We start from the raw sequence: 72,089 nt of genomic DNA, 5'->3' as shown, positions 1-72,089 counted from the left end.
AACCCTAAAACTAACCCTTACCCTAAACCTAAATCTAATTGTAATCCTAACGCAAAATGTAACCTGAAACCTAACGCTAAACCTAGCCCTAATACCTAACCTGTAAACCTAACCCTAACCCTAACCCTAATCCTAATCCAAACCCTAACCTTAACCGTAACCCTAACACTAATAGTAACACTAACCCTAAACTAACCGCTAAACCTAACCCTAACCCTAACCCTAACACTACACCTAACACCTAACACCTAATCCTAACACTAACCCTAACCCTAAACATAATCGTAACACTAACACAAATCGTAACCCTAACCCTATCCCTAACACCTAAATCATAACAGTAATTGCATAATTAACCCTAAAATTAACACTAAACCTAACCCTAACACTAACCCTAAGCCTAACCCTAAATCTAATCGTAATGTTAACCCTAACCGTAACGTGAAGCCTAACCTTAACATTCTCCCTAATGCCTAACCCCTAAATCTAACCATAACACTAACCAAAACCCTAACCATAACCATAACCCTAACCCTAACACTACCCAGCTTCAAATCCTAACCCTATCCCTAACCCTAACCTTAAACCCTACCCATAACCCTAACCCTAAACCTAACATTAATCCCTAACCATAAACCTAACTCTAAACGTAACTTTACTAGGGTTACTTTAATACTAACCCTGACAATGACTGTAATACCTTACCATAAATCTGAACTTAACACTAGCGTAACCCTAACACTAACCCTAACCCTAATCCTAACCCTAACCCTAAACCTAACCCTAACACTAACCCTAACCTCTAACACTAACCCTAACCCTAAATCTATACCTAACCCTAACCCTAAACATAACACTAAACCTAACTTCTAACCCTAACCCTAAACCTCAACCTAACAATAACCCTAACCATAACACTAACCCTAACAAAACTCTAACCCTAAAAACACTAACACTAACCCTAACCCTAACTCCAACCCTAACCCTAACCCATAACCCTATCACTAACACCTAACCCTAACACTAACCCATTCGTTACATTAACCCTAACCATAACCCAAAGCCTAAGCATAACCCTATCCCTAACCCTAACCCTAACCCTTACAAAACCTAAACCTAAGTCTAAACCTAACCCTAACCCTAGCACTAAACTCTACCCTAACACTAATTTCTAAATCTAGGAATAACCCAAATCCTAAGCATATCCCTAACCCTAAACCTAACAACTAAACCTAACCCTTACACTTACCCTATCCATAACCCTAACCGTAACACTAACCCTAAACCTAAACCTAAGCTTTAACCCTAACCCTAAGCCTAAACCTAACCATAACCTCTAAACCTTACAATAACCCTAACCCTAACCCCAAATTCTAACACTAAACCTAAAGCTAACCTCTAACCATAACCCTAAAACTAACACTAACCCTAAACCTAAACCTAACCCTAACACTAAACCTAACCCTAACCATATCCTTAACCCTAACACTAAACGTAAACCTAACCTTAAAAATAACCCTAACACTAACACTATCGCTAGCACCTAAACCCTCACCCTAACCATAAACCTAACCCTAAAACTAACCCTAAACCTAACCCTAAAACTAACCCTAAACCTAACCCTAACCCTAAACCTAAACCGAATCATAATCCTAACACAAATCGTAACCTGAAGCCTAACCCTAAACCTATCCCTAATACCTAACCCATAAACCTAACCTTAAACGTAACCCTAATACTAATCCAAACCCTAACCTTAACCTTAACCCTAACCCTAATCCTAAAACTAAGCATAACCTTAACCCTAACATTATCCCTAACAACTAACACCTAAACCTAACCCGAAACCTAAGCATAAAACTAACCCGAAACCTAACACTAATGCTAACCATAAACCTAATCGTAACACAAACACAAATCATAACCGTAACCTTAACCATAACCATAACCCTAAACCTAAACCTAACCGTAACCTCTAAGCCTCAGCCTAACCCTAACCCTAACCCTATACTCTAACACTAAAAATAAATACTAACCTCTAACCATAACTCTAAACCTAAACTTAACCATAACAGTAACCCTAAACCTAACCCTAACTTAAACCCTATCTCTAACCCTAACACTAACCCTAACCCTATCCCTAACTCTAAGCCTCACCATAAACCTAACCCTAACCCTAAACCTAACCCTAACCCTAACACTATCCCTAACCCCTAACCCCTAACTCTAAGCCTAAATCTAACACTAAATCTAACCCGAACCCTAACACTAACCCTAACCCTAATCCTAATTGTAACCGTAAAACAAACCAGAACCTAAACCCAAACCTTAACACTAACCCTAACCCTAACCTCTAAGCCTAACTCTAACCCTAACACTAACACCAAGCATTAACCTTAAACCTAACGCTAACCTCTAAACATAACCCTAACCCTAACCCTAACCCTAACCTTCTAACGCTAAACCTAACTATAACCCTAACCCTAACCCTAACACTAAGCCTAACATTAACATGTAATCCTGAACCTAACTCTAACTCTAACTCTAACCCTAACCTTAAACCTAAAACTAAACCAAATTCTAAACCTCACACTGACCCTAACACTAAACCTAAAACTAACCCTAACCCTAACCCTAAATGCTAACCCTAAACCTAACTCTATTCTTAAATATAATCTTACCAAAAACCTAACACTAAACCTAACCCTAAACCTATCCCTAACACCTAACCCCAATCCTACCCTAAACCTAACCCTAAAACTAACACTAAACCTAACCCTAAGCCTAACCCTAGACCTAATCGTAACCCTAAACCTAACCTAACCCGAAGCCTAACCTTAACCATCTCCCTAACACCTAACCCCTAAACCTAACCCTAACACTAATCCTAATACAGACAGTAACCCTACCCCTACCCCTACCCCTAACCATACCTTCTAATCCTAACCCTAACCCTAAACCTAAACCTAACCTAAACCCAAACCCTAACCCTAAAGCTCTAACTCTAAACCTAACCATAACACTAACCGTAACCCTAACACTAACATGAAACCTAACCTAACATGTAACCCTAACGGTAACTGTAACAATAACCCTAACCCTAAACATAATACTAAACCAAATTCTAAACCTCACACTAGCACTAACCTTAAATGTAAACCTATCACTAACTCTAAATGCTAACCCAAAACCTAAATCTATTCCTAATCATAATCCTTATCGAAAATCTAACCATAACACTAACCCTAAAACTATACCTAACACTTAACCACAACCCTATCCGTAAACCTAACCATAAAAGTAACACTAAAGCTAAAACTAACGCTAAACATAACCCTAATCCTAAACTTAACCTAATCCTAACCCTAACCCTAACCTAACCAGAAGCCTAACCTTAACCATCTCCCTAACACCTAACCCCAAAACCTAAACCTAACACTAATCCTAATCCTACACGTAACCATAACCCTAACCCTACCCCTAACAGTAATTTCTAATCCTAACCCTAACCCTAACCATAACCCTAAACCTAAAATTAATCCCTAAACCTAAACTTAACCATAACGCTTAACCTAACCCTAACCCTGACTGTAATACCTAAGCCTAAACCTAACCCTAAACCTAACCCTAGAATAACCCTAACCCTAATCCTAACACTAACCCTAACCCATACCTCTAACCCTAAACTTAACCCTAATACTAACCATAACCTCTAACACTAAACCTAACCCTAAACCTATCCCTAACCCTAAACCTAAACCTAACACTAAACTTAACATTTAACCCTAACCTTTAACCCTAACCCTAAAGCTCAACCGAAACCTACCTCTAACAATAACACTAACCTTAACACTAACCCTAACCCTAAATGCTAAACCTAACATAACACTAAACCTAACTTTAACCCTAACCTAACCCTAAACCTAACTCTAAACCTAACCCTAACACTAATACTAACCAAAACCATAATCCTAAATCTAAAACTAACCTCTAAACATAACCCTAAACATAACCCTAACCCTAAACCTAACGACTAACCCTAATACTAACCCTTACCCTATCCCTAACTCTAACCCTAATCCCAACCCTAAACCTAAGCTTTAACCCTCACCCTAACCATAACCTCTAAGACTAACACTAACCATAACCATAACCCAAAACTTTATCACTAAAACTAACGCTAAACTAGAACCCTAACCCTAACACTAATCCTAATGCTAACCCTAACTGTAAACTAAACTTAACCATAACTGTAACCCTTACCCTAACCCTAAAATCTAACTGCAACACTAACCCTAAATCCAAACTCTAACACTAATCCTAACGCTAACTTTTAACTATAACCCTAACCTTATTCCTAACCCTAACCCTAACCCTAACCCTATAGCATAACCCTAAACCTACCACTATCCATTACCCTAAAGCTAACTGTAAACCTAACCCTAACCCTAACCTAAACACTAATCCTAAACCTAATAGTATCCCTAACCCTAACCCTAACCGTAAACCTAACTCTAACCCTATCACTAACCCTAACACTATCACTAACACTTAACCCCTAACCCTACCCTAAACCTAACACTAAAACTAACCCTAAACCTCAACCTAACTCTAACACTAAACCTAATCGTAACCCTAACACAAACCATAAACCGAAGTCTAACCCTAACCCTTTCCCTAACACCTAACTCCTAACCCTAACCCTAACACTAACTCTAAAACTATCCCTAACCCTACAACTAAACCTAAGTTTTAACCCTAACCCTAACCGTAACCTTAATCATAACCTCTAAGCTTAACCCTAACCCTAACCCTAACCCAAACACTAACCCTAAACCTAATGCTAACATCTAACCATAACCATAGGCCTAACTCTAACCCTAACACTAACCTTAAACTCTAACCATAACACTAACATAACCCTAACCCAAACACCAAACTCTAACATTAGACCTAATTCTAACCTCTAACCATAAACCTAACCCTAATAATAACCCTAAACCTAACCCTAACCCTAAAGATTAACACTAACCCTAACACTATGCATAACCCAAGACAAAACCGTAAAATTAACCCTAACCCTAACACTAACCCTAAACAAAACCGTAACCATAACCCTAAGCCCAGACCTAACCCTAACTTCTAATCTAACACTAACCCTAATCCTAGACCTAAACCTAACCCTAAATTCTAACCCTAAACCTAAACCTAAGACTACCCCTAACCCTCACACTAGCACTAACCCTAACCCTAACCCTAACCCTAACCCTAATTGCTAACCCTAAACATAACCCTAAATGTTACCCTAACCCTAACACAAAACCTAACCCTAAACCAAACCCTAACCCTAAACCTAAACCTAAGCTTTAACCCTAACCCTAAACCAAACCTAATGCTAACCACTAACCCTAACCCTAACCCTAACCTTAACCTAATCATAAAGCGAATCCTAACAGTTGCCCGAAGCCTAATTGTAACCCTAACACTAACCCTAACACTAATCCTAAACCCGAACCCTCAACCCAACACTATCCCTAAGCCTATCCTAACCGTAAACCTAACCCTACCTCTAACCCTAACCCTATCCCTAACACCTAATCGCTAACCCGAAATCTAAAAAAAAACCGAACCCTAAACTTAACAATAAACCTAACCCTACCCCTAACACTAACTTCTAATCCTAACCCTAACCATAACCATAACCATAACACTAGACCTAACATAAATCCCCTACCCTGAGCCTAACCCTACCCCTTAAACTAACGCTTACCCTGAATGTAATACCTAACCCTAACCCTATTCCTAACCCTCCAATAAGCCTAAACATAACCGAAAGCCATACCTCTAAACCTAAATCTAAACCTAAACATAACCCTAACACTAATCCTAACATCTAACACTAACCTTAAATTGAAACCTATCCTTAAACCTAACCCTAAACCTAACACCTAAACTAACTACTAAACATAACCCTAACCCTAACCCTAAACCGCAACCTAACCCTAACACTAACGCTAACCCTACCCTAACACTAACCCTAACCCTAGCCCTAAACCTCAAACTAACCATAACCCTAACCATAACCAAAACCCTAACCCTAACACTAACCCTACATGCTAACCTAAACCATAACACTAACCCGAACCCTAATCCTAACCCAGGACCTGATCCTGAACTCCTAACCACTACACCTAACCCTATTCCTGAATTCTAATGCTAACCCTAACCATAACCATAACCCTAAACCTAACCCTAACCCTAATCCTAGCCCTAATTGTCACCCTAACCTTAACCATAACCATAAGCCTAACACTAACCCTAAACCTAACCCTAACTCTAACCCTAACCCTAACCCTAACACTAACCCTAACCCTAACCCTAACTCTTTCACTAACACTAACCTCTAAACCTAACCGTAACACTAACCGTATACTAACCCTAAATGTAACCACTAACCCTAATCCTAACCCTTACCCTATCTGTAAACCTATCCCTAACCCTATCACTAACTCTGAACCTAAGCTTTAACCCTAACTCTAACCCTAACCCTAACCCTAACTGTAAAGCTAACCCTAAACTCGAACCGTAACACTAACCCTAACCTAACCACAACCCTAAAATTAACCTCTAACCCTAGCACTAAACCTAACCCTAACCCTAACCCTAACTGTAACACTAAACCTAACTTCTACCCTAACACTAACCCTAATCCTAAACCTAAACCTAAGCGTAACCCTACCTGTAATCCTAAATCCTAGCCCTAACCCTAACACTACCCCTAACCCTAATCCTAACCCTAAACCTAACCCTAATCCTAACTCTAAACCTAAGCCTAACCCTAACACTACCCCTAACACCTAAACCTAACACTAACACTAAAAATAACACTAAACCTATCCTAAAAATAAAACTAACCCTAAACCTAATCATAACCCTAACCTTAACCGAAACCCAAAGCCTAACCCTAACCCACTTCCTAACACTTAACCCCTAAACCCTAAACCTAACCGTTACCCTAACACTAACCCTACCCCTAACTTTGTCCCTAACCCTAATCCTAACCGTAAACCTAACCCTATTCCTAAACGTAACCCAAACCCTAACCCTAACCCTAACCCTAACCGTAATACTAACCCTAACCGTCTTCCTAACACTTAACCCCTAAATCCAAAACCTAACCCTAACCCTAACACTAACCCTAACTCTAACCCTAACCATAAAACTAACCATAACCCTAAACTCTAACCCTAAACCTAATCCTAACACTAACCCTTACCCTAACACTAACCCTCAACTCTAACCGTAACACTAACACTAACACTGAACTTTAACTCTTACTCTAACACTAAACGTAACACTAAACTTTAACCATAACCCAAACCCTAACTTTAACCCTACCCTAACAATCACCCTAAACCCTAACCGCAACACAAACCCTAACAGTAATACTAACCTCTAACCCTAACGCTAACACTAACCCTAACCTTTAGCTCTAAACCTAACCCTAACCCTAAACCTAAACCTAACCCTAACCCTAACACTAACCCTAACCTCTAACCCTAACCATAACTCTAACCCTAACCATAACCCTAACCGTAACCATAATCTCTGAACTTAATCGTAACCCTAGCCCTAACCCTAACCCTAACCCTAAAACTAACCCTAAATCTAACGCAAATGCTACCCCTAACCCTAACTCTAACCCTTAACCTAGCCTCATCGTAACCCTAACCCTAAGCATAACCTGAAGCCTTACCCTAACCCTATCCCTAACACCTAACCCCTAAACCTCACCGTAACCCTAATCCTAACCCTAAACCTAACCCTAACCTTATCATAACCCTAACCCTTATTGTAAAGCGAAGCCTAACTGTACCCATATCCCTAACCCTAAACCTAACACTAACAGCTGTTTTGCTGCCACGCCTAGCCATCTGTGTGCAGAGGAGGGGCTGGGAGGATATGGGGCGCCTGCATCGGCCTCTCCGTGTGTCTAGAGGACTGTGGAAATCTCTGCAAGAAGGGAGGGATCGCAGGTCCTGAGGCACTGGGGCCTGTGTTGAGTGCTCAGCACACTCTGCCCAAATCTCAGACTGTTTTGGACCCTCCAGTCTTCCGTGTGCAGTGAAGTGGAGAAGTGGGTTTGAGGCCTCTACATCCGTGTCCCCATCCCGGCTGCACTTGGAGAACAGCTGAGCTTCCGACGGGTGGGTGGGCCCACATTATCCCCGGAGCCCATCCTGTTTCAGTGCCGCGCCTAGCCATCTGTGTGCAGAGGAGGGGCTGTGCGGATCCGGGGCGCCTGCATTGGCCTCTCCGTGTGTCTGGAGGACTGTGGATATCTCTGCAAGCAGGGAGGGATCTCAACCCTGAGGCACTGCGGCCTGTGGTGAGTGCTTAGCACACTCTGCCCAAATCTCAGACTGTTTCCGACCCTCCAGGCTTCCGGGTGCAGTGAAGTGGAGAAGTGGGTTTGAGGCCTCTACATCCACCTCCACATCCTGCCTGCACTTGGAGAACAGCTGAGCTTCCGACAGGTGGGCGGGCCCACATTATCCCCAGAGCCCAGCCTGTTTCGCAGCCGGCCTAGGCATCAGTGTGCAGAGGAGGGGCTGGGCAGATCTGGGCGCCTGCATCGGCCTCTCCATGTGTCTGGAGGACTGTGGATATCTGTGTAAGCAGGGAGGGATCCCAGGTTCCTGAGGCACCGTGGCCTGTGGTGAGTACCCTAACCGAGCTGCGATTGGAGACCTGTGGAACTGCCAAGGGACAGGTGGGCGCACAGTGTCCCTGAGGCCCAGCTTGTCTGGAACTGCGGTGTTCTGAGCAGGCAGAGGAGGGCCATTGGTTCTGCAGGCCCAGTGGCTTGGGGTAGCATGGTGCCAGAGTCTCAAGTAGCTGCAAACATAGAAGGAGATTTTCAACAGATCCTGAGGAAGATTTCAAATAACACTTGAAACACAGAAACATAGGAAAATGACAAAATGAAAGACAAAATTACAACCTCAAACCTCCAGCCCATCTCAAGAAACTTTAGGAGCAATGTATATAGAAGAAAATATATGCCATCCACCTCAAATATCGGACACAATAGCTACTGAAATTGACAAGCAACTCCAGGAAGCTTTAAAGAAATTCAAACTCAAAATGATCTCCCAGATAAAAGAAGAAATGATAAAAGAAATGAAAGAGATTCTGAATATATCTAAAGAAAACACAGATAAAAAAAATTGGAGGAACTAAACAAAAAGATAGAATCCCTAGACGAGCAATATAAGAAACAAACACAATACATAATGCAGATGCACAGAGATATACAGGAAATAAAAAACTCCACTGAAAGTTGTAAAAACCGCCTTAATGAAAGTGAAGATAGAATTTCAGACCTTGAAGACAGGATTGCAGTAATTGAACAGGAAAGGAAAAATGTTTTAAAAATAACAAGGAATCAGGAAACAACAATTCAACAACTGCAAGACGATGCAAAGAAGAATAACATAAGAATGATAAGGATTAATGAAAAAGAAGGAGAAAACATAAAGGATGTCAAGAGGATATTTAGAGAAGTAATAGCTGAAAATTTCCCAAGCATGAGATCAGAAACTGACATCAGGATCAGTGAAGCATATAGAACTCCAAATAGTCATAAGCAAAATAAAAATACACCCAGACATATAATAATCACCATCCCAGAAATCCAACACACACAAAAAAAGATTATTAAAAGCTGTCAGAGAGAAAAGACAGATCATTTATAAAGGAAAACCTATCAGAATCACAGCAGACTTCTCAGCACAAACAATAAAGTCAAGAAGAGCATGGAGTGAAGTATTACAGATCCTAAAGCAAAATGATTTCCACCCTAGACTGATATATCCTGCAAAACTATCATTCAAAATCGATGCTGAAATACGATACTTCCATGACAAAGAACAGCTGAAGAACTTCGTGAACACCAAACCAACCCTGCAAAAAATATTGAAAGACAGTTTAGATACACAAAGGAAAAAACCACTAAGGAAAGCAAATAATTAAACAGAACAGAAAGATAAAGATGCAACAGCAGAGAGATAACATTCCTACAATAAATCAGCATTTAACAGTAATAACCATCAATGTAAATGGTCTCGATGCACCAATCAAAAGCAACAGACTAGCAGAATGAATCAAGAAACAAATCCACCATATGCTGTTTACAGAAAACCAATCTAACCCAGAAGGATACTCACAAACTGAAAGTCAAAGTTGGAAAACAATACTTCATGCAGCACGAATCCAAAAAAAAAGGCAGGAGTAGCCATTCTGTTTGCAGACAACGTGAACTTTAAACCAACAATGACCATAAAGGACAAAGAAGGTCACTACATACTCGTAAGGGGAACACTCCAAGAGGAAGAGATAACTATCTTAAATATATACATACCAAACTCCAGAGCACCCAGTTATATAAAACAATTATTAACAGAAATGAAAACTCAAATTATCAGTAACTCAATTGTAACAGGAGACCTTAATACGCCATTGACACCAAGGGACAGATCAGCCAGACATAAAATGAGCAAAGAAATAACAGAACTGAATCACACCTGTGAACAAATGGGTTTGATAGACATATACAGAATGTTCCACCCAACAACATCAGAATACACATTCTTCTCAGCAGTACATGGATCATTCTCTAAAATAGACCATATATTAGAGCACAGAACATTTTTAAACAAATGCAAAAGAGTTGAAATCATGCCTTGCATGTTATCAGATCATAGCGCTTTGAAATTAGAAATTAATGATAAAAGATACTGAAAAATGCCGCAAACAAGTGGAAACTGAATAACACACTCTTGAGTAATCAGTGGGTCACAGAAGAAATTAAAGAAGAAATTAAACAATACCTAAAAGAAAATGAAAATGCAGATACAACTTACCGGAATCTGTGGGATGCAATGAAAGCCGTCCTGAGAGGAAAATTTATTGCACTGAGTTCCCACATCAGGAAAACAGAACGAATACAAATAAATAACTTGATACTACACCTCAAACAGCTAGAAAAAGAAGAGCAAGTCAAGCACAAATCCAAAAGAAGAGAGGAAATTATAAAAATCAGAGCAGAAATCAATGCAATAGAGACTAAGCAAACAATCCAAAGAATCAACGAATCAAAGAGCTGGTTCTTTGAAAGAATAAATAAAATCGATAAGCCCCTAGCCAAGCTTATTTTAAAAAAGGGAAGAAAAAACTCAAATTCATGCAATAAGAAATGAAAAAGGTGAAATCACTGCAAACCCAATAGAAATACAGAAGATCATCAACACCTATTTCGAAAACCTCTACTCTCAAAAGTTTGATAACACAGAAGAAATAGACATATTCCTAGAAACATATGAAGTACCAAATCTAAATCAAGAGGATGTAAAACTGTTGAATAACCCAAACTCTGTTAATGAAATTGAAAATGTAATTAAGTCCTTACCCACCAAGAAGAGCCCAGGCTCAGATGGATTGACTGCAGAATTCTACAAGAAATACAAAGAAGACCGAATGCCAACACTCCTCAAACTATTCAATGAAATCGAAAGGGAAGCAATCCTTCCTAAGTCATTCCTGGAAGCAAATATTACTCTAGTACCAAAGCCTAGTAAAGACCCAACTAAAAATGAGAACTATAGACCGATCTCCCTAATGAACACAGATGCAAAAATCCTCAATAAAATATTGGCAAATAGGATGCAACAAGTCATCAAGAAGATTATACACATGACCAAGTGGGATTCATCCTAGGAATGGGATTCATCCCAGGAATGCAAGGATGGTTCAACATACTAAAATCATTATATGTAATGCACCATATCAATAAAGCCATAAATAAAATCCACATGATTATTTCTATAGATGCAGAAAAAGCCTTTGATAATGTCCAACATTTATTCATGATACGAACTTTACATAAAATTGGAATAGATGGTCTTTACCTCAATATAATAAAGGCCATTTATGACAAACCAACAGCCAGCATCATACTAAATGGCCAAAAACTGAAAGCCTTTACTTTAAAATCGGGCGCAAGACAAGGATATCCTTTATCACCACTCCTATTTAATATAGTACTGGAAGTACTACCCAGAGCAATTAGACAAGAAAGAGAAATAAAAGGGGTAAAGATAGGAACAGAAGAAGCTAAATTATCATTGTTTGCAGATGACATGATACTCTACATAGAAGACCCCCTAAACTCCATTGAAAGACTCTTAGATACAATATATAAATTCAGTAATGTGGCTGGATACAAAATCAATACTCAGAAATCAATAGCATTCCTATACACGAACAACAAAATCACAGAGAGGGAAATAAGAGAAACTCGACTATTCACATTAGCAAGCAAAAAAATGAAATATTTAGGAATTACTCTTATGAAAGAAGTGAACGACTTATACAGTGAAAATTATAATACACTGAAAAAGGAAATTGAGGATGATTTCAGAAAATGGAAAGTCATCCCTTGCTCATGGATAGGAAGAACAAACATTGTGAAGATGGCCATTCTCCCAAAACTGTTATACAGATTCTATGCAATCCCAATAGAAATACCATCAACATACCTTATAGATCTAGAGAAATCACTCCTAAATTTCATCTGGAACCAGAAGAGACCTAGAATTGCAAAGGCAATTCTAAGCAGCAAAGACAAAGCAGGAGGCATCACAATCCCTGACTTGAAGTTATACTACAAAGCAACAGTAGTAAAATCAACATGGTATTGGAATCACAACAGAGCCGAAGATCAAAGGAATAGATTAGAAGATACAACCACAACTACAAACACACTCAACCACCTTATCTTTGATAAAGGAGCCAAGCAGGTTCATTGGAAGAACGACAGTCTCTTTAGTAAATGGTGCTGGAAAAACTGGCTCTGCATTTGCCGAAAACTAAAGCTAGAACCATATCTATCACCATGTACTAAATTAAAATCTAAATGGGTCAAAGATCTGAATATTAAAACAGAAACACTAAATCTATTGGAAGGCAAATTGGGTAGAAACCTTGGAGAAACAGGAGTAGGTAGAAAATTCATGAACAGGACTCAAACCGCACAGGAAATACTTCCCAGAATCAATAACTGGGACCACTTCTTATTAAAAAGTTTCTGCATGTCAAAAGAAATCTCCAGCATAGTGAAAAGAAAACCCACAAACTGGGAAAAGATTTTAGTGAACTCTCTCTCAGACAAGGACTCTTGTCTAAAGCGTATAAAGAATTAAAAAAAAAAAAACTCAGACCTCCAAAATTCAAAGATCCAATCCAAAAATGGGCATCTGAGATGAATACGCAATTCTCAGATGAGGAAATGCAAATGGCAAATAAATACATGAAAAAATGTTCATCATCATTGGTCATTAGAGAAATGCAAATTAAAACCACACTGAGATACCATCTCACTACTGAAAGAATGGCCAGGATCAAGAAAACCAACAACAACAAATGCTGGAGAGGCTGTGGGGAAAAAGGAACTCTCCTGCACTGTTGGTGGGAGTGTAGACTGGTACAGCCTTTGTGGAGGTCTGTATGGAGATTTCTCAAAAAGTTGGGATTGGAAATCCCATTTATTCCAGCTATTCCACTTCTAAGCATATTCCCTGAAGAACTGAAAGCATCATATCACAGTGATATATGTGCACCTATGTTTATAGCAGCACAATTTGTAATCGCCAGATCTTAGAAACAACCCAAGTGTCCATCACCTAGGAATGGATAAAAAAGTTGTGGTATTTCTATAAAATGGGGTATTATTCAGCTATAAAGAAGGATCCCATTGAGATATTTATCAATAAATGGGCGCAGCTTGAGACCATACTCATAAGTGAAATAAATCAATCTCGCATGTGTGAATACCGAATAGTTTCCCTAATGTAAGTAATGATTCAAATATATAAAAATATGTGGTAATCATGATTCCCCATTATGTGGCCTTGAAGCCTTACAAAGTTTTCACTTATTAATTGGAAAGGCTTTATTATGGGCTTCTTGATATGGAAATATTTGAAGCTATAGTATATGAAGTTTTATCCAAACATTTCAAGGAAAAAGACAGACACTATGGTAACTACTATTAAGTCGGGTTATTTGCTGGTGAAGCACTAGGTTGATGAAACAGTCATGCTTTGACCTGTATTGTTATATTGTTATGTCCTGTTTTATCTCAATCTCTCCATTATTCTTTAAAAACATTATTTAGTTATTTCTTATGTTTGTTTTAATTGAGGGGAAAAACTAAAAAAATTAGCGGGATATATAATAGTAACTCTTTTTGATTTCCTATTAACTTGTTTTGAAATCCTATAATACTCCCACGATCTTGTTTTGACTGATTAGACTCTGTTCTATTGTGTATGATAGTATCAAGTTTGAGGGTATAGGCATCTACTTTGAAGGCAATAAGATTCACTAAGATGCCCATTCTGGTTTGACTATTGTCTCCTTTGGAAGTCCTGTAATGTTTACAATGCCTAAGTTTTATTGGTCTTGTTCTCTACTGATTTGTTCAACTTTATTATATCTAATGAGATAGACAATTCTTTTTAAGGAAATAAGAAACATCGTTGATAACCAATGTTGATAAACTTGTACTCTGTTCTACATCATGTGCTAAGTCTATCCTTGGTATTGACTGACAGCTTTGTTTTGCCATATTTGACTTTATTCTCTCCCCCCAGAAAAGAAATAAGAACTAAAGAGTAATAAAATCCAAAATGTGTAAATTTTGTTGTAAAAAAGAGAGGGGAAAAAAAAGAGCTCTAATGGATATAACAGCAAGTGTGTTTAGGGGTGTTAGGGTTAGGGTTAGGGTTAGGGTTAGGGTTAGGGTTAGGGTTAGTATTCTTTTTTTTTTATTTAAGAGGAAAAAGAGAAAAACACAAAACAAACCAAAGCGGTGGAAGGGTACACGTAATACAGAACTACAAAAAAACAAAACAAAACAAAAAAAACAAAACAAACAAACAAAAAAAAACATAACAGTAAGAAATCACCTGTTAGTATATTACATATTATCATCTTGAAAATAGTTCCTCAAATCACAGTATCAAAGAATACAAGGTGGACATTCAAACAGGTAGACTGCAAACAGCTGTGTTCAATGATCCGAAAACATTGATACAGTCAGCTATTTAACACCCCTAAACACACTTGCTGTTATATCCATTAGAGCTCTTTTTCTTTTTTTTCCCTCTCTTTTTTACAACAAAATTCACGCACTTTGGATTTCATTACTCCTTAGTGCTTATTACATTTTTTTGTGGGGGGGGGAGAATACAGTCAAATATGGCAAAACAAAGCTGTCAGTCAATACCAAGGATAGACTTAGCACATGATGTAGAACAGAGTACAAGTTTATCAACAATGGTTATCAACGTTGTCCCTTGTTTCCTTAAAAAGAATTGTCTATCACATTAGATTATTATAAAGTTGGTCAAAACAGTAGAGAATAAGACCAATAAAACTTAGGCATTGTGAACATTACAGGACTTCCAAAGAAGACAATAGTCAAACCAGAATGGGTATCTTAGTGAATCTTATTGTCTTCAAAGTAGTTGCCTATGTCTTCAAATTTGATACTACCATATAGAATGGAAGAGAGTCTAATCAGTCAAAACAAGATCGTGGGAGTACTACAGGACTTCAAAACAAGTTAATAGGAAATCAAAAAGAGTTACTATTTATATATCCTAATTTTTTGAATTTTTTCTTTAATTAAGACAAACATAAGAAATGACTAAATATTTTTTTAAAACAATAAGGGGGAGATTGAGATAAAGCAGGACATAACAATATAACAATAGAGGTCATAGCATGACTCTTTCAACAACCTAGTACTTCACCACCATATAACCTGACTTAATAGTAGTTACCATAGTGTCTTTTTCCTTGATATATTTGGATAAAACTTCATATACTCTAGCTTCAAATATTTTCAAATCAAGAAGCCCAGAATAAAGCCTTTCTAATTAATGAGTGAAAACTTTATAAGGCTCCAAGGCCACCTAATGGGGAATCAAGATTACCACATATTTTTATATATTTGAATCATTACTTACATTAGGGAAACTATTCGGTATTCACACATGCGAGATTGATTTATTTCACTTATGAGTATGGTCTCAAGCTGCGCCCATTTATTGATAAATATCTCAATGGGATCCTTCTTTATAGCTGAATAATACTTCATTGTATAGAAATACCACAACTTTTTATCCATTCCTCAGTTGATGGACACTTGGGTTGTTTCCAAGATCTGGCGATTACAAATTGTGCTGCTATAAACATAGGTGCACATATATCACTGTGGTATGATGCTTTCAATTCTTCTGGGAATATGCCTAGAAGTGGAATAGCTGGAATAAATGGGATTTCCAATCCCAACTTTTTGAGAAACATCCAGACAGACCTCCACAAAGGCTGTACCAGTCTACACTCCCACCAACAGTGCAGGAGAGTTCCTTTTTCCCCACAGCCTCTCCAGCATTTGTTGTTGTAGGTTTTCTTGATCCTGGCCATTCTTTCAGTAGTGAGATGGTATCTCAGTGTGGTTTTAATTTGCATTTCTCTAATGAGCAATGATGATGAGCATTTTTTCATGTATTTATTTTCCATTTGCGTTTCTTCATCTGAGAATTGCGTATTCATCTCAGATGCCCATTTTTGGATTGGATCTTTGAATTTTGGAGGTCTGAGTTTCTTTAATTCTTTATACGCTTTAGACAAGAGTCCCTTGTCTGAGAGAGAGTTCACTAAAATCTTTTCCCAGTTTGTGGGTTTTCTTTTCACTATGCTGGAGATTTCTTTTGACATGCAGAAACTTTTTAATAAGAAGTGGTCCCAGTTATTGATTCTGGGAAGTATTTCCCATGCGGTTTGAGTCCTGTTCAAGAATTCTTTACCTACTCCTATGTCTCCAAGGTTTCTACCCAATTTGTCTTCCAATAGATTTAGTGTTTCTGTTTTAATATTCAGATCTTTGACCCATTTAGATTTTAATTTAGTACATGGTGATAGACATGGGTCTAGCTTTAGTTTTCGGCAAATGCAGAGCCAGTTTTTCCAGCACCATTTATTAAAGAGACTGTCGTTCTTCCAGTGAACCTGCTTGGCTCCTTTATCAAAGATAAGGTGGTTGAGTGTGTTCGTAGTTGTGGTTGTATCTTCTAATCTATTCCACTGATCTTTGGCTCTGTTTTGATTCCAATACCATGTTGATTTTACTACTGTTGCTTTGTAGTATAACTTCAAGTCAGGGATTGTGATGCCTCCTGCTTTGTCTTTGCTGCTTAGAATTGCCTTTGCGATTCTAGGTCTCTTCTGGTTCCAGATGAAATTTAGGAGTGATTTCTCTAGATCTATAAGGTATGTTGATGGAATTTCTATTGGGATTGCATTGAATCTGTATAACAGTTTTGGGAGAATGGCCATCTTCACAATGTTTGTTCTTCCTATCCATGAGCAAGGGATGTCTTTCCATTTTCTGAGATCATCTTCAATTTCCTTTTTCAGTGTATTATAATTTTCACTGTATAGGTCTTTCACTTCTTTCGTAAGAGTAATTCCTAAATATTTCATTTTTTGCTTGCTAATGTGAATAGTCGAGTTTCTCTTATTTCCATCTCTGTAATTTTGTTGTTCGTGTATAGGAATGCTATTGATTTCTGAGTATTGATTTTGTATCCAGCCACATTACTGAATTTGTTTATTGTATCTAAGAGTCTTTCAATGGAGTATAGGGGGTCTTCTATGTAGAGTATCATGTCATCTGCAAACAATGATAATTTAACTACTTCTTTTCCTATCTTTACCCCTTTTATTTCTCTTTCTTGCCTAATTGCTCTGGCTAGTACTTCCAGTACTATATTAAATAGGAGTGGTGATAAAGGACATCCTTGTCTTGTGCCCGATTTTAAAGTAAAGGCTTTCAATTTTTGGCCATTTAGTATGATGCTGGCTGTTGGTTTGTCATAAATGGCCTTTATTATATTGAGGTAAAGACCATCTATTCCAATTTTCTGTAAAGTTCTTATCATGAATAAGTGTTGGACCTTATCGAAGGCTTTTTCTGCATCTATAGAGATGATCATGTGATTCTTATTTTTGGCTTTATTGATATGGTGGATTACATTTATTGATTTGAGTATGTTGAACCATCCTTGCATTCCTGGGATGAGTCCCACTTGGTCATGGTGTATAATCTTCTTGATGATTTGCTGGATCTTATTTGCCAATATTTTATTGAGGATTTTTGCATCTGTGTTCATTAGGGAGATCGGTCTATAGTTCTCTTTTATAGTTGGGTCTTTCTCAGGTTTTGGTACTAGACTAATATTTGCTTCCAGGAATGACTTAGGAAGGATTGCTTCCCTTTCAATTTCATTGAATAGTTTGAGGAGTGTCGGCATTAGGTCTTCTTTATATTTCTTGTAGAATTCTGCAGTGAATCCATCTGGGCCTGGGCTCTTCTTGGTGGGTAAGGACTTAATTACCTTTTCAAGTTCATTAGCAGAGATTGGGTTATTCAACAGTTTTATATCCTCTTGATCTAGCTTTGGTACTTCATATGCTTCTAAGAATCTGTCTATTTCTTCTGTGTTATCAAACTTTTGAGAGTAGAGGTTTTCGAAATAGGTGTTGATGATCCTCTGTATTTCTATTGTGTCTGTAGTGATTTCTCCTTTTTCATTTCTTATTGCATGAATTTGAGCTTTTTGTTCCCTTTTGAAAATAAGGTTGGTTAGGGGCTTATCTATTTTATTTATTCTTTCAAAGAACCAACTCTTTGATTCGTTGATTCTTTGGATTGTTTGCTTAGTCTCTATTGCATTGATTTCTGCTCTGATTTTTATAATTTCCTCTCTTCCTTTGGCTTTGGCCTTGACTTGCTCTTCTTTTTCTAGCTGTTTGAGGTGTAGCATCAAGTTATTTATTTGTATTTGTTCTTTTTTCCTGATGTGGGAACTCATTGCAATAAATTTTCCTCTCAGAACGGCTTTCATTGCATCACACAGATTCCGGTAAGTTGTATCTGCATTTTCATTTTCTTTTAGGTATTGTTTAATTTCTTCTTTAGTTTCTTCTGTGACCCACTTGGTATTCTTTGATACAGTGATTTGAGCAAGTATTTCTAAGATGATAACATGTAATCTATTAACAGGTGATTTCTTACTTTTTTTTTTGTTGTTGTTGTTTTTGTTTTTGTAATTCTGTGTTACATGTACCCTTACAATGCTTTGTTTTGTTTTGTGTTTTTCACTTTTTTCCTTTTAAATAAAATTAAAAAAAACTAACACTAACACTAAACCTAAACCTAAAACTAACTCTAAACCTAAACCTAACCCTAAACCTAACACTAACCCTAACCCTAAAATCAAAACCTATCCCTAACCATAACCCTAATCCTAACCCAAAACTTAAGCTTTACCCCTAATCCTACCCTAACCCTAACCAAAACGTCTAAGCCGAACCCTAACACTAACCCCAAAATCTATCACTAAATGTAAGGTTAAATTCTAACCATATCCCCAACACAAACCCTAACTCTAAACCTAACTCTAAACCTAAACGTAAACCTAACCCTAACCCTAAGAATAAACCCTAACACTATCCCTAAATCTAACCCTAACCGTAAACCTAACCCAAACACTAACACTATTCCTAACACATAACTCCTAAACCTAACCCTTAACCTAACCCTAAAGTGAACACTAAACCTAACCGTAACCCTAACCCTGACCCTAAGCCTAACCATAAACCTAATCGTAACACTAAACCTAACCATAAAAGAAGCCTAACCTTAACCCTCTCCCTAAAACCTAACGCCTAACCCTAACACTAAACCTAACAGTAACCATAAACCTAACCCTACACCTAACCCAGCATCTAATCCTAACCATCCCCTAACGATAACCTTAAACCCTACCGATAACCCTAACCCTAAACCTAACATTAATGCCTAACCTAACCCTAACTCTACCCATTAAACAGACCCTATCAATGACTGTAATACCTCACCCTAACAATAACCCTAACCCTAGCATAACCCTAACCCTAACCATAAACATAGCCTCTAAGGCTAACCTTAAACCAAACCCCAAACTCTAACACTAATCCTAACGCTAACCTCTAACCAAAACCCTAACTGTAACCCTAAGCCTAACACTAACACTAAATCCAATCCTAAACTAAACAATAACCCTATCACTGACACTATTCAGAACCCTAACCGTAACTGCAAACCTAACTCTAAACATAACCATAAAAGTAACCCTAACCCTAACACAGTACCTAACACATAACCCCTAACCCTAACCCTAAACCTAACACTAAAAGTAACCTTAAAACTTTCCAAAACCCTAACCATAAACCTAATCGTAACCCTAACACAAACCATAACCTGAAGCCTAACACTAAACCTATCCCTAACACCTAACCCCTAAACCTAACACTAACCTTTACCCTAATCCTAATCTAAACCCTAAACCTAACCGTAACCCTAACACTAACCCTAAACCTAACCATAACCTAACACATAAACCAAACCCGAAACCTAACACTAACCCTAACAGTAACCTAAAACCTAACCCTAACCCTAATGCTAACCCTAACATTATACCTAACACTAACCCTAACCCTATCCCTAACTATAACCCATACACTAACCTTAAACCTAGCCCTAACCCTAACACTATCCCTAACACCTAACCCCTAACCCTAGCCCTAAACCTAACCCTAAAACTAACCCGAAACCTAACCCTAAACCTAACAATAAACCTAATCGTAACCCTAACAAACACCAAAACACGAAGTCTAACACTAACCCTCTCCCTAACAGCTAAGCCCTAACCCTAACCCTAACACTAACCCTAATTCTAATCCTAACCCTAAGCCTAACCCTAAACCTAAACGGAAATTTTAACCCTAACACTTACCATAACTTCTAAACTAACCCTAATCTTAACCCTAAACCTAACGCTAACCTCTAACGCTAACCCTAACCCTAACCTTAACCTTATCTCTAACATTAGCCCTAACCCTAAACTATAATGATAACACTTACCCTAACCAAAACACTAACCCTAACATCTAACCTTAACACTAATTCTAACTCTAACCCTAACCCTAAACCTAAAACTAAAGCAACTTCTAACCATAACACTAACCCTAGCCCTAAATGTAAACCTAACCTAACCCTAACGCTACACTTAACCTAAACCCTAACCCTAACCTAACCCTAACAAAAAACCTAACGCTAAACCTAACCCTAACCCTAAGACCTAACCCCAACTCTAACACTAAACCTAACCATAAAACTAACACTAAACCTAACCTTAAACCTAATACTATCCCTATACCTAACACTAAACCTAATTGTAACCCTAACCCTAACCGTAACCCAAAGCCTAACCTTAACAATCTCCTTAACACCTAATTCCTAAACCCTAACCCTAACTCTAACCCTAACCCTAACCCTAACCCTAAATGCTGACCCTAACCATAACACTAACCCAAAACCTAACCCTGACCCTAACACTAACCCTAACCATAACCCTAACCATAACACCAACCTCTAAATCGAACCCTAACCCTAACTGTAATCCTAATCCTAATCCTAAGGACGAACCCTAACCCTAAGCCTAACACTATCACTACCACCTAAATCCTAACCCTAACCATACACCTAACACTAAAACTAACACTAATCCTAACACTAAAACTAACCCTAACTCTAAAACTAAACCTAATCGCAACCCTAAAACAAACCATAACAAAAAGCTAACACTAACCCGCTCCCTAAAACCTAACCACTAAACCTAACCTTAACACTAACCTAAACACTAACACTAACCCTTAACCTAAACCTAAGATTTAAACCTAAACCTAACACTAACCCTAATCTCTAAGCCTAACCCTAACCCTAACCAAACTCCAAAATCTAACCCTAAGTCTAATGCTAACCTCTAACGATAACCATAACACTAACACTGACCCTAACCCTAATCCTAAACTATAACCATAACACTAATACTAACCCTAACCTGAAACCTAACATCTAAGCCTAACTCTAATGCTTACCCTAACTCTAACACTAAATCAACTCCTTACCCGAACACTAAACCTAACCCTAAGCCTAAATCTAACCCTAGCCGTAACATTAAACCCTAACACTAAAACTAACACTATCCCTTCAACTAACCCTAACCATAACCGTTAATCTAACCCTAATCCTAACCGGTACCCTATCCCTAACACCTAACCCGTAACCCTAATGCTAACCCTAACCCTAAAACTAACACTACACCTAACCCTAAACCTAACCCTAACCCTAACCCTAACACTAACCCTAACCCTAACCCTAACCGTAATCCGAAGCCTAACCTTAACCCACTCCCTAACACCTAACCCCTAACCTTAAAACTAACCCTAACCCTAACCCTAACCCTAACACTACCCCTTAAACTAACCCTAACCCTTACTGTAATACCTAACCCTAACCCTAAATGCTAACTCTAACATTAATGCTAACCCTAAACCTAACCCTAATCGTAAACCTAACGCTAACCCTAACCCTATCCTAACACTTAAGCCCTAATCCTAATGCTAACCCAACCCTAAAACTCACACTAAATCTAACAAAATCGATAATCCTAATCCTAATGCTAACCCTAACCTAATCGTAACCGTAAACCTAACCGTAACCCGAAGCCTAACACTATACCTCTCCTTAACACCTAACCCCTAAGCCTAACACTAACCTGAACACTAACCCTAAGCCCTAACCCTAAAAGTAACAATATCCCTAACACTAATTCTAATCGTAAACCGAACCTTAACCCTAACCAAACCCTAACACTATCCCTAACATCTAACCCCTAACCCTAACGCTAAACCTAACCCTAAAACTAACACTAAAACTAACCTTAACAGTCACCCTAAACATGAAGCTAACCCTAAATCTAATCGTAACCCTAAACCTAACCTTAACCAGAAACCTAAACTTAACCCTAACACTAATACTATCACTAACCCTAAAACCTAACCCTAAACCTAACACTAACCCTAAGCCTAACCCTAACCCTAACCCTAAACCTAACCATAATCCTACCTTCTAACCCTAACACTAACACTAACACTAACACTAACACTAACACTAACACTAACCCAAATCCTAACTTTAAAACTTACACTATCCCTAAACTTAACCCTAAACGTAAACCTAACCTTAACCATACAATAACCCTAACCCTATCCGTAACACCTAACCCCTAACACTAACACTAAACCTAACCCTAAAACTAACATTAAACCTAGCCCTAACCCTAACCCTAACCCTAACCCTAACCCTAAGGCTAACCCTAAACCTAATCGTAAGCCTAACCCTAACCGTAATGCAAAGTCTAACCATGACGCTAACCCTAAACCTAACATTAACACTAACACTAAACCCTAACCCTAAACCTAACACCAACCCTAAGCCTTACCCTAACTCTAACCCTATCCCTAACCTCAACTTCTAACCGTAACTGTAACCCTAAACCTAAAACTAAACACCACACTAACCCTAACCCAGACCCTAACCTCTAAACCTAACCGGAACACTAAACCTAAACATAACCCTAACCATAACCATAATCTCTAACCCTTATTGTAACCCTAACCCTAACCCTAACCCTACCCCTCACAATAACCTTAAAGCTAACCCCTAAATCTAACACCTAACCCTAATCCATAACCCTAAGCCTAACCCTAACCTTAAGCCATAACACTAATCCTAACCCTAACCCTACCAATAAACCTCAACCTAACCTTAACACTAACCATAACACTAACCCTAACCATAACCCAAACCCTAAACGCTAACGCTAAACATAAACTTAACCCTAACTCTAAACCTAACCCTAAACCTAACCATAAATATAACCCTATCACTAACACCTAACCCCTAAACCTAACCCTAACTCTCACCATAAAACTAACCTTAAATCTTACGCAAACGCTACCCCTAACCCTAACCCTAAACCTAACACTAACCCTAACGTGATTATATCCCTAAACCTAACCGTAACCTGAAGCCTAACCCTAACCGTAAATGTAACGCTAACACTAAACCTAACAGTAATCCTAATCCAAATCCTAACACTAACCGTAATCCTAAACCTAACCCTAACTCTAAACTTACCCTAATCATAACCCTAAACCTTACCTTAACCCAAAGCCTAGCCGTAACCCTATCCCTAACCCAAAGTTAACCCTAAACATAACACTAACCGTAATCCTAAACTTAAACCTAAACCTAACTCTAAACCTAACGCTATCTGCAACACTAACCCCAACATGAACACTAACACTAACCTCTAAAACTAAACATAAAACTAACTGTAATCCTAACCCTAAATGTAACCTAAACCTAACCCTTACCCTATACCTAATCCTAACGCTTACCCTAACCCTAACCCTAAACATAACCTTTAACCCTAACCCTAACCTTAACCATAACCATAACTTCTAAGCCTGACCCTAACCCTAAACCTAACCCTAAACTCTATCACTACACCAAACACTAACCTCTAACGATAATCCTACCCTAAACCTAACCCTAAACTCTATCACTACACGAAACACTAACCTATAATGATAATCCTACCCTAAACCTAACCCTATCCCTAACCCTAAGCCTAATTCTAACATTAACATAACCTTAACCCTAACCCTAAACCTAAGCTTTAACCATAACCTTAACCCAAACCGAATGCTAACCGCTAACCTTAACCCTACACGTAACCCTAACCCTAACCCTAGTGCTAATCTAATTGTAACCCTAAACCTAACCATAACACTAAGGCTTACCCTAAACCTAATTCTAACCTTCACACTAACCCTAACTCTAATTGTAACCCTAACCCTAACAATAACCTCTAAATCTAAACCTAAACATAACCCTAAAATAAACCACTAACCCTAAACCTAACCCTTACCCTACCCCTACCCCTAATCCTAACCCTAACACTAAGACTAACCCTGAACCTAAGCTTTAACCCTAACTTTAACCCTAACCCTAATCATAAACTCTAAGCTTAACACTAACCCTAAACCTAACCATAACTCTAACCCTAAACCAAACAGTAAACGCTAAACATAACCCTAACACTCACCCTAACCTTAAACCTAACCCTAAACTCTAACCATAACCATAACCCTAACCATAAGCATAACCCTGAACCTAAGCTTTAACCCTAACCCAAACCCTAACCATAACCTCTAAGTCTAACCTTAACCCTAACCCTAACCCTAACTCAAACCCTAACACTAAAGCTAACTTCTAACCCTAACACTAACCCTAATGCTAAAATTAAAGCTAACCCTAACGATGAACCTACCTCTAACCCTAACACTTAAGCCTAACTCTAAAACTAACCCTAACCCTAAACGTAACCATAACACTGACCATACTGCTAATGCTAACTTGCAAACCTAACTCTAACCCTAACCCTAACTATAACCATAACCCTAAACCTAAATCTAACATTAATCCCTTACCTGAACCCTAACCCTACCTCTCAAACTAACACTAACCCTGACTGTAATACGTAACCATAACCCTGACCCTAGCATAACCCTAACCCTAACCCTAACCCTAACCCTAACGCTAACCCTAACCCTAAACCATACCTCTAATACTAACCCTAAACCTAACCCTAACACTAACCCTAACCTCTAACACTAACTCTAACTTTAAACCTATCCCTAACAGTAACCCTAATCCTAACACTAAACCTAACTTCTAGCCATAACCCTAACGCTGAACCTCAACCTAACCCTAACCCTTACCATAACACTAACCCTAACCCAACCCTAAAATCTAACCCTAACCCTAACACTAACCCTAACACATAACCCTATCCCTAACACCTAACTTCTAAACCTAACCCTATCCCTAACCATAACCCTAAAACTACATCAAACACAAACCCTAACCATAACCATAACAATAACACTAAACGTAACCCTAACCTAATTGTAATCCTAACCCTAACCATAACCCTATGCCTAACCATAAAACTAACCCTAACTCTTACGTTAAGCCTAACCTTCACTCTATACCAAACCCTAAACCTAACTCTAAAACTAACCTCTAAACCTAACCCTAACCGTACCGCTAACAATAAAACTAAACACTAAACCTAATTCTAACGCTTACCCTATGCTTAACCCTAACCCTAACACTAACCCTAACCCCGAACCTAAGCTTTCATCCTATCCCTAACCCTAGCCCTAACCATAACCTCTAAGCCTAACCCTAACCCTAACCCCAACCCACTATCCCTAACCCTAATCATAACCGTAAAACTAACCATGACACTATGCTAACCCTAACCCTATCCCTAATACCTAACCCCTAACACTAACATTAACCCTAACCCTAAAACTAACCATAACCCTAACCCTAAACCTAATCATAACACTAACCATAACTGTAAACCTAAGCCTAAACCTAACCCTAACATTAACCCTAACCCTAACACTAACCCTAAAATATAACCCTAACCCTAACACTAACCCTAACCCTAACTCTAACATAATCCTAACCCTAACCCTAACAGTAACCCTACCCAACAGTAACTCGAACCCTAACGCTACACCTAACACTATGCCTAATCCTAACCCTAAACCTAACCCTAACACTGAGCCTAACCATAACCCTAAAAAGAACCCTAACCATATCCTTAACACCTAACCCCTAAACCTAACCCAAACTCTAACCGTAACCCTAAACATAATCCATACCCCAAACCCTCACCCTAATCCTAATCATTACCATAACTGACCCAAAGCCTAACCTTGTCTAAACGTAACCGTAAACCTGACCCAAACACGAATCCTAACACTAACACCTACACTAATCCATAAACCTAACCCTAAACCTCACCCTAAAACTAACCCTAACCCTAAACCTAAACCTAACACTATCCCTAAAGCTAACATATAACGCTAACACTAACCCTATACCTAAACCTAACCATAAACATAACCATAACCATAACACTAACCCTAAACATAACCTTAATGCTAAACCGAAACATAACCCTAACACTAACCCTAACCTTAAAACCTAACCCTAACCCTAACCCTAACACTAACCCAAACCCTAAAACTAACAGTTACCCTAAATGTAATCCTAACCCTAACCCTAACCATATCCATAGAACCTATCTCCTAACCCTGACCCTAAACCTAACCCTACCTTAACACTAACCCTAACCATAAGACTAACACTAACATTACCCTAACCCTAACTTCTAAACCTAACCCTAACCTTAACCTAACCTGAACCCTACCCGTAACACTAACACTAACATCAACTCTAAGGCTAACTTCTAACCCTAACCCTAACCAAAATCCTAACACTAACACTAACCATAAACACTAACCCTAACCCTAACCCTAAATCTAACCCTAAACTCTAACTCTAACTCCTAACCCTAACACTAACCCTAATGTTACCCGGAACCCTAACCCTAAACCTAAGCCAAACACTAACCATAACGCTCACCCAAACCCAAACACTAACCCTAACCCTAAACCAAAACCCAAACCCTAAACAAAAACCTAAACCCTAACACTAACACTAACATTAACCATAAGCATAAGCCTAAAGCTAACCATATCCCTAATCCTAAAAATAAGCCTAACCCTAACCCTAACCCTAACCCAAAACCTAACACTAACCCTAACCATAAACCTAACCCTAACTTCTAACCATAAGTCTAACCATAAACCTAAACCTAAACCTAACCATAACCCTAAACCTAACACAGACCCTAACCATAAACCTAACCCTAAACCTGAACCTAACCCTACCCTTAACCCTAGCCCTAAAACCTAGCACTAACCCTAAACCTAAGCCTAAGATCTAACTCTAACACCTAAAGCTAACCCTAAACCAAGCCTAACGCAAATCCTAACCCTAACCCTAACCCTAACCCAAGCCTAACCGAACGCTAACACTAAACCGAAAACTAAACCTACACCTAACACTAACCCTAAGCTGAACCCTAATCCAAACCCTAACCCTAACCCTAACCATAACCATAACCCTAAACATAACAATAACAATATCCTTAACACGTAACACCGAACCCTAACCGAAACCCTAACCCTAAGCCTAAACCTAACCCCTAACACAAACCCTCACCCTAACCCTAATCCTTACCATAACTGACCCAAAGCCTAAGTTTTTCTAACCATGATCCTAAACCTAACCAGAACCCGAACCCTAAACCTAACACTAACCCTAACCCTAACCCTAATACCTAAACCTAACACTAACTCTAACCCTAAAACTAACAAGAAATCTAACCCTAACCCAAAACCTGAACCTAACCCTAAACCTAGACCTAACACTAACTCTAACGCTAACATCTAACCCTAACCCTAACCATAACACTAAACCTAAACCTAACCATAAACCTAACCATAACACTAACCCTAACCATAAACCTAAGCCTAAAGGTAAACATAAACATAACGATAACCCTACCCTAAAACCTAACCCTATCCCTAACGCTAACACAAACCCTAAAACTAACCATAACCGTAAACTTAAACCTAACCCTAGCCCTAACCTTATCCTAACACCTGTCCCCTTTCCCTAACCCTAAATCTAACACTAACTTAACACTAACCCTAACACTAACACTAACTCTAAATTCTAAACCTAACACTAACCCTAACCCTAAACTAACCCTAACACTAACTCTAACCCTAACTTCTAACCCTAACCATTACCAAAACCCTAACACTAACCCTAAGCTTAAACTCTATCCCTAAACCTATCCCTAACCATAACACTAAACTCTAACTCTAAACCCTAACCCTAACACTAACCCTACACTAATCGGAACCCTAAACCTAAACCTAACCCAAACACTAACCCTAACCCTCATCCTAACCCTAACACTAAACCTAACCCTAACCCAAAACCAAAACCTAACCCTAATCCTAACCCTAACCCTAAGACTAACTGTAAACCTAACGCTAAATTTAAGCCTAACCCTATACCTAAACTTAAAACTAAGCCTAACCATAACTCTAACCCTAACCCTAAACCTATCCCTAAAACCTAGCCCCTAACCCTAACCCTAAAACTAACTCTAACTTAAAACTAACCCTAACACTAACCCTAACCCTAAACTTAACCCTAACCCTAACACTAACCCTAACCATAACCATAACCCTATCCCTAAGCCTAACCGTAACCTTAAACCAAACCATAACCCTAACCCTAACCCCTAATCCCAAACCCGCAACCTAACTCTGATCCCTAACTTTAACCCTAACCCTAACTGTAAACCTGAACCTAATACTAAACCTAAACCTAACCCTAACCGTAACCGTAAACATAATCCTAACCCTAAATCTAACCTCTAACACTAACCTTAACCGTAACTCTAACCCTAAACCGAAACCTAAACAAAACCCTAAACCTATCACTCACCCTAACCCTAACTCTAACTCTAATCCCTAAACCAAACGATAAGCCTAAGAATAAATGTATCTCTAACCCCAAACCCGAAACCCTCACCATAAAACTAACCCTAACACTAACACTAATACCTACCCTAACCCTAACCCTAAACCTAAACCTAAACCTCACACTAACCATAACCCTAACTGTAACCTTTACTGTAAACCTAACCCTAACCTTAACACTAACCCTAACCCTATCCCTCACCCTAAGCCTAATCCTAACAATAACCCTAACCCTCTAAAACTAACACATACCATAACACTAAACCTAACCCTAACCCTAATCGTAACAATAGCCCTAACCGTAACCATAACCTCTAACCCTAATACTAAACATTGCCCTATTCCTAACCCTAACACTAACCGTAATCCTAACCCTAACCCTAACCATAAAGCTAACCTCTAACCCTAACCCTAATCCTAAAACAAAACCTAACATTAACCATAACTGTAATCCTGACTGCTAACCCCTAACCATAACCCTAAACCTAACACTAACGTTAACCTTATCCCTAACACCTAAACCCTAACCCTAAAACTAAACCTAACAATAACCCTAACCGTAACCCTAATCCCTAACCCTAACCCTAACACTATCCCTAACTGTATTCCTAGCCCTAACCCTAACACTAACCCTAAACCTAGGAATAACCCTACCCAAACCCTAACCCTAATCCTAACCCTAAAGCTAACACTAACCCTAACACCTAACTGTTACCCAAACCCTAACCCCTAACCCTAACCCTAACCGTATCCTTAACCCTAAACCTAAACCTAACCCTATCCATAACTGTAACACTAACAATAAACCTAACCCTAAGCCTAACCTATAGCTAACTCTAATTCCAATACTGACCCTAACACTAATGCTGTCTGTAACCCTAACCCAAATAACTAACACGAGCCCTAATCCTAACCCCAACACTTACCATAATCCGTACCCCTAAACTTAAGCCTTACCATAACGCTAACCCTAACCATAAACCTAGACCCTAACCGTTAAGCTAACCCTAACACTAACCCTATCCCTAAACACTAACAGTAGCCCTAACTGTGACCCTTAATGTAACCGTAAGCTTAACCGTAAACCTAAACATATACTTAACACCTAACCCCTAAAACTAACCCAAACCATAACACTAACCCTAACCGTCATCATAACCCTAACCCTAAACCTAATATTAACCCGAAACCTAACTGTAATGCGAAGCTTAACCCTGACTCTATCACTAACAACAAACCCCTAAATCTAACCGTAACCTAACCCTAACCCTAACTGTTACCCGAAACCTAATGTAACACTAACCCTAACCTTAAACACTAACCCCTAACCCTAACCCAAACCCTAACCCTAACCCTAATGCTAACACTAACCCTAAACCTAACCCTAACCCTAAAACCTAAAACTAGCCCTAACCCTAACCGAAAATCTAACCCTAATCCAAATGCTAAAACTAACCCTAAACCTAACCCTAACCCTAACCCAAACCCTAACCATAACCATAACCTTAAGCCTAAACATAACACTATCACTATCCCTAAAACTAAGCCTAAACCTAACCCTAACTCTAAACCTAAACTTAAGCCTAACTCTAACTCTAACCCAAAACCTGAAACTAAGCATAGCCATAACCCTAAGCTTAACCCTATACCTAAAACTAACCCTATCCCTAAGCGTAATCCTAACCTAATACTAATCCCTAAGCCTAATGATAAAGCTAACCCTAACCCTAAACCTTACACCTAACCCTAACCTTCAAGCTAACACTAACCCTAAATCTAACCCTAATACCTACACTAACCCTAACACGAACACTAACCAAACCATAACCATAGCCTTAACCATAACCCTAACTCTAACCCTAACACTCAGCCCCTAACCCTAAACCTAACATTAACGCTAACCCTAACCCTAACCTCTAACACTAACCCTATCCATAACCTTAAGCCTAATCCTAAACCTAACCCTAACCCTCTAAAACTAACACATACCCTAAAACTAAACCTAACCCTAACACTAAACCTAACAATAACCCTAGCCCTAAGCCTAAACTCAAACCCTAATTCTAAACCTTATCCTATCCCTAACCCTAACTCTAACACTAACCATAATCTTTAACATAACCCTAAACCTAAACCTAAACCTAACCCTAACCCTAACCCTAACCCTAAAACTTACCCATAATCCCTAACCCTAGACCTAACCCAAACCCTAAACCTAACCTTAACCTTGACCCTAACACCTAACCCATAACCATAACCGTAATCCTAATGCTAACCCTAAACCTAATCCATAACCCTAAACCTAACACTAACCCTAACCCTAACACAAAACCTAAACCTAACCCGTAACCTAATACTAACGCTAACACTAACCCTAAAACTAACCCTAACCTTAAGCCTACACCTAACCCTATCCATAAAGCTAAAACTAAGCCTAACACTAAACCTAACTCTAAGCCTAATTGTAACACTAAACCTAACACTAATCTCTAAACCTAACCCTAACCCTAACAATAACCCTAACCCTAACACTAACACTAAATCGAAACCTATCCCTAACCCTAATGATAAGCCTAAACGTAACCCCAACACTGACCCCTAACCCTAACCCTCACCATAACCCTAACCCTAAACCTAACCCTAATGCCTACACTAACACTAACCGAACACCATCCGTAACGATAACTGTAACATTAACTGTCACCCTAATCCTAACAATAACCCAAACCCTAACCCCTAAGCCTAACCCCTAACCCTAACGCTAATGCTAATGCTAACCCTAACCTCTGACACTAATCCTATCCCTAAACCTAAGCCTAATTCTAACCCTAATCATAACCCTCTAAAACTAACCAATACCCTAACACTAAACCTAAACCTAATCCTAATGCGAACAAAAACCCTAACCATACCCCTAACCTCAAACCCTAATCCTAAGCGTTACCCTATCCCTAATCCTAACCCTAACACTAACCGTAACCCTAACCCTAACCCTAAATATAAAGCTAACCTCTAACCCTAACACTAACTGTAACACTAACCCTAACACTAAACCTAACCCTAACCCTAAACTATAATTCTAACCCCTAAGCCTAACCCTAACCCTAAAGCTAACCCTAAAACCACACTAACCCTAACACTAACCCTTACTGTAACCGTAAACTAAACCTAACACTAATCCTAACCATTGCCCTAAACCTAAAACTAAAGCTAACCCTAACCCTAACACTAATCCTAACGCTAACTCTAACCCTAACACTAACACTAACCCTAACCCAAAACCTAAACCTAACCCTAAACCTAACCCTAACACTAACTTTAACTTTAACAAAACCCTAAACTTAAGCCTAACATTAACCCTATCCCTAAACCTAAAACTAAGCCTAACCCTAACCCTAAACCTAAACCTAACACCAACCCTAATCCTAATCCATAAATCTAATCCTAGCCCTAGCCCTAACCCTAACCATAAAACTAACCCTAAACCTAGCACTAACCCTAATCCCTAACAGTAACACTAAACCTAACCATAATCTTAACCCTAATGATAAGCCTAAACCTCACCTTAACACTTACCCCTATCCTAACCCTCACCGTAAACGTAACCCTAAACCTAACTCTAACCCTAACCCTAAACCATACCTCTAACCCTAAGCCTAACCCTAACCATAACCTTAACCGTAACCCTAATGCTAACTGTAACACTAACCCTAACCCCTAACACTACTCCTAATGCTAATGCTAACCCGAACCTCTAACACTCACCCTATCCCTAACCCTAAGACTACTCCTAACATTTACCCTAATCCTCTAAATCTAACTCATACTCTAACACTATATCTAACCCTAACCCTCCCCTACCTCAAATCCTAATCCTAAACTTTACCCTATCCCTAACCCTAACTCTATACCTAAGCGTAACCGTAATCCTAACCCTAACTATAAATCTAACCTCCAACCCTAACCCTAACCCTAAACCTAAACTTAACCCTAACACTAACCCTAAACATAACCCTAAACCTAAAGCTAACCCTAACCTAAGCCTAAGCTGAAGCACTAACCCCTAACCCTAAACCTAAACCTAACCCTAACATAGTCCCTAACACCCAACCAATAACCCTATCCCTAAACCCAACCTAACGCTAACCGTAATGCTAACCCTAACTCTAACCCTAACCTTCTAAACCTGACCCTATCCCTAATCCCTAACCCTAACCCTAACCCTAATACTAACACTAACCATAGCTCTAAACATAACTCTAACCCTAACCGTAACTGTAACCATAACTCTAACTATACCCTTAACACCTAACACTTAACCCTAACCCAAACCATAACCCTAAACTTAACCCTAAACCTAACCCTAAACAAAAGTAACACCAACCCTATCCATAATCCGAAGCCTAACCCTAACAATATCCCTAACAGCTAATACCTAAACATCACACTAAAACCTAACGCTAACCCTAACTATAAACATAACACTAATACTATCCCTAAAAATAACTTCTAATACTAACCCTAACCATAACCAAAACACTAACACTAATGCTAAACCTAACCCTAACCTTATACCTAACACCTAACACCTAACCCTAAACCTAAACATAACAATAAACCTAACTCTAATCCCTAACCCTAACCCTCACCCTAACCCTAACCATATTCCTAGCACTAAACCTAACACTAACCCTAAACCTGACCATGACCCTAACCCTAACCCTAACCTAACCCTAACCCTAAACCTAACCCTAAGCATAACACTAACCCTAATACCTAACCATAACCCTAACCCTCACCCTAACCCCTAAACCTAACCCTATCCTTAACCCTAAAAAACCCTAACATTATCCGTAACACTAACCCTAAGAATAAACCTAAGCCTAATAATAAAGCTATCCCTAACACTAATCATAATACTGAGCCTAACACTAACTCTATCTGTAAAACTAACCCAAATCTCTAACAATATCCCTAACCAGAACACTAACCCTAATCTGTACCCCTAACCTTAAGCTTTTCCACAACTCTAACCTCACCGTAAAATTAGCCCCTAACCCTAACCCTAAAGCTAACACTAACCCTATCCCTAATCCCTAACCCTAACACTAATACTAACCATTATTTTAACCCTAAGCCTAACTGTAACCCTAAACATAACCCTATACATATCCTTAACACCTAATCCCTAACACTAAACCAAACCCTAACACTAACCCCTACCGTAACCCTAACCCTAAAATTCATCATAACCTGGACCCTAACCATCGTCCGAAACCTATTTCTGAACTTATCCCTAACACCTAACTGCTAAATCTAACCCTAACCCTAAACCTAACCCTAACCCTAAACCTAACGCTAGCTTTAACTCTAACACTAAATCTAACCCTAACCCAAATCCTAAACTTAATCCTAAACCTAACCCTAACCCTAACCTTAAGCCTAAATATAAACCTATACCTATCCCTAAACCTAAGCCTAACCCTAACCCTAAACATAACCATAACCCTAACCCCAAATCTAACCCTAACTGTAACCCTAACCCTAACACTAAACTTAAACCTAACTCTAACCTCTAACTCTAACCACTAACCCTAAGTCTAACACTTAAGCAAACCCTAAAATTAAGCATAAGCCTAACCCTAAACCTAATCATAAGCTTAACATTAACAGTAACCCTGACTGTAATACCTAACTGTAACCCTAACACTAACCCTAAACCTAACCCTAAAACTAAGCCTAACACTAACCCTAATCCTAACCGTAACCCTAACATTAACACAGCAATTAGCCTTACCCTAGACCTATCCCTAACCCTAAAACTAAGCCTAACCCTAATCCTAAACCTAAAATCTATCCCTAACCATAACCCTAACCCTAAACCTAAACAAAACACTAACTCTAAACCTAAACCCTAAGGCTAACCCTAACCCTAACACTAACACTAACACTAACACTAACCCTATCACTAACACCTAACCTCAAACCCTAACCCTAAACCTAAGACTCACCCTAAGACTAAACTTGAACCTAACACTAACCCTAAACCTAAACCTAACACTAAACTGCATCATAATCATAAAACTAACCTAAACCCGAAGACTAACATTAACACTATCCCGAACACCTTACCCATAACCATAAACCTAACCCTGACTGTATCCCTAAGCCTAACCCTAAACCTAACCCTTACAATAATCCTAACCCTAACCCTAACCCGAAGCCTAACCTTGTCTCACCCTAACCCTAACCCTAACACGAATCCGAAACCTAACTCTAACACTAACCCTAATCCCTAAAACTAAGCCTAACACTAAGACTAACCCTAACCCTAACACTAACACTAACACTTAACCTAACCCTAACACTAACCCTAACACTAAACCTAGACATAACCCTAACCATAAAGCTAACCTCTAACCCTAACCCTAAACCTAACCTAACCATAACCCTAACCTACACTAACACAAACGCTAAAACCTAACACTAACCCTAACAATAAACTAAGCTGAAAACTAAACAAAAGCCTAACCTTAACCCTAACCCTAACACTATCCCTAAAACCTGTCCCGTAAATCTAACCCTGAACCTAACCCTAACATACCCTAACCCTAAACGTAACCCTAACCCTAACATTAACCCTAACACTAACTTCTAACCCTAACCCTAATCCTAACCCTAACACTAACCCTAACCCTAATCCTAACCTCTAACTCTAACCCCTAGCCCTAACATTAAGGCTAAACCTAACTCAAACTCTAACCCGAACCCTAAACACGAACTCTAACACCTAACCATAAACCTACCCCTAACCCTAACCCAAACCCTAACACTAAACTTAACACTAACCCTAACAATAATCCTAATGGTAAGCCTAAACATAACCAAAACCATATCCTTAAAACCTAACCCCAACCCAAACACTAAGCCTAAACCTAACTCTAACCATAACACTAATCCTAACACAAAACCTAATTGTAACCTGAACCCTAACTGTAGTCCAAAGCCTAACCATGTCAATATCCCTAACAACTAAGCCATAAACCTAACCCTAACCAAACCTGAAACTTACCATAAAGCTAACCAAACACTAACCCTAACCCTAACTTCTAACTCTAACCATAATCATAACCCTAACAGTAACCTTAACCCTAAACCCTTACGCTAACCCTAACCCAACCCTAACCCTAAATTGTAACTCTAAATCCTAGCCCTAACAGTAACCCTAACCTGAACCCGAACCCTAACCCTAAACCTAACCCTAACACTAACCCTAACCCTAAACCTAACCCTGACCCTAAACCAAAACCTAAACCGAAACCGAAACCTAACCCTAACCCTAACACGAACCCTAAACGTAACACTAACTTTAATCATACCCTTAATCCTATCCTTAAAACTAAAATTAAGCCTAACCCTAACTCTAACCCTAAACCTAAGTCTAACCCTAAACCTAATCCCTAAATCTAACACTAACTCTAACCCTAACACTAATCCTAACACTAAACGTAACCCTAACTCTAACACTAAACCTAACCCTAACCCTAACATCTAACTCTAACACCTACCCCTAACCGGAACCCTAAAGCTAACCCTAAAACTAAACCTAACCCTAACCCTAAAACTAACCTAAACCCTAAACCAAAACCTAAACATAAACCGAAACTTAACCCTAACCCTAACACGAACCCTAAACGTAACCCTAACTTTAAGCATACCCTTAATCCTATCCCTAAACCTAAAATTAAGCCTAACCCTAACCCTAACTCTAACACTAAACCTAACTCTAACCCTAAACCTAATCCCTAAATCTAACACTAATTCTAACCCTAACACTAACCCTAAACCTAAACATAACCCTAACCCTAACACTAAACCTAACCCTAACCCTAACATCTAACTCTAACACATACCCCTAACAGTAATCCGGAAGCTAACCTTAAAACTAAACCTAACCTTAACCCTAACTGTAACCTTAACCTTAACACTAATACTAACCCTATCCCTAACCTCTAACACTAACCTCTAACCCTAAACCTAACCCTAACCCTAACCCTAATTTTAAGCCTAAGCATAACCCTATCCCTATCGCTAAATTTAAGCCCAACCCTAACCCTAAACCTAACCCTAATCCAGACCATAATGCTAAGCCTATTCAGTTACCCTAACCCTAACCCAAACCCTAACAGCTAGGCTAACCCTAAAGCTCATCCAAACCATAAACCTAAACTTAACCCTAACCATAACTCTAAACCTAAGCTAATAACCCAAACCCTAACCCTAATCCTAAACCTAACACTAACCCTAAGCCCTAACCCTAACTCTAATCCTAACCCTAACTCCTATACCTAACCCTAACACTATCCCTAACCCTAAACCAAACCCTATCCCTAACCCTATCCTTAAAGCTAACCCTAAAAATAAACCTAAACCTAACCCTAAACATATTCCTAACACTAATCCTACTACTGACCCTAACAGTAACGCTATCTGTAAACCTAACCCAAATGCCTAACACTAAAACTAACACTAACCCTAAACCGAACACTAACCCTAAACGTACCCCTAACTTTAAGCCTTACAATAACCCTAACCCTAACCATAAAACTAGCTCCTAACACTAACACTAACACTAACACTAATGCTATCACTAATCCCTAACCCTAACCCTAAAACTAACCGTAACTATAACAATTAATGTAACCCTAACCCTAATCATAACGCTAACCATAACCCTAAACATATCCTTAACACCTAACCCCTAACCCTAACCCAAATGCTAACATTAACACAAACCGAAATCCTAACCCTAAACCTAACCCTAACCCTAACACTAAAGCTAATTGTAACACGAACCCTAACAGTAATCCAAAGCCTAACCCTGACCCTATCCCTAACACATAAGCCCTAAATCTAACAGTAAGCTAAACCTAACCATAACCCTAACCCTAACCCTAACCCTAAACCTAAACCTAACCCTAAAACCTAACCTTAACCCAAACCCTAACCCCAACACTAACCATAATGCTAAACCTAAACCTAACCCTAACCCTAATCCTAACATTAACTGTAAGCCTATCCCTAATCCCTAACCCTAACCCAAACCCTAACACAAACCCTAACCCATAACCCTAAACCTAAACCTAACCCAAACCCTAACCCTAAACCTCACCCTAACCCTAACTCTAACCCTAGCCTTCTAAATATAAACCTAACCCTAATCCTAAAACAAACACTAACTCTAAACCTAACCCCTAACCCTAACCGTAACCCTATCCCTAACCCTAAAACTAACACTAACCCTATCCATAATGCTAACCCTAACAATAAACCTAACACTAACCCTAAATCTATCCCTAACCCTAATTCTAATACTGAGCCAAACACTAACCCTAACCCTAAACCTAAGCCTAACCCTAATTCCTAAGCCTAACCCTAACCCTAACCATAACCCTAAACATAACCTAACCCTAACTGTAACTCTAAGCATAACACTAACCAGAACCTTAACACCTAACATCAAACCCTAACCCAAACACTACCCTAACACTAACGGTAACTCTAACCCTAAACCTAACCGTAAACCAAAATCTAATCATAATGGGAACCCTAACCGTACTCCAAAGCGTAACCCTGAGCCTTACCCTAACACCTAACCCCTAAACCTAAATTTAACCTAACCATATCCCTAACCGTAACCAAAACCCTAACACTAACCCTAACCCTAACTTCTAACCCTAACCTTAAAAATAACCCTAAAAATAACCTTAACCTTAAACTCTAACAATAACCCTAACCCTAACCCTAAAATCTAATTCCAACACCTACCTCTAACCCTAACCCTTACCTGAACCCGAACCCTAACCATAAACCTAACCATAAACCTAACCCTATCGCTATCCCTAACACTAACACTAACCCTATCCCTAAACAAAATCCTAAAATTAACCCTAAGCCTAACCCTAACCCTACCCCTAAACCTAAACTTAAGCCTAAATCTAATCCTATCCCCAATTCTAAAACTAAGCCTAACCCTAACCCTTACCCTAACTCTAACACTAACACTAACCCTAAAAATAACATCTAAATCTAACCCGTAACACTAACCCTAAACCTAACTCTACCACTAACACTAACCCTAATACATAACCCTAATGATAAGCCTAACCAGAACCCTAAATCTAATCCCTAGCCCTAAACTTCATCCTAACCCTAACACTAACCATAACACTATTCATAACCGTATTCCAAGCCCTAACACTAACCCTAACCCTAAACCCAACCATAACCTTAACCCTAACTCTAACCCTAATCCAAACCCTTAACCTAACCCTAACCATAACACTAACCCTAATACCTAAACCTAACCGTAACCCTAACCCTAACCATAACCTTACCCATAACCCTAAACCTAACCCTAAACCTATCCGTAACCCTAACCCTCACAATAAACCTAACCCTAACCGTAAACCTATCCCTAACCTTAATCCTAATACTGAGCCTAACATGCTATAAGTAACCCAAACCCAAATTCCTAACACTAAACGTAACCCTAACCCTAACACAAACACTAATCCTAATCCGAACCCCTAAATTTAAGCCTTACCATAACCCTAACCCTAACCGTAAAACTAGCCCCTAACCATAACCCTAACACTAACCCTATCCCTAATCCCTAACTCTAACTCTAACACTAACACCAACTCTAACTTTAACCTTCAATGTAAACCTAAACCTAAGGGTAACCCTAACCATAACCCTAAATATATCCTTAACACCTAACACTAACCCTAACCCTAAACCTAACGCTAACACTAACCCTAAACATAACCATAACCCTAAACCTAATGCTAGCCCTAACCCTAACCCTAAATCTAACCCTAAACCAAATCCTAAACCTAAACCTAAACCTAACCCTAAACCTCACCCTAACACTGAATCTAACCTTAAGTCAAAACGGAACACTATCTCTATCACTATAACTAAGCCTAAACCTAAAAATAACCCTAACCATAACCATAACCCTAATCCTAACACTAACCCTAAACCTAACCCTAACTCTAACCCCTAACTCTTACCCTAGCCCTAACACAAACCCTAATGTTAACCTTAAGCCTAACCACAAACCTATCCCTGTCCCTAAAACTAAGCCTAACCCTAACCCTAAACCTAACCCTAACCCTATGCCTCATCCCTAATCATAACCCTAATCCTAACCTAACCCTAAAACTAACCATAAATCTAATCCCTAATGTAACTATAACCCTAACCCTAACACTAACCGTAACCCTAACACTAACACTAACCCTAACGCTAACCCTAACCCTAAGCCAAACCCTTGCCCTATCCCTAACCCTAACCCTAACAGTAACCCTAAACCTAACACTCAACATAAAGCTAACCGCTAACCTGAATCCTTACCCTAAGCCTAAACCTAACCTTAACCCTAACCCTAACCCTAACACTAACCATAACCCTATCCCTAATCCCTAACCCTAACCCAAATCCTAACCCAAATCCTAACCCCTAACCCTAACCCTAAACCTAACCCAAACCATAACCCTTAACCTAACCCTAAACCTAACCCTAACTCTAACCTTAACCTTCTAACCCGAACGCTAACCCTAATCCTAACTCTAACACTAAAACTAACAGTAACCCTAACCCTAACCCATAAACCTAACACTAACCCTAACCCTAACCCCTAACCCTATCCCTAAGCCTAAACCTAAACCTAAACCTAAACCTAAACCTAAACCTAACCCTAACCCTAACCCTATCTGTAATGCTAACTCAAACAACAAACCTAACCCTAATCCTAAACCTATCGCTAAACCTAATACTAATACTGAGCCTAACACTAACCCTAACCCTAATCCCTAACCCTAATCCTAACTCTGACCCTAACACGAACACTAACCCTAATCCATAACTCTAAACTTAACCATTACAATAACCCAAACACTAACCATAAAACTAGGCCCTAACCCTAATCCTAACCTTAACACTAACCTTATACCTAATTGGGAAACCTAAACGTAACCATAACACTAACCCTAATCATAACCCTAAACGTAACCCTAACCCTAACCGTAACCCTCATCAAAACCTTAACCATATCCTTAACACCTACCACCTAACCCTCACCCAAACAATAACCCTAACCCTAACTGTAACCCTAACCCTAACCCTAACACTTACCCTAAACCTAATCCTAACTGGAACCCTAATCTTAATCCGAAGCCTAATCCTGAGCCTATCCCTAACACCTAACCCCTAAACCTAACCCTAAACTAACCATGTGCCTAACCGTAACCCAAACATTTACACGAACCCTAACCCTAACTTCTAACCCTAATCCTAATCATAAACATAAAAATAACATTAACCCTAAACTCTAACCCTAACAATAAAATCTAACTCTAACCCCTAACCCTAACTCTAACCATAATCCTAAACCAACCCAACCCTAAACCAAACCATAACCCTAAACTTAACCCTACCCCTAAACCTAAAGCTAAGATTAAGCCTAAACCTAAACCTATCCCTAATCCTAAAACAAAGCCTAACCATAACCCTAACCCTAACCCTAAACCAACACTAACCCTAACCCTAACTCTATACCAAACCCTAACCAAAACACTAACCCCTAACCCTAACCATAAACATAACCCAAACACTAACCCTAACCCTGACACTGAAACTAACTCTAACCCTAAACCTAACCCTATACCTAATCCTAAACCTAAACCTAACCCTAAACCTAAGCCTAACCTTAACACTAATGGTAACACTATCCCTAATTCCTAACCCTAACCCAAACCCTAACCCAAACACTAACCCCTAACCCTAACCATAAACCTAACCCGAAAATTAACCCTAACACTATCCTTAACCCTAACCCTAACCATAACCTTAACAATAACCTTAACTCTAAACTCTATTCCTAACCATAACACTAACCTTGTCATATAACTCTAACCCCTAACCCTAACTCTAACACTAACCCGAACCCTAACCCTAAACCTAAGCCTAGCCCAAACCCTAACTCTAACCCTACCCCTAACACTAACTCTAACCCTAACCCTAACCCTATCCTAAACCCCAAACCTAACCCTAACCCTATCCTTAACTCTAACTCTAACAATAAACATAACCCTAAACCTAAACCTATCCCTAACCCTAATCCTAATACTGAGCCTAACATTAACACTATCTGTAACCCTAACCCAAATCCCTAACACTAAACCTAACCCTAACCCTAACACGAACACTAACGCTAATCCGTACCCCTATCCTTAAGCCTTGCCATAACCCTAACACTAAACGTAAAACTAGCTTCTAACACTAACCCTAACCCTAACACTAACCCTATCCCTAATCCCTAACCCTAACCCTAACACGGACACTAACCATAGCTGTAAACATTAATTTAACCCTAACATTAATAGTAACCCTAACCATAACCCTAAACATAACCTTAACACCTAACCCCTAATCCTAATACAAATGCTAACATTAACCCTAACAGTAATCCTAACACTCAGCCTTACCCTAACCCTAACCCTAAACCTAATTGTAACCCGAACCCTAAGCGTAATACGAAGCCTATCCCTGAACCTATCCCTAACACCTAACCGCTAAATCTAACACTAAACTAACCCTAACCCTAAACGTAACCCTAACACTAACAGTAACCCTAACAATGACCCTAACCTCTAACTCTAACACCTAACCCTAACCCTAACACTAACCCTAACGCTAACACTAACCCTAAACCTAAACCTAACCCTAATGCCTGACCTAACACTAACCCTATATCTAACGCCAACACAAATCCTAAACCTAACCCTAAACCTCACCAAAGCCTAACCCTCAGCTTAAGCCTAACCTTAGGTCTAACCATAACACTATCCCTATTCCGAAAACTAAGCATAACCCTAACCCTAACACTACCCCTAACACTAACCCTATCCTCTAACTCAAACCTCTAACTCTAGCCCTAAACCTAAACCTAACCCTAACTTAATTGTAACTGTAAACCTAACCCTAACCCTAAAACTAACCCTAACCCTAATGCTACCCCTAACCCTAAACCTAAACCTAATCTTAACCCTAACCTTAACCCAAACCCTAAAACTAAACCTAACTCTAACCCTAACATCTAAATATAACCCCTAACACTAACACTAAACCTAACTTTAAGTCTAACAATTACCCTATCCCTAAAACTAAGTCTAACCCTAACCTTAACACTAACCCTAAACTAACTCTAACACTCACCTAATCCCTAACGCTAACCATAAACCTAACACTAAACATAACCCTCGACAACTAACCCATAACGTAACACTAACCCTAAAGCTAACCCTAAACGTAACCCTAACCCTAACACGTCCCATATTCCTAACCCTAACCCTAACCATAACCCTAACCCCAACAATAAACCTAAAGCTAAAAACAAACCCTAACCCACACCCTAACCTTAACACTAAAGCTAACCCTAAATCCTAACCCTAACCCTAACCCTAACCCTAAACATAACCTGAACCCAAACCCTATCACTATCCTTAACCGTATTCCTAGCCTAATTCTAATCCTAACCTTAAACCTAACCGTAACCCTAAGCCTAACCCTAACCCTAATCCTAATGCTAAACGTAACCATAACCATAACCTTAAGACTAACCCCTAACCCAAACCGTAACCTAACACTTACCCCTAACCCTAACCCTAACCTTATGCTTAACCCTAAACCTAAGCTATCCCTATTCATAACACTAACCATAACAATAAACCTAACTATAAACTAAACATATCCCTAACCCTATTCCTAATACTGAGCCTACCACAAACACTATCCGTAACCCTAACACAAATCCCTAACACTAAACCTAACCCTAACCCTAACCAAAACATAACCCTAATCCGTACACCTAACCTTAAACCTTACCATAACCCTTACACTAACCATGAAACTAGCCCCTAACACTAACCCTAAAACTAACACAAACCCTATCACTGATCCCTAACCATAATCCTAACACTAACCCTAAGTGTAACCCTTAATGTAAACCTAATCATAACCATAAAACTAAACATAACCCTAAAAATATCCTTAGAACCTAACAACTAACCCTAACCCAAATGCTAACACTAAACCTAGCCGTAATCCTAAACCTAACCCTACCCTAAACCTAAACGTAACCCTAACACAAAGCCTAACCATAAATCTAACCTCTAACCCTAACTCTAACACTATCCCTAACCGTATTCCTAGCCCTAACCATAAACCTAACCCTAAACCTAACAATAAAACTAAACCTAACCCTAAACATAATCCCAACCCTAAACCTAAACCTAACCCTGACCATAACCCCTAACCCTAACCCTAACACTAAACTTAACCCCTAACCCTAACTCTAAGCCTATCCTTAAGCCTAACCTAACACTAACCCTATATGTAACACTAACCCTAACAATAAACCTAACCTTAACCCTAAAATTTAACCATTAACCCTAACCCAAACGCTAACCCTAACTTCTAACACAAATCCTATCTCTAATCCTAAGCCTAATCCTAACCCTAAACCTAAACCTCTAAATCTAAACGATAACCAAACACTAATCCTAACCCGAATCCTAACACTAACAATAACCCTAACACTAACCCTAACCTCTAACCCTAATTCTAACCTTACCCTAAACCTAACCATAACACTAACCCTAACCCTAAGCCTAAAGCTAAACTCTAAACATAACCCTAACCCTAACCCTAACCCTAACCCTAACCCAAGCCTAACCGAAACCCCAACCCTAACCCTAACCCTACCCAAACCTAACCCGAACCATAATGCTACACATAACACTAAGCCTAATTCTAACCCTAAACCTAACCCTAACCCTGACCCTAACCATAACCCTAAAAATAACCCTAACCATATCCTTAACACCTAACCCCTAAACCTAACCCAAACTCTAACACTAACCCAAAACATAACCCCTAAACCCAAACCCTCACCATAACCCTAATCCTTACCATAACTGACCCCAAGCCTAACCTTGTCTAAACCTAATCCTAAACCTAACCCGAACCCGAAACTTAACCCTAACACTAACACTAATCCCTAAACCTAACCCTAAACCTAACCCTAAAACTAAACCTAACACAAACCCTAATTCTTAACCTAAACCTAACACTAACCCTAAAGCTAACCTCTAACCCTAACATTAACCCTAAACCTAAAACTAACCATAACCCTAACCCTAACACTAACTCTAACCATAACCCTAATGCTAAACATAAACATAACCCTAACACTAACCCTAACCATAAACTAATGCTAAACCTAAACATAACCCTAACCCTAAAACTAACATTAAAACCTAACCCAAACCCTAAACCTAACATTAACCCAAACCCTAAAACTAACAGTTACCCTAAACTTAACCCTAATCCTAACCCTAACCCTATCCGTAGAACCTATCCCCTAACCTTGACCCTAAACGTAACCCTAATTTAACACTAACACTAACCATAACACTAACACTAACCCTAACCTTAACTTCTAAACCTAACCCTAACCTTAACCTAACCCCAACCCTACCAGTAACCCTGACACTAACACCAACTCTAAGGATAAGTTCTGACCCTAACCCTAACCAAAACCCTATCACTAACATTAACTCTAAACACTAACCCTAACCCTAACCCAAAACCTAAACCTAACCATAAAACTAACCCTAACCCTAACACTAACCATAAAATTAACTCTAGGATTCAGCCTAAAGCTAACCATATCCCTAATCCTAAAACTAAGCCTAACCATAACCCTAACCCTAACCCTAAACCTAACACTAACAATAAACCTAATTGCTAAACCTAAACCTAACCCTAACCCTAACCCTAAACCTAAACCTAACTCTAAACCTAACCCTAACACTAACCCTAACCCTTAACCCAAATCCTAAACCTAACCCTAACACTAACCTTAACCCTAAACATAAATCTAACCCAAATCTAACCCTAACTTCTAACCCTAACTCTAGCCATAACCCTAAACCTAAACCTAAACATAACCCTAAACGTAACACAGACCCTAACCCTAACCCTAACCCTAAACCTAACCCTAACCCTAACCCAAGCCTAACCGAACACTAACTCTAAACCGAACACTAACCCTACACCTAACACTAACCCTAAGCTCAACCCTAATCCTAACCCTAACACTAAACCTAACCATAACCCTAAACATAACAATAACAATATCCTTAACACGAAACACCTAACCCTTACCGAAACATTAACCCTAAGCCTAAACCTAACCACTAACACCAAACCATGACCCTAACCCTAATTCTTACCACAACTGACCAAAGCCTAATGTTGTCTAAACATAACCCTAAACCTAACAAGAACCCAAACCCTAAACCTAACACTAACCCTAATTCCTAAACCTAAACCTAACACTAACTCTAACCCTAACAATAACAGGAAACCTAACCCTAACCCAAACCCTAAACCTAACCCTAAACCTAGACCTAACACTAACCCTAACGCTAACCTCTAACCCTAACCCTAACCATAACCCTAAACCTAAACCTAACCATAAACCTAACAGTGTCACTAACCTCACCCATAACCCTAAGCCTAAAGGTAAACATAAACCTAACGATAACCCTACCCTAAAACCTAACTCAGCTTACACAAACCATAAAACTAACAATAACCATAGACTTAAACCTAACCATAGCCGTAACACTATCCCTAACACCTGTCCTCTATCCCTAACCCTAAACCTAACCCTCAATTAACACTAACCCTAACACTAACACTAACACCAACCCTAACACTAACACTAACTCTAACTTCTAAACCTAACCCTAACCATAACCCTGACCAAACCCTAACACTAACTCTAACCCTAATTTCTAACCCTAAACCTTAGCAATACCCTAACACTAACCCTAAACCTAAACTCTATCCCTAACCCTATTCCTAACACTAACACTAAACTCTAACTCTAAGCCCTAACCCTAAATCTAACCCTACCCTAATCGGACCCCTAAACCTAAACCTAACCCAAACACTAAACCTAACCCTCACCCTAACCCTAAACCTAACCCTAACCCTAACCCTAATCCTAACCCAAAACCAAAACCTAACCCTAATCCTAACCCTAACCCTAACACTAACCGTAACCCTAACTTTAAATTTAAGCCTAACCCTATACCTAAACCAAAAACTAAGCCTAACCATAACTGTAACCCTATCACTAAACTTATCCCTAACACCTAGCCCCTAACCCTAACCCTAAAATTAACCCTAACTAACACTAACACTAACGCTAACCCTACCCTAAACCTAACCATAACCCTAACCCTATCCCTAAGCCTAACCATAACCCTAAACCAAACCATATCCCTAACCCTAACCCTAACCCCAAACCCGCAACCTAACCCTGATCCCTAACTTTAACCCTAACCCTAACTGTAACCCTAAACCTAATACTAAACCTAAACCTAACCCTAACCCTAACCCTAAACATAAACCTAACACTAAACCTAAACTCTAACACTAAACCTAACCATAACCCTAACCCTAACGCTAAACCTAACCAAAACCCTAAACCTATCACTAACCCTAACCCAAACTGTAAATCTAATCCCTAAACCAAACGATAAGCCTAAGCCTAAACGTATCTCTAACCCCAAACTCGAAACCCTCACCCAAAAAATAACCCTAAACCTAACCCTAACACCTACTCTAACCCTAACCCTAACCCTAAACCTAAACCTAAACCTAACCCTAACACTAACCATAACCCTAACCATAACCATTACCGTAAAACTAACCCTAAGCTTAGCACTAACCCTAACCCTATCCCTAACCCTAAGCCTAATCGTAACCATAATCCTAACCTTCTAAAACTAACACATACCATAACACTAAACCTAACCCTAACCCTAATATTAACAATAGCCCTAACCCTAACCATAACCTCTAACCTTAAAACTAACCCTTGCCCTATTTCTAAACCTAACCCTAACCGTAACCCTAACCCTAACCTTAAAGCAAACCTCTAACCCTAACCCTAACCCTAACCCTAATCCTAAAACTAAACCTAACACTAATTCTAACCCTAACCCTATTCCTAATCAATAACCCTAACAGTAACCCTAACACTAACCCAAACCATAAACTTAAACGTAACCCTAACACTAACCATAACCCTAAACATAACACTAATCATATCCTTAACACCTAAACATTAACCATAACCCAAAACCTAACCCTAAAACTAAACTTAACCCTAAACATAACCATAAACCTAAAGCAAACCTTATTATAACTCGAAACTGAATCGTAATACGAAGCCTAAAACTATCCCTAGCACCTAAACACTAAACCTAACCTTAACCTAACCCTAACCCTAACTGTAACACTAACCCTAACACTAACCGTAACCCTAACTGCTAAGCCTAAACCTATCACTAACCCTAACCCTAACCCAAATCCTAAACATAACACTAAACTTAACCTAAGCCTAACCCTAACACTAACCATATGCCTAACACTAACCCAAACCTTAAGCCGAACCCTATCCCTATCCCTAACTCTAAAACTAAGCCTAACCCTAACCCTAATACTAACCGTAAACCTATCAGTAACTCTACCCCTAATCACTAAACCTAACCCTAACACTAACACTAACCCTAGTCCCTAACCCTAAAGATAAGTGTAACCCTAAACCTAACCCTAAAACCTAACACTAACACTCACCTTAACCCTAACCCGAAACCTAACCCTAATTGCTATCCTAACACTAAACCTAACCCTAACCTGAACACTAATCATAACCCTAAATGTAACCATAAACGTAACTCTAACCCTAACTGTAACCCTAACAATAACACCAACCCTCACTGTAACACTTAACCCCTAACCCTAACCCTAACACTAACCCTAACCCTAACCTCTAACACTAACCCTATCCCTAATCTTAAACCTAATCCTAACCCTAACCATAAAGTGCAAAATCTAAGCATACCCTAACACTAACCCTATCCCAAACCCTAACACTAACAATGACCCTAACACTATCCCTAACCTCTAACCTTAATCCTAACCCTTACAATAACCCTAAACCTAATCCTAAATCTAAACGTAACCCTAAGCCAAACCCTAAAGCTAAACTCTAACCTTAACCCAAACCCTAACTCTAAACCTAACCCTAACCCTAATCCCTAAGCCTAACCCTAACCCTAACATTCACCCTAACCTTATCCCTAATCCATAACTCTAGCACCTAACCCTAAAAATAACCCTATCCCTAAGCCTAAACCTAATGCTAATCTACCCCTAAAACTAACAGTAACAATAAACTTAAACCTAACCCTAAAACTATCCCTAAACCTAATCCTAATACAGAGCCTATCACTAACCTTAAAACTAACCCTAACCCTAATCCATAACTCTAACTCTAACCCGAACGCTGACCCTAATCTGTAAACCTAACATTAACCCTTACAATAACCCTAAACCTAAGCGTAACACAAACCCCTAAACCACACCCTAGCCCTGCCCATATCCCTAATCCCTAACCCAAAACCTGAACTTAACACTAACCCTAACTGTAACCCTAAACAACCCTAACCCTAACCATAACTCTAACCATAAACCTAACCATATCCTTAAAAAATAACACCTGACCCTAACCCAAAGTCTAACACTAACCCTAAACCTAAACCTTATCCTAAACCTAAGAGTAACCCTAAACCAATCCATAATCCGAAGCCTAACCCTGACCCTATCCCTAACACCTAACCCCTAAACCTAACCCTAACATTACCCTAACACTAATCTAATCCATAACACCTAACCCCTAACCCTAATGCTAAACCTACCCCTAAAACTAACACTAAACCTAAAACTAACACTAAACTTAAAACTAACCCTACCCTACCCTAAGACTAACCCTAAACCTAATTGTTAACCTAAGCCTTACGGTGACCCAGGGCCGAGCCATAACCCTATAGCTAACCCTAACCCTAACCCTAACCCTAACCCTAACCCTAACCGTAACCCTAACGTAAACCTATCCCAAAACCTAACTACTAAACCTAATCATAACCCTTACCCTATCCCTTACCTAAACGCTAACCCTAACCCTAAACCTAAGCTTTAACCCTAAACATAACACTAACCATAACGATAACTTCTAAGCCTCATCCTAACACTCACCCTAACCCCAAACTCTATCATGAAGCCGAATGCTAACCTATAACCATAAGCCTAACACTTACCCTAACTCTAACCCTAACCCTAACACTAACCCTAACAATAACCCTAAACCTATTCTTTAACCCTAACACTAACCCAACCCTAATGCTAAGTGCTAACACTAAGCGTAACCCTAAACTCTAACCGTAACACTAACCCTAAACCTAAACCTATCACTAACATGTAACCCTAACCCTAACCCTAACCCTATCCCTAACAGTAAGCAAAACGTAACTCTAACCCTAAATTTAACCCAAATCCAGCCGTAACCCTAACCCGTAAACCTAACCCTAACCCTAACCCTAAACCTATCCCTAACACCTAAGCCCTAACCCTAACGCTAAACCTAAACCTAAAACCAACACTAAACCTAACCCTAGCCAACACCCAACGCTAAGCCTAAACCTAAACCTAATCGTAAAACTAACCCTAACCATATAAAAGCCAATTCTTTACACTAAACCTAACACCTAACAACTAACCCTAACCCTGACACTAAACCTAACCTTAAACCTAACCCTAAACCTAACCCTAACCCTAACACTAACACTAACACTAACCCTAAACACTAACCCCAATGATAAGCCTAACCCTAACCCTAACACTTACCCCTAAACCTGAACCTCACCCTAAAATTATCCCTAAACCTAACCCTAACCCGAACAATAACCGTAATCCTAACCGTAACATTATCTGTAACCCTAACCCTAACGTAACCCTAACACTAAACCTAACCCTAAACCTAACATTTAGCCCCTAACCCTAACACTAATGCTAATGCTAACTCTAACCTCTAACACTAACCCTATCCTTAAATCTAAGCCTAATCCTAACCTTAACCCTAACCTCTAAAACAAACCAATAACCTAACAATAACCTAACCCTTACTGCAACCCTAACAATAACCCTAACACTAACCCTAACCTCAAACACTAATCCTAAACTTACTATATCCCTAACCCTAACCCTAATCCTAACCTTAACGCTAACACTAACCCAGCTATAAAGCTACCCTCTAAACCTAACCCTAACCCAAACCCTAACCCTAACCGTAAACCTAAACCTAACCCTAAACCTAACCATAATCTTGTCCCTAACACCTAAGCCCTAAACATAACCCTAATCCTAACCCTAAACTTAACACTAATCCCTAACCCTAACCCTAACACTCACCTAACCCTATCTCTAATATCTAACCAAAACCCAAAGCCTAACCCCAAAACCCTAACCCTAAACCTAACTCAAACACTAACCCTAACACTTACCCTAAGCCTAACTCTAACACTATCCTTGTAACACTAACCCCTAACCCTAACACTAAGCATAAACCTATACCTATTCCATAATCCTAACTGTAATACTAACCCTAACCTAACCCTAAACATGACCCTAACCCTAACCGTAACTCTAACCATAACCCTAACCGTATCCTTAAAACCTAACCCCTAACCCTAAGCCTAACTATAAACCTAACTCTACATCTAATAGTAAACTGAACCCTATCCGTAATGTGAAGCCTTAACCTGACCCTATCTCGAACGCCTAATTCCTAAACAAAGGCCTAAACTAACCCTAACTCTAACCGTAACACGAACCCTAACACTAAACCTAACACTAACTTCTAACCCTAACCCTAACCCTAACCATAACGCTAACACTAACACTAACCCTAAACGCTAAATCTAACCCTTACACTAACCATAACCATAAACTTCAACACTAACCCGTAACCCTAATCCAAACCCTAACCCTAACCCGAACCCTAACCCTAACCCTAACTCTAACCATAACCCTAATGAAAACCCTAAAACTAAGCCTAACCCTAACCCTAAACCTAAGCCTAAGCCTAACACTAACCCTAACAATTAGCCTAAACCTAACCCTATACCTAACCCTAAAAGTAAGCCTAACTCTAACCCTAAACCTAAACTTAATCCCAACCGTAACCCTAACTTCTAGCACTAACCCTAACCCTAACCCAAACCTAAACCTAACCCTAACCCTAATCCTCAACCCTAACCCTAACCCTAACCCTAACCCTAACCGTAAACCTAACCCAAACAGAAAACTAACACTAACAGTAACCCTATCCTTAACACCTAACCCATAACCCTAAACCTAAACATAACACTAACCCTAACCCTAAAACTGAACATAAAGCTAACCCTAACCCTATACCTAAACCTAATCATAACCGTAAACCTAACCATAATGAGAAGCCGAACCTTAACCCTATCCATAACACCTAACCCTAAACCTATCCCAGACTCTATCTCTAAGCCTAACCCTAAACCTAATCAAACTCTAACCCTAACCCTAACCATAAAACCGTAACCCTAACCCAAACAATAACCCTAAACCTAAACCTAACCCCTAACCTCAAATTATCACCCTTACCCTAACCCTTACAATAATACTAACCCTAATCCTAACCCCAAGCCTAACCTTGTCTAAGCATAAACCTAATCCTAACCCGAATATGAACCCTGACCCTAACAACAACCCTAATCCCTAACACTAAACCTAACCTAACCCTAACACTAACCATAAACCTAACCCTAACCCTAACCTTAAATCTAAACCTAAACCTAACCCTAAGCCTAACCCTAACACTAACCCTTTAACTAACCCTAATACTAAGCCTAACCCTAACCCTAACCCTATACCTAAACCTAAAACTAAGCGTAACATAACCCTAACCATAACGCTAACCCTAAAACTAACACTAACCCTAACCCTAATCCCTAAACCTAACGCTAATGCTAACCCTAACCCTAACATTAACACTAAACCTAATCACTAACCCTAACAATAAGCCTAAAACTAACCCTAACACTTAAACCTAACCCTAAACCTCACCCTAAAACTAACCCTAATCTCTACTGTAACCATAGCCCGTACCCTAACCCGAACACTAACCGCAGCCCTAACCATAACCTTAACCATAATCCTAACCCTAAGAGTAACCCTAACACTAACCCTAACCCTAACCATAACACTTAGCCGCTAAACATAAGACTAAAGCTAACGCTAACCCTAACAAAACTAACCCTATCCCTAACCCTTAGCCTAATCCTAATCCTAACCCAAACCATAACCCTAACACTAACCCATAACACTAACACTAACCGTTAGCCCCAATCCTAACCATAACACTAACCCTAAACCTAAGACCTAACCCTAAACCTAATACCTAACCCTAACACTAAAACTATCCCTAATGCTAACCTCTATCACTAACCTTAACCCTAACCATAACTCCAACCCTAACGCTAACCTCTCACCATTAGTCTAACCCTAACCCTAACCCTAACTGTAACACTAAACTGTAACCATAACACTAACCCTATCCTTAAAATAAACACTAACCCTAACCCTAACTTCTAACACTCACCCTTATCCTAATCCTAAACCTAAACATAACCGTAACCCTAAGCATAACCCTAAACTCTAACCCTAACCATAACCCTAACCCTGAAGCTAACCCTAACACTAACATTACCCCTAGCCCTAACCCTAACACTGTGCATAACACCTAACCCCTAACACTAAACCTAACACTAACACTAACACTAAGCCTAAACCTAATGCAAACCCTAACCCAAAAACAATACCCAATCATAACACATATCCTAACCATAATCCGAAGCCTAACCCTAACACTATCCCTAACCCCTAACCCCTAAACCTAACCCTAAGCCTAAACCTAACTCTAATCCTAACAGTAACCCTAACTCTATACTTAACCTCTAACCTAAACCTAACACTAACCTTAACCCTAAACTTAACCCTAACCCTAACCCTAAAACCTAACCCTAACTGTATCCCCAACCCTAAGCATAACCCTAATCTCTAACCCTAGTCCTAATCCTAATCCTAAACCTAAATCTAACCATAACCCTAACCCTAAACTCTAACCATAACCATAACCCTAACCCTGAAACTAACTCTAACCTAACACTAACCCTAATCACTAACCCTACCCCTAACCCTAACCTTTAAGTCTAACACCTAACCCTAACCCTAACACTAACTTTAACTCTTAACCCTAAACCTAAACCTAACCATAACCCCTGAGCTAACACTTACCCTAAACCTAAACTTAACCCTAAACCTAATTCTAAACCTAAACCTAACCCTTAACCTAACCCTAACCCTAACCCTAACCTTAAGACTAACCCTAACCCTATCCCTAACCCTAAATCTCAGGCTAACTCTAACACTAACCCTAACCCTAAACCGAACCCTAACCCTAAGCCTAATCCCTCACCCTAACACTAACCGTAAACCTAATGCTAACACTAATCCCTAAAATTAATGATAAGCCTAACACTAACCCTATCACTAACACCTAACCCTAACCCTAACCCTATCCCTAATCCATAACCCTAACAGTTACTCTAACACTATCCCTAACCATAAACCTAAACATAAACCTAACACTAACCATAACCTTAAACCTAATGCTAACACTAATCCCTAACCTTAATGATAAGCCTAACACTAACCCTATTCCTAACACCTAACTCTAACTCTAAACCTATCCCTAATCCATAACCCTAACAGTAACTCTAACACTAACCCTAACCATAACCCTAAACGTAAACCTAACCCTAACCATAACCCTAAACAAAACCCTAACCATATTCTTAACACCTAAACATTAACCCTAACCCATAACCTAACCCTAAACCTAACCATAACCCTAAACATAACACTAAACCTAACCCAAACCTTATTATAACCTGAACCCGAACCATAATACGAAGCTTAAACCTATCCCTAGCACCTAACCCCTAAACCTAACCCTAACATAACCCTAACCATAACTGTAACACTAACCCTAACACAAACCCTAACCCTAACTTCTAACCTAACCCTAACCATACACTAACCCTAATTCTAAACTCTAACACTAACCCTAACCCTAAACTCTAACTCTAAAACCTAATCCTAACCCTAAACCAAACCCTAACCTTAAACCTAACTCTACCCCTAACTCTAACGCTAACCCTAATCCGAAGCTAATCCAAAGCCTAACCCTGACCCTATGTCTAACACCTAAACCCTAAATCTAACCCTAACCTTCCCCTAACCCTAAACATAACACTAACCCTAACACTACTCCTAACACTAACTTCTAACCCTAACCCTAACCCTAAACATAACCCTAACACTAACCATAACCCTAAACTCTAAACCTAACCCTAATCCTAACTCTAACCCTAACCCTAACCCTTACATTAAGCCAAACCCTAATCCTAACCCTAACCCTAAAACTAAGCCTAACCATAACCCTAAATCTAACCCTAACCCTAACCAGAAACCTAACCCTAACTCTAAACCTAATCCCTAACCCTGACACTAACCTTAAACCTAACCCTAACCCTAATCCATAACCCTAATGATAAACCTAATCCATAACTGTAACTCTAACCCTAACCCTAAGCCTAACCCTAACCAAACACTATCCCTAAACCATAAGGCTAACCCAAACCCTAACACTAACCCTTACTGTAACCTAAAATGTAACCCTAACCTTAACCATAGTCCTAAACATAATCCTAACCATATCCTCAACACCTAACCCCTAACCCTAATGCAAATCCTAATACTAAACCTAACCGTAACCCTAATCATAATCTTAAACCTAACCCTAATGCTTATTGTAACCCTAACCCTAACCGTAATCCGAAGCTAACCTTATCCCTATCCCTAAAACCTAACCTGTAAACCTAACCCTAACATAACACTAATCTTAACAGTAACACTAAACCTAACCCTAACTTCTAACACTAAACCTAACCTTAACCCTAACACTAACCATACCACCTGTAACCCTAAAACTAAGCCTAACCCTAACCCGAACACTAACACTAAACATAACACTAACCCTAACCCTAATCGCTAAACCTAACCCTAACAGTAACAATAAGCTCACCCTAACACTAACCCTAACCCTAATCCCTAACCCTAACCAGAAGCCTAACCCTAACCCTAACCCCTAAACCTAACCCTCACCCTAACCCTAAGCCTAAAACTAACCCTAGACACTATCCTAAACCTAAACCTAACACTAACTCGAACACTAATCCTAATCCTAACCATAACCTTAACCGTAACCCTAACAATAACCCTAAACTAAAGCTCAACCCTAACACTTAAGCCCTAACCCTAACTGTATCACTAACCCTACTCTTAACCTCTAACATTAACGCTATCCCTAATCCTAAATCTAATCCGAATCCTAACCCTAAACCTCTAAATCTAACCCATACCCTAACACTAACCCTAACCCTAACAATAATCCTAACACTAACCCTGACATCTAACCCTAATCCTAACCCTAAAGCTAACTCTAAATGTAACCCTAAACCTAACACGAACCATAAAGCTAAACTCTAACACTAACCCTTATCCTAACCCTAACCCCTAATACCTAACCCTACCCTAACCCTAAACCTAACCCTAACATTATCCCTAACACCTAACTCCTAACTCTAACCCTAACCCTAACACTAACCCTAACCCTATTCCCTATCCTAACACTAACCCTAACACTCACACTAACCCTATTGTTAAACCATAACCATAACCCTAGCCCTAACCCCAACCATAACCATGAAACCCTAACCCTAAACATAACGCAAACCCTGACCCTAACCTTAATCCTAACCCTAACTCTAACACTAACCTTCTAAACCCAACCCTAACACTAATCCTAACCCTAAACTATCTAACCCAATCTAACCCAAACCCTAACCCTTATGCCTAACCCTAAACCTAACCTAACACCTAACCCTAATGCTAAACCTATCCCTAACCCTAAACGTAATGCTAAACCTATCCCTAAAACTAACACTAACAATGAACTTTACCCTAAACCTAAAACTATCCCTAACCCTAATCCTAATACTGAGCCTAACATTAACCCTAAACCGAACCCTAACCCTAACCCCTAACTCTAACCCAAAATCGAACCCTAATCCTAATCCGTAACTCTAACTTTAACCCTTACAATAATCTTAACTCTAAACATAACACTAACCCCTAAAACTAACCCTAACCCTAACCCTATCCCTAGTCCCTAACCATAACACTGACACTAACACTAACCCCAAACGTAAACTTAAATATAAGCGTAACCCTAACAGTAATTCTAACCATAACATTATCCTTTTCCTAACACGTAACATATAACCCTAACCCAAATGCTAACCCTCAACCAACCCTAAAGCTTACCCTAAACCTAATAGTAACCCTAACCCTATCGATAATCCAAAGCCTAAACCTGACCCTATCACTAACACCTAAACCCTAAACCTACACTAACCTACACCTAACATTAACCATAACCCTAACTATAACACTAATCCTAACACTAACTTCTAACCATAACCCTAACCTTAAACATAACCCTAACACTTAGCCTAACCCTAAACTCTAACCCTAAACCTACCCTAACCCTTACATTAAGCCAAACCCTAATCCTAAACCTAATCCTAAAACTAAGCCGAACCCTAAACCTAAATCTAAACCTGACTCTAACCCGAAGGCTAACCCTAACCCTAAACTAATCGCTAACCTTGACACTAACCTTGAACCTAACCCTAACCCTAATCCATAACCTTAATGATAAGCCTAACGCTAACCCTATCCATAACATGTAAACCTAAACCTAACCCTAAACATAACTGCATCCCTAATCCATAACGCTAACCCTAACCCTAACACTAACCCTAACTGTAACCCTAAACGTAACCCTAACCTTAACCATAACCCTAAACATAACCCTAACCATATCCTTAACACCTAACCCCTAACCCTAATGCAAAACCTAACAGTAAACCTAACCTTAACCCTAATCATAATTCTAACCCTTACCCTAAACCTTATTGTAACCCTAACCTTAACTGTAATCTGAAGCTAACCTTATCCCTATCCCTAAAACCTAACCCATAAACCTAACCCTAACCTAACACTAATCTTAACAGTAACCCTAAATCTAACCCTAACTTCTAACCCTAAACCTAACCCTAACCCTAACACTAACCCTAACACCATCCGTAACCCTAAAACTAAGCCTAACCCTAACCCGAACACTAAAACTAAACATAACACTAACCCTAACCCTAATTGCTAACCCTAACCCTAACCATAAGCTAACATTAACACTAACCCTAACCCTAATCCCTAACCCTAACCACAGCCCAACCCTAACCCTAACCTTAACCCTAACCCTAAACCTAACCCTCACCCTAACCCTAAACCTAAACCTAACCCTAATCACTATCCTAACGCTAAAACTAACACTAGCTCGAACACTTATCGTAACCCTAACCGTAACCTTAACCGTAAGCCTAACGTTTACCGTAACCCTAACAATAACCCTAGCACCAACCCTAACACTTAAGTCCTAACTTTAACCATAACACTAACTCTAACCCTAAACTCTAATATTAACCCTACCCCTAATCCTAAGTCTAATCCGAACCCGAACCCTAAACCTCTAAATCTAACCCATAGCCTAACACAAACCCTAACCCTAACCCTGACAATAATCCTAACACTAACCCTGACATCTAAACCTAATCCTAACCCTAAACCTAACCCTAACTGTAACCCTGAACCTAACACTAACCATAAAGCTAAACTCTAACCCTAACCCTTACCTAAACCTAACCATAACCCCTAATACCTAACCCCTAACCCTAACCCTAACACTAACCCTAAACCTATTCCCTATCCTAACACTAACCCTAAATCTAAATCTAACCCGAACCCTAAACCCTATCCCTAACCCTAAACCTAACCTAACCCCTAACCCTAACCATAAACGTATCCCTATCCCCAAACCTAATGCTAACCCTATCCCTAAAACTAACACTAACAATGAACTTTACCCTAAAACTAAAACTATCCCTAACCCTAATCCTAATACTGAGCCTAACATTAACCCTAAAACTAACGCTAACCCTAATCCCTAAATCTAACCCTAAGTCAAACCCTAACCCAAACACTAACCCTAATTTGTAACTCTAACCTTAATACTTACAATAATCTTAACTCTAAACGTAACACTAACCCCTAAAACTAACCCTAACACTAACCCTAAATCTATCCCTAATCCCTAACCCTAACACTGACACTAACACTAACCCCAAACATAAACCTAAATATAAGCGTAACCCTAACAGTAACTCTAACCATAACCCTAACCTTTTCCTTAACATGTAACACATAACCCTAACCAAAACGCTAACCGTAAACCAACCCTAAAGCTTACCCTAAACCTAATAGTAATCCTAACCTTATTGGTAATCAAAAGCCTAAACCTGACCCTATCACTAACACCTAAACCCTAAACCTACCCTAACCTACCCCTAACCCTAACCATAACCCTAACCATAACACTAACCCTAACACTAACTTCTAACCCTAACCCGGTTAATAAACATAGGGTTTAGGGTTACTAAACATAACCCTAACACTAAGCTTAACCCTAAACTCTAACCCTAAACTTAACCCTAAACCTTACATTAAGCCAAACCCTAACCCTACTCCTAATGCTAAAACTAAGCCTAAACCTAACGCTAAACCTAACTCTAATCCTAATCCTAACCCTAACCCTAATCCTAACACTAACCCTAAGCCTAATCCCTAATCCTGACACTAACCCTAAACCTACCCTAAACCTAACCCTAATCCCTAATCCTAACGATAAGCCTAACCCTAACCCTATCCCTAAACCCTAACCTAAACCTAACTAACCCTATGCCTAATCCATAACCCTAACACAACGCTAACACTAAACCCAAACCGTAACCCTAATTGTAACCCTAACCCTAACCATAAACCTAAACATAACCCTAACCATATGGTTAACAACTAAACCCTAACCCTAACCCAAACCCTAAGTCTAAAACTAACCGTAACCCTAACCATAACCTTAACACTAACCCTAAACCTTATTGTAATCCAAAACCTAACCATAATCCAAACCCTAACCCTATCCCTAACACCTAACCCCTAAACCTACCCCTAACCTAGCCCTAACCTTAACTGTAACCCTAACACTAACCCAAATCCTAACCCTAACTTCTAACCCTAACCCTAACCCTAACACTAAACCTAAAACTAACCCTAACCTCTAACCCTAATCCTAACCCTTACCTAACGCTAAAAATAAACCTCATCTTTAACATAACCCTAACCCTAACACTAAAGCTAAATTCTAACCCTAACTTTTACCCTAACCCTAACCCTAACCCTAAACCTAACACTAACCCCAAGCTTGAACCCTAACCTTTAACCCTAACCCTAAACCTAAACCTAACCATAACCCTAACCCTAAAACTAACTCTAACCCTAACCCTAACCCTAACCTAACCCTAACCATTACATTAATCCAAACCCTAATCCTAACCCTAACCCTAAAACTAAGCCTAACCCTAACACTAATTCTAAACATAACCCTAAATCGAAAGTTAACCCTAACCCTAAACCTAATCACTAACCCTGACACTAACCCTAAACCTAACCCTAAACTTAATCCATAACCCTAATGATAAGCCTAACCCTAACCCTATCCATAACACGTAAAGCTAAACCTAATCCTAAACCTAACCATATCCCTAATCCATAACGCTAAACCTAACCCTAACAATAACCCTAACTGTAACCCTAAACGTAGCCCTAACCTGAACCATAACCCTAAACATAACACTAACCATATCCTTAACCCCTTAACCCTAACCCTAACACAAACCTTAACACTAAATCAAACCGTAACCCTAATCATAATCCTAACCCTAAACCTAAACATTATTGTAACCCGAACCCTAACCATAATCCAAAGCTAACCTTATCCCTAACCCTAAAACCTAAGCCCTAAACCTAACCCTAACCTAATCCAAACCTTAACTGTAACCCTAAACATAACCATAAACCTAAGCCTAACTTCTAACCCTAAACCTAACCCTAACCCTAACACTATCCCTAACCCTAAAACTAAGCCTAACCCTAACTCAAAAAATAACCCTATCACTAATCGCTAAACCTAACCCTAACACTAACCCAAATGCTGACACTAACACTAACCCTAATCATTAACCCTAAAGATACGCCTAACCCTAAACCTAACCCTAACCCCTAAATCTAACCCTCACCCTAACCCTGATGCTAAACCTAACCTTAATCACTACCCTAACCCTAATCCTAAGACTAACCCGACCACTAATTGTAACCCTAACTGTAACCTTAACTATAACCCTAACCATAACCATAACCTAACAATTACCCTAACCCTAACCTTAACACTAATCCCTAACTCTAACTGCAAAGCTAACCCTAACACCTAACCCCTAACCCTAACCCTAACACCAACCCTTACCCTAACCCTAAACCTAACACTAACCTTTACACTCACACTAAACCTATTTTTAAAACCTAACCATAACCCTAACCCTAACCCAAACCCTAACCATGAAACCCTAACCCTAAACATAACGCAAACCTTAACCCTACTGATAATCTTAACCCTAACTCCAACACTAACCTTCTAAACCTAACCCTAGCCCTAATAGTAACCCTAACCCTAAACCTATACTTAACCGAACCCTAAAACCTATCCCTAACCCTAAATCTAACCTAACCCCTAACCCTAACCCTAACCCTAACCCTATCCCTGACCCTAAACATAATGCTAACCCTATCCCTAAAACTAACACTAACAATGAACTTTACACTAAACCTAAAATTATCCCTAACCCTAATCCTAATAGTGAGCCTAACACTAACGCTAAACCTAACCCTAATCCTAATCCATAACTCTACTAATAAGTCGAACCCTAACCCAAACACTAACCCTAATCCGTAACCCTAACCTTAACCCTTACAATAAACTTAACTCTAAACATAACACTAACCGCTCAACCTAACCCTAACCCTATCCCTAATCCCTAACACTGACCCAAACACTAAACCTAAACGTAAATCTAAACATAAGCCTAACTCTAACCGTAACTGTAACCATAACCCTAACCATATCCTTAACACCTAACACATAACCCTAACCCAAATGCTAAAACTAAACCCAACCCTAAACCTTACCCTAAACCTAATAGTAACCCTAACCCTAACCTTAATCCGAAGCCTACCCCTGACTGTATCCCTAACACCTAAACCCTAAATCTAACCCTAAACTAACCTAACCATAACCATAACCCTAAACTTAACACTAACCTTAACACTAACTTCTAACCCTAACCCTAACCCTAAACATAAACCTAACAGTAACCCTAACCCTAAATTTTAACACTAACCCTAACCCTAGCCCTAAACCAGACCTTTACATTAAACCAAACCCTTGTTGGGAGCCGTGGCACTGTCAAGTCATCAGACACGGTGATTGCGAGGCCTGTAGGAAAGTACAAAAGCCTGAGCTAGATTACCCCTCTCATCGAGCCCGCCTGTGTGGCGTCTGTTTCCTGATTCCTGATCACCCCACTAAGTTCCCGCCTCGCAGGGTAGTCTGCCTAGCAACTAATGTTGCTAGCCAATCAGCTTACGCGACCCGCCTTGATTTGATTGGAGGCCACAATCCTATATATAGCCAGTACCTCCACCCCTGGAGGGGAGAAGCACCGAAGGAGCCGCGGAGAGCGGACCGGTAGAGGCTTCGGAGCGAAGCACGGAAGGAGCCGCGGGGAGCGGACCAACAGAGGCTTCGGCCGGGACGAGTCCCGGGTTAGACTGTGAAGGAGGAGAGAATTAAAATAGAATACTTCGCCACCGCCAGATTTTGTCGTGTGTTCTTCCTGCCGGCCGGGAGCGACACCGACATCTGGTGGCCCGTACGGGGATTGATCAACCCCGAGACGCGGCGGTGGACTGCATTCTCCTACACAGAGCTACAGGACAGGTGAGTAGGGGATAAGCCTGGGCCCTGGGTGGCGCGCACATACAGGGTTTGTAGACTCCTCTCAACCTCACGCGTAAGTGGTGGGTTTCTTGGGCCTCACGCGGTGAGTATGAAACATAACACCAGAACTTAAGGTAATAAAAGAGTGTAAAACATAAACATAGAAGTAAAAATAACAGAAGATATATTAAAAATGGGAAACATGCCAAGTAAAGATACACAGCCTTGGTGTTGGTCCTTTGGAGACTCCTAAAGTCCAAGGACCTCAAGGTGGGGCGTAAGACTTTAGAAAATTTCCTTGCAGAATTTGACAGCTTTGCTCCCTGGTTTCTGCCTACAGGGCATGTAAACCTACCCTCCTGGGAAAAGTTGGGCAGAGACCTTTCCCTAGCAGAACGGGAGGGTAGAGCTTCGGTCTCTGCTCGTCCGTTGTGGGAAATGATACACGCGTGCCTAAAGAGTGAGGGTAGTTATGGGGGGAGTTTTCAAGAACTTGTAGAAGTACGCAAGGTGTTTGAACAGGCACAGTCAGGAAGCTCCCGAGAAGGGTCTGTCAAGGAGGGCAGAGATACAAAAGAGGACGCCGAGGCGCAGTTTGTGTCTTTCCGCAGGGACCGGGATGAGAACCACTGTGGGTCCCAGAGAGGTTGACAAGTCCCTCGACTGAAGATCAGGCCTGTTCCACCAGAGGCCAACCGCAGACCCAACAACAAGATGAGCCCTAAAAGAACTGCAGGACAATCCCTTTTGGGGGGCCTGGAACGGCTTGCTCCCTTATGTGCTACCCTTGTATACGCATGGCTCGCTCGCATGGCCTACGACCGCGTTTAAAAGTGACAGGCTTCCCACATTCTCCTCCCTAGACAACAACATGTAGCAGGGTGGGTGAGTCAATGACGGGTAAGAGCGTGCCTCCCCAGCACGACTCAACCTAAGCCAGGCCCTACCCCGTTCCGCTCGAAAGCCGCTGGATTGTTAGATGCTGCCTAGGTCTAAATTTCTCTCTGAGGGGATTCGTGGAGAGAAATGAGTGCAAGCTTGTGTGCATCCAGGTTCCGTCCAGGTCGCGCCTGGCCCTAGAAAAAGGACGAGGGCCTCAAGGCCTTGGCTGACCATGGTACGGCCGACCGGGTCGACGCCAAGGACCTGTGGCGGGCCTGCATATAGGGCACAAGCCTCTATACCCAGTCCAGGACGGGCTTCGACGCGTATTTTCTTAGAAAATAAAGAAGGGGGAGATGTTGGGAGCCGTGGCACTGTCAAGTCATCAGACGCGGTGATTGCGAGGCCTGTAGGAAAGTACAAAAGCCTGAGCTAGATTACCCCTCTCATCGAGCCCGCCTGTGTGGCGCCTGTTTCCTGCTTCCTGATCACCCCACTAAGTTCCCGCCTCGCAGGGTAGTCTGCCTAGCAACTAATGTTGCTAGCCAATCAGCTTACGCGACCCGCCTTGATTTGATTGGAGGCCACAATCCTATTTATAGCCAGTACCTCCACCCCTGGAGGGGAGAAGCACCGAAGGAGCCACGGAGAGCGGACCGGTAGAGGCTTCGGAGCGAAGCACGGAAGGAGCCGCGCGGAGCGGACCAACAGAGGCTTCGGCCGGGACGAGTCCCGGGATAGACTGTGAAGGAGGAGAGAAATAAAATAGAATACTTCGCCACCGCCAGATTTTGTCGTGTGTTCTTCCTGCCGGCCGGGAGCGACACCGACAAACCCTAACCTATTCCTAACCCTAAAACTAAGCCTAAACCCAACCCTAACCCTAACTTTAACCCTATCCTAACCCTGACACTAAACCTAACTCTAAACCTAAGCCTAATCCCTAACCGTGACAATATCCCTAACCCTAACCCTAACCCTAACCCTAATCCCCAACCCTAACGACAAGCCTAACCCTAACCCTATCCCTAACACCGAACCCTAACTCTAACCCTAACCCTATCCCTAATCCATAACCCTAACATTAGCGCTAACACTACACCCAAACCATAACCCTAACAGTAACCCTAACCCTAACCATAAACCTAAACATAATCCTAAGCATATGCTTAACACCTAACCCCTAACCCTAACCCAAACCCAACTCTAAACCTAACTCTAACTCTAACCATAACCCTAACACTAACCCTAAACCTTATTGTAACCGGAAATGTAACCATAATCCAAACAATAAACCTATCCCTAACACCTAACACTTAAACCTACCCCTAACCTAACCCTAACCTCAAACGTAAACCTAACCCTAACCTTAACCCTAACCTAGCACTAATCCTAACGTCTAACTCTAATCCTAACCCTTAGCATAATGCTAAAACTAAACCTAACACTTACCGTAACCCTAGCCCTAACCCTAACCTTAAAGCTAAACTCTAAACCTAATCCTTACCCTAACCCTAACCCTACCCCTAACCCAAAACCTAACACTAACCCTAAGGCTAACCCTAAGCCCTAACCCCTAAATCTAACCCTACACTTACCCTAACCCGAACGCTAACCCTAACCTTATCCCTAACACCTAACCCCTAACCTTAACCCTAAACCTAACCCTAACACCAACCCTAATCCATAACCCTAACCCTATGCTTAATCCCTAAACCTAACCCTAACCCTCACCGAAACCCTAACCCCGAAACCCTAAAACTAAACTTAACCCAAGCCCTAACCCTAACCTAAACCTAACACTAACTCTAATACTAACATTCTAACAGTAACCCTAAACATAATCCTAACCCTAACCCCTAACCCTAACCATAACACTAAACCTAACCCTAACCTCTAACACTAACCCTATCCCTAATGCAAAGCCTAATCCTAGCCCTAACCCTAAAGCTCTAAATCTAACCCATACCCTAACACTAACCCTAACCCTAATCCTAACCCTAACACTAACCCTAACCACCAAACCTAATCCTAACCCTTACCCTAACCCTAATCCTAAATCTAAACCTAACTGTAACCCTAACACTAAAGCTAAACTCTTACTGTAAACCTAACCATAACCATAACCCTCAACCTAACCATAAATCTAACACTGACCTTACCCTAACCCTAACCACTAACAACCAACCCTAACCCTACCCTAACCCTAACACTAAACCTAACCCTAACCTTATTCCTAACACCTAACCTCTAACCCTAATCGCTAAAACTAACCCTAACCCTAACCCTATCCCTAATCCCTAACCCCAACACTGACCCTAACACTAACCCTAACCGTAAGCCAAAACATAACCCTAACCCTAACCATAACCCTAACCATAACCCGAACCATATCCTTAACACCTTGCCCCTAACCCTAACCCAAACACTAACCCTAACACTAACCTTAAATCTTACCCTAAACCTCATAGTAACACTAACCCTATCCATAATCCGAAGCCTAACACTGACCATCCATTATGCCTAACCCCAAAACCTAACACTAGCCTACCCCTACACCTAACCATAACCCTAACACTAACAATAACCCTTACACTAACTTGTAACCATAACCCTAACCCTAAACATAACCCTAACACTAACCCTATCCCTAAACTCTAACTCTAACCCTAACCCTAACGCAAACCCTAACAATTACCCTAACCGTAAACCTTACATTAAGCCAAACACTAACCCTATTCCTAACCCTAAAACTAAGCCTAAGCCTAACCCTAACCATAACACTAAATATAACCCTAAACCTAACAATAATCTAATGCCTAATCCCTAACCCAGCACTAAGCAAAAACCTAACTCTAACCCTAACCCTCATACACAATCCTAACGATAAGCCTAACCTTAACAATATCCCTAATTCCTAAACCTAACCCAAACCCTAACCTTAACCCTATTTCTAATTCATATCCCTAACCCTAACACTCACACTAACCCTAACCCTAAACGTAACACTAACCCTAACCATAACACTAAACATGACCATAACCATATACTTAACAACTAACCCTTAACCCTAACCCAAACAATAACCTTAAATCTAACCGTAACCCAAACCATAAACCTAAACCTAACCTTAAACCTTATTTTAAACCGGACCCTAACTGTGATCCTAAGCCTAACCCTATATCTATCACCAAAACCTATCCCCTAAACCTAACCCTAACCTAACCCTAACCTTAACTGTAACCCTAACCTTAACCCTAACCTTAACCTTACCGTGAAACCTAACTTTTAACCCTAACCCTAAGCATAACACTAACCCTAACCCTAAACCTATCCCTAACCCTAAAACTAAGCCTAACCTGAACCCTAACACTAACACTAAAGGTAACTCTTACCCTAACCACAATCCCAAACCCTAACCTGACCACAAAATCTAACACTAACCCTTACCCATATCCCTAACTCTAATGATAATCTTCACTGTAACCCTAAACCTAACCCCTAACCCTAAGCCTAACCCTAACCCCAACCCAACCCTAAATCTAACCCTAATCGCTAGCCTAACCCTAAGCCAATAACTAATTGTAACCCAGTCGTAACCTTAAGAGTAACCCTAACCGTAACCCTAACAATAACCCTAACCCTAACCCTAACACTTAACCCCTAACCCTAAACCTAGCACTAACCCTAACCCTAACTTCTAACACTAGCCCTATCAATAATCCTAAGCCTATTCCTAACCCTAAAACTCTAAATCTAACCCTTACCCTAACACTAATGCTAACCCTAACACTAACCATAACCCTAAACCTATCCCTAAACCTATCCCTAACCCTAACCCTAACCCTAACCCTAACCGTAACACAAACCCTAACCACGAAACCTAACCCTAAACATAACCCAAACGCTAATCCTAACCCTAACGCTAACTCTAACTCTAACACCAACCTTGTAACCCTAACCCTAGCCCTAATCCTAACCCTAAATCTAAGCCTAAACCTAACACTAACACTAACACCTAACCCTAACCCTAACCCTATCCCAACCCCAAACCGAATGCTAAAACTTTCCATAAACCTAACAGTAACAATAAACTTAACCCTAACCCTAAAACCATTCCTAACCCTATTCCTAATACTGAGCCTAACACTAACACTAACACTAACCCTAACACTAATCCCTAACTCTAACCTTATGTCTAACCTTAACCTGAACACTAACCAAAATCTGTAACCCTAACCTTCACTCTTACAATAATCCTAACCCTAACCATAACACTAACCCCTAACACGAACCCAAACCCTAACCCTAACCCTATCCCTAATTGCTAATGCTAACCCTGACCCTAAGACTAACCCTAACCATAACCGTAAACATAACTCTAACTCTTACCTTAACTCTAAACATAACCCTAACCATATTGTTAACACCTAAACACTGACCCTAAACCAAACCCTACCCCTAACCCTAACACTAAACCTTACTCTAAACCTAATCATAACCATAAACCTATACGTAATTCGAAGCCTAACCCTGACCCTATCCCTAATACCTAACCCCTAAATCTAACCCTAACCTACCACTAACCCTAACGATATCATTAACACCTGACCACTAACCATAACCCAAACACTAACCCTAACTCTAACTCTAACCCTTGTATTAAGCAAAACCATAACCCTATCCCTAATCCTGAAACTAAGCCTAACCCTAACCCTAAACCTAACCCTAACCCTAACCATAACCCTAACCTCTAGCCCTAACCCTCACCATAACTCTAAACCTAAACCTAACCCTAATCCTATCCCTAATCCTTAACACTAACCCTAACTCTAACTTATCCATAATCCCTAACACTAACCCTAACCGTAACCCAAACTGTAACCCCGAAACCCTAACCCTAAACCTAACCCAAACACCAACCTTAACCCTAACCCTAACACTAACCCTAACTCTAATCTTAACACTATCCCTAACACTAAACCTTAAACATAACATTAACCGTAACCATAACCATAACCATAACCATAACCATAACCCTATCCGTAACCCTAAAAATAACTCTAACACTAACCCTAACATTTAAGCCCTAACCCTAAGCCAACACTAGCCCTAATGCTAACCTCTAAAACTAACCCTATCCCTAACCCAAACCCTAAACCTAACCCTAACTTTAACCCAAACCGTAAATTCTAACCATAAGCCTAAACCTAAACCTAACGGTTAGCCTAAACTTTACCCTAACCCTAACCCAAACACTAATCGTAACCCTAACCGTAACCTTAACCATAACCCTAACCCTAACCTAATAAAAACCTAAACTTAACCGTAACCCTAAACCTAACTATAACCCTAAAGCTAAATTCTAACCCTAACCCTAACCATAACCCTAACCCTAACCCTAAGCCTAAATCTAGACATAACCCTAACCCTAAACCTAACCACTAACACCTAACCCTAACCCTAACCTAACCCTAACCCTAACCCTAACCCTATACCTAACCCTAAACATATCACTGACACCTAACCCCTAACCCTAACACTAACCCGATCCCTAATTCCTAACCCAAACTCTAACCCTAACCCTAACCCTAACTGTAAATCTAACCATAACCCTAACCATATCCTTAACACCTAACCCCTAAACCTAACCCAAATGATAACACTAACACTAGCCCTAAACCTTACCCTAAACCTAATAGTAACCTTAAACCTATCCGTAATCCGAAGCCAAACCCTGACTTTAACCTAACACCTAACTCCTAAACCTAACACTAACCTACCCCTAAACGTAACCCTAACACTAACTTCTAACCCCAACCCTAACATTAAACATAACCCTAACACTAACCCTAACCCTATACTCTAACCCAGACCTAACCGTAACCATAACCCTTGCCCTAACCCTAAGCCATACATTAAGCCAAACCCTAGCACTATCCCTAACCCTAAAACTAAGCCTAACCATAACCCTAATGTTAACCAAAACCCTAAAACTAACCTTAACCCTAAGCCTAATCCCTAACCCTAACACTAACCAAAAACCTAATCCTAACACTAATACCTAACCCTAACAATAAGTCTAACCCTTACAATATCCCTAACACCTAACCCTAACCCAAACCCTAACCACATCCCTGTTTCATATCCCTAACACTAACCCAAACACTATCCCGAATCGTAACTCTAAATGTAATCCTGACCCTAACCATAAACCTAAACATAACCATAGCCATATCCTTAAGCCTAACCCCTAACTCTAACACAAAAACTAACCTTAAACCTAATGGTAACCTTAACAATAACCCTAAAGTTAACCCTAAACCTTAGTGTAAACCGAACCCTAAATGTAATCCGAAGCCTAATGCTATCCCTATCCCTAACACCTGCCCCTCAACCTAACCTTAACCTAACCCTAACCTTAACTGTAACCCTAACCCTAACCTTAACCCTAACCCTAAATTCTAACACTAACCTTAACCCTAAACCTAACCCTAACCCTATCCCTAACCCTAAAACAAAGCCTAACCTTAAACCTAACACTAACCCTTAACTTAACACTAATCCTACCCCTAACCCTAACCCTTACCCCAACCCTAACTTAAACCTAACCCTAATAGCTACCCTAACCCTAACACTAACCCTAACTCGAACACTAATTGTAACCCTAACCGTATCCTTAACCCTAACCCTAACCATAACCATAACCATAACAATAACCCTAACCCTAATATTAAGTCTAACCCTAAACCGAACACTAACACTAATCTGTAACCCAAAGCTTAAACCTTACAATAACCCTAACCCTAACCATGACACTAATGCCTAATTCTAACCCTAGCCCTAACCCTAACATTAGCACTAGTCCTATCCCTAATCCATAACCCTAACCCTGACCCTAACTTTAAACCTAAACCGAACACTAATTGTAACCCTAACGGTAACCTTAACCGTAACCCTAACCATAACCCTAACAATTACCCTAACCCTAACCCTAAGTGTAATCCTATCCTCCAAACTAACCCTAATCTGTAAACCAAACCTTAACCCTTACAATAACCCTAACCCTAACCATAACACTAACCCCTAACAATAAGCCTAATGCTAACCCTAACCCTAGCACTAACCCTATCCCTAATCCATAACCCCAACACTGACCGTAACACTAACGCTAACCATAACCCTAAACATAACCCAAACCCTAACCGTAACTATAACCATAACCCTAACCATATTCTTAACACCTAACACCTAACCCTAACCCAAACACTAAACCTAATAATAACCCTAAACCTTACCCCAAACCTAAAAGTAACCCTAAACCTATCCGTAATCCGAAGCCTAACACTGACCCTATCGTTAACACTTAACCCCTAAACCTAACCCTATCCTACGGCTAACACTATCCATAACCCTGTCCCTAACAATAACCCTT

This window comes from Cavia porcellus, unplaced genomic scaffold (assembly GCF_034190915.1).
Source record: "Cavia porcellus strain 051 isolate PalLab524CR breed Dunkin Hartley unplaced genomic scaffold, mCavPor4.1 scaffold_41, whole genome shotgun sequence".
In the NCBI taxonomy this organism is placed as follows: domain Eukaryota; kingdom Metazoa; phylum Chordata; class Mammalia; order Rodentia; family Caviidae; genus Cavia; species Cavia porcellus.
This window is presented reverse-complemented; position numbering follows the sequence as displayed.